Genomic DNA, 72089 nt, shown 5'->3' on the forward strand with positions numbered 1-72089 from the left:
GTACCTAGACTTTCAGAAAGCTTTTGTTAAAGTCCCACATAGGAGGTTAGTGTGCAAAATTAGGGCGCATGGTATTGGGGGCAAAGTACTAACTTGGATTGAAAGTTGGTTGGCTGATAGGATAAACGGCTCCATTTCGGAATGGCAGGCAGTGACCAGTGGGGTACCGCAGGGATCAGTACTGGGACCGCAGCTTTTTACAATATATGTTAATGATATAGAAAATGGTATTAATAATAACATTTGCAAATTTGCTGATGATACTAAGCTGGGTGGCAGGGTGAAATGTGATGAGGATGTTAGGAAATTACAGGTGACTTGGACAAGTTAGGTGAGTGATCAGATGCATGGCAGATGCAGTTTAATGTGGATAAATGTATGGTTATCTACTTTGGTGGCAAGAACAGGAAGGCAGATTACTACCTAAATGGAATCAATTTAGGTAAAGAGGCAGTACAGAGAGATCTGGGTGTTCTTGTATAGCAGTCAATGAAGGTAAGCATGCAGGTAGAGCAGGTAGTGAAGAAGGCATGCTGGCCTTCATAGCAAGAGGGATTGAATAAAGAAGCAAAGAGGTTCTTCTGCAGCTGGTGAGACCACACCTGAAGTACTGTGTGCAGTTCTGGTCTCCAATTTTGAGGAAAGACATTCTGGTTATTGAGGGAGTGCAGCATAGGTTCACGAGGTCAATTCCTGGAATGGCAGGATTACCTTACACTGAAAGACTGGAGCAACTGGGCTTGTATACCCTTGAGTTTAGAAGACTGAGAGGGGATCTGATTGAGACATATAAGATTATTAAAGGATTGGACACTCTGGAGGCAGGAAACATGTTTCCGCTGATGGGTGAGTGCCGAACCAGAGGACACAGCTTAAAAATACAAGGTAGACCATTTAGGACAGAGATGAGGAGAAACTTCTTCACCCAGAGAGTGGTGGCTGTGTGGAATGCTCTGCCCCAGAGGGCAGTGGAGACCCAGTCTCTGGATTCATTTAAGAAAGAGTTGGATAGAGCTTTCAAGGATTGTGGAATCAAGGGTTATGGAGATAAGGCAGGAACAGGATACTGATTAAGGATGATCAGCCATGATCATATTGAATGATGGTGCAGGCCTGAAGGGCAGAATGGCCTACTCCTGCATCTATTGTCTATTGTCGATGGATGGAAAGCTGGTTTTCCTGATGGACTGGCTGTCTTCATAACTCTCTATCATTTCTTGTAGTTTTGGGCACAACAATTGCCATTCTAACCCTGCGACACATCCAGTCAGGGGAACACCGGATTAACTTCTTTCGCGCACAGTCCTTTACACACTTACTGATGAAGTTTGTGACGGTAGTGGCATATTCATTTAGGTTGGCCACTGAGTTCCTGAATATGGACTAGTCTAATGACTCCAAGCCATCTCATAGAAGCTCAGCCATTACCTCAGACCAGCACTGTGTGACATTTGGTACAAAACTTACATACTTCAGTTTCTACTTGTAAACTGGGAGGAGGGGCACAGCCTTATGGTCTGATTTTTCAAAATATGGCCAAGGGATGGAGCCGTAGGCACCTTGGGTGGTCGTGTAGCAATGGTCAAGGTTGTTTGGGCCCCTGGTAGGACAGATGATGTGTTGATGGTATCTTGGTAGTACACTCTTGAGGTTGACCTGGTACGAGTCACCAGCTACTATGAACAAGACTTTGGGGGTATTTTGCATCAGGGCTATAGACAATAGCTCAGACTTCACCATTCCTGGATATGTGGGCGGCACGGTGGCACAGTGGTTAGCACTGCTGCATCACAGCGCCTGAGACCCGGGTTCAATTCCCGACTCAGGCGACTGACTGTGTGGAGTTTGCACGTTCTCCCCGTGTCTGCGTGGGTTTCCTCCGGGTGCTCCGGTTTCCTCCCACAGTCCAAAGATGTGTAGGTCAGGTGAATTGGCCATGTTAAATTGCCTGTAGTGTTAGGTAAGGGGTAAATGTAGGGGCATGGGTGGGTTGCCCTTCAGCGGGTCGGTGTGGACTTGTTGGGCCGAAGGGCCTGTTTCCACACTGTAAGTAATCTAATCTAATCATGTCCCATCCCACTAACAGTGGTACACAGTCAGGAGGAGTTGCCCTGGGAGTCGTCAACATTGATTCTGGACCCAATGACTTTTCATGGCTTCAAGTTAAACATGGTCAAAAAAAATCTCTTACTCATTACCACAAACTGTCCTCTGTCGGACGATGAGTCAGTACTCCTCCATGTTGAACAACACTTGGAGGAAGCACTGAGGGTGGTGAGGGCACAAAATGTTCTCAGTTTCAATGTCCACCGCCAAGAGTGGCTTAGCAGCAGAACGCCTGATCGGGCTGGTTGGGTCCGAAACGGCATAGCTGCTAGATTGGGTCTGCAGCAGGTGGTGAGGGAACCCACAAGAGAGAGAAACAAATTTGGCATCTTCCTTATCAATCTCCTGGCTGCAGATGTACCTATCCATGATGGTAATGGTAAGAGTTAACGTAACACTGCAGTTACAGTTCTTGTGAAGACAAAATCCTGTCTTCCCATTGAGAATACCCTCCACCATGTTGTGTGGCAATATTGCTGTGCTAAATAGGACAGACTTCTAATAGATCTAGCAACTCAAGACTGCACATCTATGAAGCACTGTGGACCATCAACAGCAGCAGAACTGTTCTACAGCACAATCTGCAACTTCGTGGCCTGGCATATCCCCCACTCAACAATTACCACCAAGCTACGGGATCAATCCTGGCTCAATGAAGAGAGCAGGAAGACATGCAAGGTACAAGACCAGGTATATCTAAAAATGAGATGTCAACTTGACAAAACTACCAAATAAAACTATGTGCATGTTAAATAAGAAGTGATAGAGCTAAGCAATCACACAACTAACGATCAGATCTAAGCTCTGCAGTCCTGATATATCAAGCCATGAATGGTGGTGGACAATCAAACAACTCACTGGAGGAAGAGGCTCCACAAATATTCCCATCCTCAATGATGGAAGAACCCAACACATCAGTGCAAAAGATAAGGCTGAAACACTCGCAGCAATCCTTAGCCATAGATGCTGAGTGGATGGTCCATTTCAGCTGCCTCCCGTGGTCCTCAGCATTACAGATGCCAGTCTTCAACCAATTCAATTCACTTCATGTGATATCAAGAAGTGATTGGAGGCTTTTGATACTGCAAAGGCTATGGACAAATACTAGAGTGTCAAATCTTAACATCAAGGCCACATTCAACTCAGGTTGGTATCAGGAGTCCGAGCATAACTGAAATCAATGGGAATCGGGGGAGAATACTCCATTGGGTGGAGTCATATTTGTCACATAGGAAGATAGTTGTGATTTTTGGAGGTCAGTCGTCTCAACTCCACACATCTCTACAGGAGTTCCTCAGGGTAGCGTCCTAAGCCCAACCATCGTCAGCTGCATCATCAATGATCCTCCCTCAATCATAAGATCAGAAATGTATACATTCTCCAATGATTGCACAATGTTTAGCATAATTCGCAACTCATCAGATACTGAAATAATCTAAGTTCAAATGCAACAAGATAAGACCATATGAAATATGAGCAGAAGTAGGCCATCTGGCCATTGAACCTACTCTGCCATTCAATAGGATCTTGGCTGATCATTTCATGGACTCAGCTCCACTTACACGCCCGCTCACCATAGCCCTTAATTCCTTTACTGCTCAAAAATCTATCTACCTTTGCCTTAAAAACGTTCAACAATGTGGCCTCAACTGTTTCACTGGGCATTGAATTCCACAGTCGAGAGTGTGGTGCTGGAAAAGCATAGCAGGTCAGGCAGCATCGAGGAGCAGGAGAATTGATGTTTCGAGCAAAAGTCCTTCATCAGGAATCATTGAATTCCACAGATTCAAAACACTTTGGGTGAAGAAGTTTTTCTTCAACTCAGTCCTAAATCTGCACCCCCTTATTTTGAGGATAGGGCCTCTTGCTCTAGTTTCACTTGCTCGTGGAAACAACCTTCCAGCTTCTATCTTATCCATTCCCTTCATAATTTTTTATGTTTCTCTAAGATCCCCCTCATTCTTCTAAACTCCAGTGTGTATAATCCCAGTCTACTCAATCTCTCCTCATAAGCCAACCCTCTCAACTGCAGTGAACCTCCTCTGCACCCCTAGTACATCCATTCTCATGTAAGGAGACCAAAACTACATGCAATACTCCAGATGTTGGCCTCACCAGCATCCTATACAGCTGCAGCATAACCTCCCTGTTTTTAAACTCCATCTCTCTAGCAATGAAGGACAATATTCTATTTACCTTCTTAATCACCTGCTACACCTGCAAACCAACTTTTTGTGATTTATGCACAAGGACATCAGGTCCCTCTGCATAGCAGCATTTTCTATCATTTGAATAATAGTCCAGTTTGCCGTTACTCCTACTAAAATGGATGACCTCACATTTACAAGATCTGGACACCATGCAGAGTTGGGCTAACAAAGGAAAGTAGCATTCATGCTGCACAAATGCATCATCCATAACAAAGCAGTCTGCTTGATTGGCACTACATCCACAAGCATCCCCTTCCTGCATCACCAATGTTCAGTAGCAGCAGTGTGTACTATTGGCAAGATGTACTGCAGAAATACACCAAAGCTCCTCAGATAGCACTTTTCAAACCCACAACCACTTCCACCTAGAAGGACAAGGGCTGCAGATAGATGGGAACACCACCACATGCAAATTCCCCTCCAAGCCACTCATTATCCTCACTTGGAAATATATCACATTGCCTCACTGTCACTGGGTCAAAATTGTGGAATTCCTGAACTGTGAGTCTACCTATGGAATGCCAGACTTGAAGGAGGCAGCTCGCCACTACTTTATCAAGGGCAACTAGGGATGGAAATTAAATGCTGTCCAGCCAGTGATGCCCACATCCCACAAGTGAATGCAAAACAATTTTAAAGGAACGTTTTTTATACTTCATTCAGTTTTTAGCATTTTAAACATAACATTAATTTTGTTATTCAGAAGCTTAAATTATAAGTGAATGGAATCAATTCTTCTAATTTCCTAGTTAAAAATCACACAACACCAAATTATAGTCCAACAGGTTTAATTGGAAGCACTAGTTTTAGGAGCGCTGCTCCTACTTTCTAGTTTACTGGCTCTGAGAATATGTTTGTTACCATCACCATTGCTGGACAGCGAGGGATCCCCTTGATTTGGTGCAAAGTTTAAACAGTTTTGGAGGGAGGGAAATCACTGAAGTTTTCTTAAAATCAGTATTTTTTGATACCACAGCAAAATCTAAGACAAAATTCCATTTGTCAAGGGCTACAAATGTTTAAAATATTGAAAATAAAATTAATATATCGACGTCAATTCAACTTTACAGAGTCCATCAAATTTAACTCCAAGTTACTTAGGGAACTAAAATCTGTGACTGTCATTTAATATGGTCAGCTATAGATTGTCCATAAACCTCGCCCTCCCCTATTCTGAACACATGTTGAATTCTGCAGACAAATGAAGCCTGGTTTGGTATCAAACAAAAACAGAAGATGCTGGAGAAACTCAGCAGGACTGGCAGCATCTGCGGAGTGAAAACGAGAGTGCATGTTTTGTGTCCAGTGATTCCTCAGAATTGACTATGCATCACATCCAATCCTTACTGCTGTTACTATCACAGCACAGAGGTAGAGTACGGATTACAAGGATTGATTATGTATTTATTCAACTGTTTAAAATTAACGACACTTACTGTCAAGTAGTTTCAGAGAAGTAAAGGGTAAGTTAATGTAACTGAAATAAAATCTTTGAATTAGGTTATGACGAAGGCTTATATCCCAAGACATCAATTTGTGTATTTCCTGCATATGTTGGTCAGTTTTCTAACCCATGAAGCCAGAAATGACTGCTGCTGATAATAGCATTCAAATGTTTGGCATGCTGATATGACTATCATCTGTCCACTATTTAACTAAGAGGTTAGCTTATTCAAAATAAATTCATTAAGATCATAGACAGGAGGAAAATCATTTGAAGATACTAATAATAATAACAAACAAATGTTTTAGACTCATTTGTGGCCTTTGTTCCTCCTTTGGCATTGTCAAAAAGTATTATAATCCTATGCTTAAAATAAAAACCAATATTTGTTGCAATCATTAAAACAAAAATGAAATACATGTAAATATAACCTATAGGAATAGGTGATGAATTTTCCGCAGGTAACTGTGGATGGTTGATTCTAATGTTGACATGATTTGATTTGATTTATTACTGCCACATCTACCAAGGTACGGTGAAAAATGCCATCAGATGTGCTTTACAGACAGATTGTACTATATAAATGCATCAGGGTCACAGAACAGAGTGCAGGATACAATGTCACAACTGCCAAGAAGATGCACGGAGAGATTGATATTAATATTAAAGAAGTCCATTCAAAAGTCTGATAAGAGCAGAGAAGAAGTTGTTCTTGAATCTGTTTGTACAGTACATAAACTTTTATATCTCCTACCCAACGGAAGAGGTTGGAAGAGAGTTTAACTGAGGTGGGAGGGGTCTTTGATTATGTTGGTTGCTTTCCCCTTGCAGTGGGAAGTATAGATGGAGTTAATGTATGGGAAGCTGATTTGCGTGATGGAAAATTTCACAACTCTCTATTGATCTTAATGTCATTCTTCACATTTTCATCTGGATTTCTGGCCAATGCCCAAGATATTCTCACTGAATTACTGCCTGGAAATACAGGAACACAACCAAACTAAAAATTGCTTTCAAAGATACTACCAGACACTAAAATTGTATCCTCAAACAAACCGCACGTTGCATTAAATTTCCGGCAAATATAATTGAAATATTTCACTTTTCAATTATTAGTATGTGTCATACTTCATAGTGATATGCTGTCAGAAATATCCTAAATGGGGGAGTCCTCAAATATTTTTGAAATGAGATAAAGCTCACCACTAATAAAATTCATTTCCTCTGTTATTTATAAATACTGCCAACTTTGAAAACACAGTATAAAGTGCTCAAATATTTCTAGTAGTGTTCTGGTTATGTTACTGGACCAGTAATCTGAAAGTTAGCCTATTAATACAGAGGCCTGGGGCAGAATTTTAGTGGAACTTTGGGACCTCAATGACAAGATGAAAAGCAGGACTGTGCAGCAGAACCAACTCAGCAATTTTACTGAAGGCAATCTCCTAATCAGCCTTCAGTCTGCAATTCAATGAAGCAGCTCTGAATGCAGAAAAACCTTATGAGGAATAAAATGACAGCTGTTGACACCTCAGGGCACCTGCCAGTAAGTCAATTAAAATCAAAACTTTAGAGTCAGAAGTGAAAGTCCTTGAAGAGGAATTTTGTATCCTCTCTAACCATATTCAATTCATGCCACCAGTGGGATATCCATGGGGTGAAAAGTGCCTAAATAAGAAGGTCATCACCTTGCACCCACAGGATACCACTGTGGCATTTCTAATGATTTGCCTACATTGTTTGGGCACCTTTGGAATGCTTTTTCACCAGCAACAATGGGATGAGGGCCTTAATTGGTCAGTTAGCTAAAGCAACAAGGTAAGAAAACAAGTTTTTGTTTTAATTTTATGATCTTAATATGTACCCATTTGCCTTTTAATAAATGGCATTATCACTTCAAAATCATTTGTTCAAAGATTTTTCAACCTACAAACTCTGATAAAGCAATTAAGAATTTATCCCAGTTATGAATAGTGGTGGAGAATTAAACAATTCAATGGAGGAGGTAGCTTCATAAATATCCCCATCCTCAATGATCAGAGAGACCAGCACATCAGTGCAAAAGACAAAGCTGAAGCAGTTGCAACAATCTTCAATCTGAAGTGCTGAGGGAATAATCCAATTCAGCCTCCTCCACCTGGAGCCCCCAACATCAAAGATGCCAGTCTTCAGATTCGATTCACTCGATGTGACGTTGGAACTGATTGAGATACTAGATAGTGTAAAGGTTATGGACTCTGACAAAATTTGGGAAATGGCACTGCAGATTTGTGCTGCAAAACTGGCAGAACCTTGGACAGTCTGTTCCAATATGGCTACAGCACTGGGCATCTACCAAGCAGTTTCAGGAAGCTGCATCAGAAGCACATCAAATCCAGACCAGCCAATTCATGCTCCATTGATTGACTCTCGATCAGCAAAGTGATGGGTGGCCTCGTGGACAGTGCTGTCAAGTCACACTCATTCAACAATAACCTGTTCACTAACACTCATTTTTTTCTGTCAGAGATAAGTGTCTTCACTTCAAGGTAGTAGTTGATTAAATGTGGTTTCAAGGAGCTCCAGAAAATCTGGAGTCAATAGGAATCAGAGGATAAGCTCCTTGGAATTATATTAATCGTTAGGAAGTTAGCCTAAAAGATTTGAACTTTAGAGTGAGATGAGAGTGACTGCCATTGACATCAAAGCTGCATTTTACCAAGTGTGGCATTGAGCAGCCCTGGCATTATTGAAATCATTGGGAATCAGGGGAAAATTCTTTGCTGGTTATAGTCAAACTTGGCACAAAGGGAAATGGTCATGGTCATTGGAAGTCAACCATCTCAGCTCCAGTGTATTTCTGCAGGAGTTCCTTAGAGTAGTGTCCTAGGCCCAACCATCTTCAGCAGTTTCCTCAATGACATTATCTCTACCATAGCGCCAGAAGTGGGGATGATTGCCAATAATTGTGTAATGTTCAGTGCCATTCACAAAACTGTAGTCTATGCCCAAATGCAGTAAGACCTAAACAACATCCATGTTTAAAAAGTGACAAGTAACTTTCGCACATGCAGAAATGCCAGGCAATGACCTTTTCCAATAGAAGGCAATCTAACCACCTCCTCTTGATATCAATGGTGTTGCCATCATGAAGTCGCCCACTTGGGAATATCATTGGTAAACCAAAATGGACTGTCCACCTTAATAGAGTGGCTACAAGAGCAGATCACAGACTGGCAATTTTGCAATGAGTAACACACCTCCTGGCACCAAAGACTGATCATCATCTACCAAGTACAATTCAGGAGTGTGATAAAATACTGTTCACCTGCCTGGATGGGTGCAGCTTCAACAATACTCAAGATGCTTGACATCGTTCAGGAGATTGCCACCCACTTGACTAGTACTACATTCAGAAGCATCTACTCCCTTCATCACCGATATGCAATCACGTCAGTGTGAACCATCCACAAGAAGATGCACTGCAGAAACTCACCAGGATTCCTTAGACAAACACCTTCCAAACCCACATGCATTTCCAACTAGAATGACAAAAGCAGCATATACACTTGGGAACATCTCAACCTGCAAGTTCCCCTCCAAAGCATTCACTATCCTGACTTGGAAATATATCACCTTTCTTTTAGTCTATGTCAAAATGCAGGAACTCCCTCCCTAAAATATTTATGGGTCTACCTACAGCACATGGACTACAGAGGATCAAGAAGATAGCTCACCATCACTTTGTCAAGGACAGCCAGGGATAGGCAATAAATACAAGCCTAGCCAGAGACATCCATATCCTATGAATGAATTAAAAACAAGTAGTTGGAAGTCAATCACAACAGCCACAAGACAACAAGCTCCTCAGGGTAATATTCTACGTCCAAAAATCTTCAGCTGCTTAATTAATGATTTTCCCTCTATTATAAGATCACAGTGGGGCCATTAATGATAATTGCATAATGTTCACTATCACTTATAGCTCTTCAGATGTTGAATCAGTCTGCATCCAAATACAGAAAGATTTATGGCAACATTGAGGCTTCAGCTGTTAAGTGGCAAATAGACAATCAGACCACATATGCAAGAGAGCAGCAGGAGTATGCCATTTGATTGCTCAAGTCTGCTCCACCATTCAATCTGATTATTGAGCCAAACTCACCACCCCCAGCCCCCTTTATTGTGTTTGAAAACACAATGGTTTGCCCTCAAACAAAACATGAAATTGCTGAAGAAAATCAGCAGGTCTGCCAGTGTCAATGGAGAGAAAGCAGACTTGACGTTTCAAGTCCAGTGATTTTTCTTGGCTTCAAGCGCTTTCTGTGATACTGAATTCCACAAATGCCAGGCAATGACCATAACCATGATGTGGAGGTGCCAATGTTGGACTGGCGTGGGCCAAGTTAAAAATCACACAACACCAGGTTATAGTAGAACAGGTTTATTTGAATTGAAATAAACCTGTTGTACTACAACCAGGTGCTGTGATTTTTAACTATGACAATTAAACAAATAGAAACTGATCATTGCTCCTTGACATTCATTAATATTACCATCGCTGAGTTCCCACCGTCAACAACCCAGGGGTTACCATTGACCAGAAACAGAACTTTCTTTTTATTCATTCACATGATGTGGGCGTTGCTGGTTAGGCCAACATTTATTATCCATCCCTAATTACCTGGAGGGCACTTAAGAGTCAACCACATTGCTGTAGCTCTGGAGTCAGATGTAGGCCAGACCAGGTGAGGATGGCAGTTTCCCTCCATAAAGGACATTAGTCAATCAGATGGGTTTTTTCTGACAATCAACAAATGTGACATGGTCATCATTAGGCTCTAAATTTCCGCTTTGTACTGAATTCCTGTTCCAACATCTGCCTGAATGGGATCCGAACCTGGATCCCCGGAACATTGCCTGGGTCTCTGGATTAACAGTCAAGCCATAATACCACTAGGGCATCATCTCCCATTCAACACAGATAATAAGAGACAATTTAACCACTGCCACTTGACATTCATTGGTGAGCAGTGCCTACAACAGCAGGTTACAGACTTGGAATTCTGCTGAGAGTAACTTGCCTTCTAACTCCCTAAAGCCTGTCCAAAGCTACAAGACACAAGTCAGGATGGTATAATTGCCTGGGTTACCGCAGTCCTAAGAATACTCAAGAAGCTCAAAACCATTCGGTATAAAGCAGTTGCTTGATTGGCATTTCATCAAAAACTTTCAATTTCACTTTCTTATAGGATTGAGCATAACTCTCCATAGATTGTGGACTTATCAAAACTTTTAAAAGTAAAGGGGTCAGATGGGCTGAGCTCTGGGAAAAATACACAAATACAGAGATGGAACCATTGTTCAGCCTGGAATTCCAGTGTACACCTCCATTCAAAGAGAGCAATCAACCAGTCCTAACATGCCGGACCGGAACTAACTTTCACACTATGGGCTACCCAGCACAGACAATATGGAGGCTACAGAGATACTGAACATTCAACTTCAATCAAAATCTATTTACACATAATCTTAACTATTGGGGAACCAATTGACTTAGAAGGAAACACCAGAAACATAATAGACAACACAGATTGAGGGGAGATAACAGGGCACAGTCTGTATAACTGCCTGCCCTGATCTGACTCAGGGGAGAATCTTTTAAGTTTCTGCAGAAACAGCTTCCCCACGGGCTTTGGAACCAGAAGCTACAGAGTTCGAACAGAAAACCAAGAACAGGGAAGCCAGACCAAGCGCATCATTGGACAAAGAACATCCACGAGGGGTGAAGCCAACCAAGCGCTATCTGAACAAGAGCTTCCAGACATGGCCTGCTGTCCAAATCAAGAGAACCAATGGCAAGAACCTCAGTAACTGGGTGCACTTTAAACCCACCTTTTCCTCAGTGGTGAGCTGAAATTCCTAAGACCCCAAAGTATCCAACCTAACTAGCATGGAGAGGAAGGCAGGTGGTGACAGTGCATGGGACCCCAAGGGTAGGAAGCCTGATTAAAGTTTCCATGATTAAAATTGCTGTTTAGCTTCTAATAGTATTAAACCTGTGTTTAATTTAATAGTGTATTTCATTATTCCCCTTTCTATAATTGACAGTGTTAATTTTACTGTTTCATGTTTTTTACCTGCATTTCTTATTTAATACTTACCTTCTGCATTTAAATAAACACAGAGATTATTTTGCCCTGAAGTACCTATCTACTGCTTTCTTTATTTCACATTCCCTAAATAAGTCCAGTGTTTAGAACCAGGGACCTAAGGATAATTCAAACTACCTAAAATCAGCAAATTACTGATTACAACCGAGCCCCATATACTCTTTACCCCTGATACACAATGTATTAACAACAAGTCACTAAGGTTCCTTTGACAGTACCTTACAAACCTATGGCTCCTACTAGCAGAAGGACAAGGCACCAGATACAAGAGAACTCCACCACCTGCAAGATCCCCTCTAAGCCACACTCCACCCATGCTGGGAATTATATTGCCATCCCTTCACTGTTACTGGGAGAAAACCCTGGGACGCCTTCCATAATAATACTCTGGGTGTACCTACACTGTATAGATGGCTGAGCTTCAAGACAGCAACACATCAGTACTTTCTCAAGCCCAGCCAGTGGCATTCACAGCCCACAAATGAATAAAAAGATTTCTGACTTTAAAAGAAACACAAGAAAGACCTCAATGTGGTGAATAACTCATCAAAATACTGCCATCTGTATGATGACCAGTCCAAACTAAATTAACCAGAAGACCCTTAATTCCTTTTACTAGGGCGTTTACTCAACCTCAGTTTGTGACTGAGTTTGAATGGAATGCTGGCTTAGTACTCTCAAACAAAACCGAATTATTCAGCTCCACAAATTGTGTGTAATATCCTATTGAAGAACACACATAATGCTATCCTTACACTTATCAAATGTTGTAACTATAACTGTTTTATTTAGCTTTGCTATGTGCAAAGCTGAGCAAATCTTAAATCAACTAAATTAGCTGGAATCAGTACCGGCTATCCTGAACAGTAATTTCACCAGCTTCTCGAAGTTAATTAAGTGTTAGAAAGTGTTCCTTAACTTCATATGTTAGCAATGCGGAGATAACATAAGTAGAGGGAAAGAAAGACTAAGACCATAATCAGACAGAGTGGCTGAGTAAAAACTAAATTCATATAATATCACTGTAGGCTCTCAATCAAAATCTTTTTTTTATTCACTCATGGAACATGGAGATCACTGACTAGCCAACATTTATTACCCATCCCTAGTTCCCCATGAGAAGGTGTTGGCGTAGGTAGACCCATAATTCCCTTAGTGAGGAAATTCCAGGATTTTGACCCAACAGCATTAAGGGATTGGTTATATTCTTCCATGACAGGATGGTAAGTGGCTTGGAGGGGAGCTTGCAGGTGGTGGTGTTCCCATTTATTGGCAGCCCTTGACCTTCTCGATTGAAGTGGTCGTGACGTGGAAGGTGCTGTCTAAGAATCTTTAGTGAATTTCTTCAATGCATCGAGTATATAGTACACACTGCTGCTACTGAATGTTGGTGGTGGAGGGAGTGGATGCTTGTGGATGCGATGTCTATCAAACTATGCTTTGTCCTGGATAATGTCAAGCTTCTTGAGTGTTGTTGGAGCTGCACCCAACCAGGCAAGAGGAGAGTATTCCATCATACTCCTGACTTGTGCTTTGTAGAGGTAGACAGACTTTGGGAGTTAGGAGGTGAGTTACTAGCTGCAGCATTCCTAACTTCTGCCCTGTTTTTGTAGCCACTGGTAACCCCAAAGATGTTGATTGCAGGGGATTTAATGATGATAACACCATTGATTGGTTCTTACTGGAGATGGTCATTGCCTGGCATCTGTGTGGTATGAATGGTTCTTGCCACTTGCCAGCCCATGCCTCAATATTGTCCAAATCTTGTTGCATTTGAAAATGGACTGTTCCATATCTGAGGAGTTGTGAATTGTGCTGAACATTGTACAATTGTCAGCAAACATCCCTACTCTGAATTTATGATGGAGGGAGAGTCATTGAGGAAGGTGTTGAAGATGGTTGGGTCTTGGACACTAACCTGAGGAGCTCCAGCAGAGATGCCTTGAAGCTGAGAAGACTGACCTCCAATGACCATGACCATCAATCCATGTGCCAGATATGGCCCCAGCCGATGAGAGTGTGCCCCAATATCCAGTGATTCCAGTTTTGCTGGGGCTTCTTGATGCTATGCTTAGTCAAATGCAGCCTAGATATCACTCTCACCTCACCTCTGTAATTCTGCTCTTTTGTCCATGTTTGGACCAAGGCTATAATGAAATCAAAAGTTGAGTGGCCTTGGCTGAATCCAAACTGGGTGTCAGTGAGTAGTTATTACTGAGTAGATGCTGCTTAGGATGACCTATTAAAGTTTCTTACATTAAAATTCAAACCGTTGTTTGCATCAGTTTTACATTGTACATTAAACATACATTTAATATTTCCCACCCCTTTAATAAAAAGAAATTTACTTGGTTCACTTTCTTAGAGACTGATGATATAAGCAATACACAGTCAATTTCAAAAATAAGGTTAAATTTTCAATCAATTTCTTGATAGGAACTGTGATAACTGTAAGATATATAATATGTAAAACACTCTTTTGTATGGTGAGATAATAATGCACCATAAAGGATTAAGCATCATTAAAATTTGATAACCTGATTATTTATTTCATGGTCCTTTATGGGAGCTTTACTTTTGTGCTGTTCGGTTTCCTATATTGTATCGTGCTAACTATGTATAATTTGGTAGCATGTTCATTTATATATTAAAGGTGTTCCGTTTCCTTCAGTGCTTGCACGCAAAAGTTAAAACTGATACTCCTTTGCAATAATGGGGGAATGCTGCACAGTTTTAGATGCCGTCTTTCAGATGAGAAGGAAAACTGAGCTTATGCATGCCTGTATGAGTGAATTTAAAGTATCCCATGGCAATATTTCAAACAGTAGGGAGTTATTCATTGTGCCCTGGGCAATATTTATTCCCAGTCAACATCACCGAAACAAATTATCTGGTAATTAACACATTGCTGTTTGTGAGAGTTTGCTATCTGTAAATTGGCCGCTGTCTTTCCTAAATTGCACATGTGATTACATTTCACTTCATTGGCTGTAAATCACTTTGAAACATCGAGCACTCATGAAAGCATTGTATAAATGAATGTTTTTCTTGGTATACTATTCCTCTTAGAAGCTTAATATGTGTCAGTAATAGTAACTCAATGCACAAACATTTGATTTCGCACTTATTCTCTCTATAGTCATTGTTGGGAAATGTAAAGCACATAAAGACATGTATGGTGTGAAAAAACAACTTATTATGAAACATTGTACTAGGAAATAAAAATGACATAATACCTTATCATACCTTAGAAAGGTGTGAAAAAGCATGTCCAATTTCAAGAAGATTCCATCATTGATTATTTCTGAAATATAAGGAAGTAAATTGTAATTTATTTACATAGCTATTATCGTAAAAAGTATTTGAGTTCTCTGAAGTGTATGTCCATATGTTTATGTTAGATATTTCTGAACACTTTGTTTATACAATGCTTAGTAGTGAAATTAATTGGTATGTCCAAGGTTTCTGGTATGACCATAGTTATGTTGGTTATAGCACAGATGATAAGGGTTCAAGGGTTGGGGGAAATATACAGGGATTGGCTAAAAGGTAAGAAAGCAAAGACCAGAAACAAATTTGCCATTTTTCATTTGGTGAACTGTTAATAACCAGGTGCTGCAGTGATCATAACTGGGCCCTCAGTTATTTAGCATCTATATTGATTTAGATGTCAGGTCTGAATGTATTGCAGCCAAATTTGCTGGCTAACAAAGCTCAGTGGAAAAGTAAGTTGTGTAAAGGACACAGATGGCTCATTTTATTTGGACACCCAGGCACATAGATCATTAAAATGTATTGCACAAGAAATGATAAATGTTCACCTATACAAAGCATTGGTTAGATCATACCTGGGAGACCGTGAGCAATTCTGAACAACATACCTTCCTGGAAAAACATATTAGCCTCAGAAAAGTTGCAGCATAGGTTTACCAGAATAATGCTTGGAATCCAAGGGTTAATTTATGAAGAGAAAGGTATTCATTCAGAAGATTAAAGGATATTTATCTTGACACTTAACCCTAAAGTAAATAGAAATACCCACACCTCCCCCCTCACTTTCCTCCAAGGCCCCAAGGGATCCTTCCATATTCATCACAAATTCACCTCACCTCCACACACATCATTTACTGCATCCGCTGCATTCGATGTGGCCTCCTCTATATTGGAGAGACAGGCCACCTACTTGCGGACCGTTTCAGAGAATACCTCTGGGACACCCGCACCAACCAACACAACCGCCCCATGGTGGAACTTTAACTCTCCCTCCCACTCTGCCAAGGACATGTAGGTCCTTGGCCTCCTCCATTACCAGACCATGGCAACATGACGCCTGGAGGAAGAGCGCCTCACCTTCCGCCTAGGAACCCTCCAACCACAAGGGATGAATGCAGATTTCTCCAGCTTCCTCATTTCCCCTCCCCCAACCTTATCTCAGTCCCAACCCTTGGACTCAGCACCACCATCTTGACCTGCAATCTTCTTCCCAACCTCTCCACCCCCACCCCCTCTCCGGCCTATCACCCTCATCTTAACCTCCTTCCACCTATCGCATTCCCTACGCCTCTCCCCCAAGTCCCTCCACCCTACCTTTTATCTTAGCCTGCTTGGCACACCTTCCTCATTCCTGAAGAAGGGCTTATGCCCGAAACATTGATTCTCCTGCTCCTTGGATACTGCCTGACCTGCTGCGCTTTTCCAGCAACACATTTTTCAAATAGAAATAAATCCAATCTGCTGGTTTTGGAGTCCAGGACAAACATTTGGATAGATATTTGGAATTCTTTTCTACAATGCCAATTGATGCTACATCAATTGCTAATTTTAAATCTGAGATTAATACATTTGCCCCAAGATATTAGGGATATGGGGCAAAGATGTTATATAGAGTTAGGTTTCAACTCTGCCATCATATCATTGAATTCTGGAGCAGGCTAAAGGGACCAAATAGTCTGCTCCTGTTTCTACATTCTTAATTGATGAGGTGGCCCACAAAATAATTCTACCTGGATGTTACATATGTCCTACAAATCCTGTATGCATATTGTAGGGCCTAACCACAAGCAGACTATGATTTTCACCCATTGAAGACCTTAAACACAATTGTGTTCTGATATCCTTGTCATATTAAAAAGAATTTTTATTTTCTTGTCAATAGTTTTGCACTGGGCCAGATACCAAGCAAACAGTTTTGTTTTAAATGAAAAACAATGCTAACTAATACTGATCAACTAATTTTCTATTTGTGTTGGTTTGCTTGTTTTAATGTTAATCTGCAAAAAATGAAATAACAAGAAATCTTACCAGTCCCAAATGTCAATGTAATAAAGATATGTCAAGTTGGCCTCCCTTCTTGTCCTTGTGCTAATTGGACACATGTGCTCCATTTCAAAAACATAATTTCACAGTTTTCCCATTTGTTTACACTGAGCGAACAGAGGAACTTTCCTTTCAGGGTCAGATCTATTTGTTCGCAACTGGGAAATCTGTCCCTTAGATCAGTCCACCAGAGTTTGAAATTGTAAATTTTCCATTTTGTTATGTCCACATCAATCTTGTCAACTTTTATGTTCAGAAAAATGTTTAAACTGTTTCCAAAGAAATATCATTTTTCTTCCCGCTGTGTTCCCAAAACAAAATGTAACTGCATGACACCAGAAGATAAGGACAATTCTAACATATAAGAAGAGGGAGTTTCAAGGCAAATTCCTCTATTCTCATAGATGGCAAATGGAGAACATGGTGGGCAACAGTGTGACATGATAAATATTTCCAATCATGAGGCTTTCAAATGGCAATGGTGTGAGTTAGCTTCATGAATGGAGACACTTAACATTTCATAGTATTGTGTACAAAGTAATTCATTTATAAAACTCACAGGGCACAAAATTCAACCAGTAAACCCTCAATTCATATTTTACTGATGACATATTAAATGGTGTAGCATGAAGACCAAGCAGGTTAGCTAAAGCTGATCTGTAATGTGAGTTTGCTATTGTATGCTACAAGGGATATATTTATTGCCACAGCCATTATAACTCATACTCCAAGGGGTCTCTAAAATGTAGTCATTATGTTTATACCTTATGCTCATCTGTCAATGTTCAATAGGTTAAGATCATAAATAAAAGGATGTGTTCAATGTTGTACTTTGTGGTTTGATTCCAGAGCAACTGAGAGCATGAATGCTAATTATTACATATTAATGTGAGCCAGATTTTGCATGTTTAGGTTATGAATATTCCTTACTAAATAAATTCCAGTGACTAAATAAATAATCTGAGGAAATTGTCATCATTGCACATGTGCATCCATTGAATGTGCTGACTCTTTTGTGACACTATTTTTGAGGAGCGTTGTCCTAGCAGACAATGCATTACAAATTGAAAGCACCAGCTGGATTGTAACATCCAAGAGCTTTGAGCTCCAGGAAAGTGCTGCTCAGGCAAATGCTCTTGGCCTATCTTCTCTTTTAAGTCATTTTCTAGAGAGTTAATAGGTATCCATAAAATGCTAATGATTGCAATTACACTTAACTTCATAGCATTAAAAAAGCGCGGCAGAAATTTTCCAACTTTCAACAAGATCTTGTCTCCTTAATGTAAGTTTTTTACTTAAATGCAACTACCATATAATCCAAAAGAAAAGAAAAGATCCCAGATGCAATCCTTGGTTTGTGTTGAGTTAGCTGATCTCAGCTTAGATTTCTATGGTGTGGAACTAATTTAACATCCCTAAGTTAAGATAAGAAGAAAAAGTATCAATGCTCATTTTCTCCAACAATACACAATACTATCTGTGGCAAACCAAACTTGAAACTACTGAAGAAACTCAATAGGTCTGGCAGCACCTGTGCAGACAAAGCGAAGTTAATGTTTTGGCCCAGTGACTCTTTCTTCAGAACTTTTGTTTCAGATTTCCACCATCCATAGTTCTTTTTTTGTTTAGTGTGTGTTGCATGTGTGCACAAACTGACAGGAGGACAAAGTAAAATTTAATTATGAGGTCCATATTGCTTTTGCCATCCTGACTAAATATAGAGATTCAGGCCATATTTTAGCTGCTGAAGTAGGAAGCCACTGTTGGAAATTTCCAAATTTTTCTTGAGGAAGATGGAGAGGAGGGGAAATGGGATTAAGTCAGGTGTACCTACCCTAGCAGTAGATCCTTGGTTGCCAGGGGACTGGACAAGTGTTACCCCCGATAGAGTTGTGTCAGGCCTTTTGGCACTCATCTCTCAGACCGCATGACACCCTCACGCTAACTCATAACTTCACAATTCCCACGCCCCTCACATCTGAAAGATGGACCTTTCCTGTCAAAATGCAATTTATGTGTTGATTGAACATCTACAACACAAAGACCATTAGTGTTGTTTTACAACAACTTGGATTTAGTGAATGGAGTGAGCAGCACAACAACCAAAATCTGTTACAACAAATTTAGCAGAAAATTATCAACAACTGATCAAACTTTTGTTCAAAGTTAGCTGAGGGTAAAGGAGAACATCACTAAAAATATGAAAAAATAATCAGAACAGACAGGAAAGCTGAAAGCCAATATACTCAGCTTGATTTTAGTCTATTGAGGAGTTTAAAGCTCTTCCCAAAACATCATTTACATTCCATGATGACGTTTACATTTAGTTAAGTACTGGGTATTGTGTATCTGGGAAATCGTGAGCCTCAGTGTAATGCCAGTTAGGTCATCAATAATGATCACTTTTTGTATAAATTTTAAGTTTTTACTGAAGTATTCTTAATACACATGTTTTATAACACTATGAAACACATGGGTAAACACAACAGTTGTTACATCCTCTTTCACATTAATTATTGCTTTTGTTTAGCAGCACTTTGAGACTTAGCTGTGTAATTTTAATCTATGCCTCTGAAAAGGGAGTAACTTTGCATTGCATTCAAGGTGTTGAATTAAAACTATCACAAACATTGTGTCCCTTTTCTTTGAAAAACCCTTGATTTATTGCTTATTATCATTACCTTATCTAATCAGTTTTCATTATTTTATTTTACATTTCCTACTCCCATTCATATCACAATCAGTCCCCTTTCTATTCGGGTATTTTATGATGTAATTGTTGCAGACATGGTTTTCCCAAAAGGTCAACATACATCCCAGTACATCACACCTGTCTTTTTTTTAACTTTTATCTGTTACATCCAAAATTGGAGTGCAAGTTCATAGCTCCTTGAAAGTGGAGTCGCAGGTAGATAGGATAGTAAAGAAGTCGTTTGGTATGCTTTCCGTTATTGGTCAGAATATTGAGTACAGGAGTTGGGAGGTCATGTTGCAGCTGTACAGGACATTGGTTAGGCCACTGTTGGAATATTGCGTGCAATTCTGGTCTGAAACTTGAAACTGGTCTGGTTATGAAACTTGAAAAGGCTCAGAAAAGATTTACAAGGACGTTGCCAGGGTTGGAGGATTTGAGCTATAGGGAGAGGTTGAATAGGGTAGGGCTGTTTTCCCTGGAGCGTCGGAGGCTGAGGTTTATAAAATCATGAGGAGCATAGATAGGATAAATAGACAAAGTCTTTTCTCTGGGGTGGGAGAGTCCAGAACTAGAGGGCATAGGTTTAGGGTGAGAGGGAAAAGATATAAAAGAGACCCAAGGGGCAACTTTTTCACACAGCGAGTGGTACTGTATGGAATGAGCTGCCAGAGGAAGTGTTAGAGGCTGGTACAATTGCAACATTTAAAAGGCATCTGGATGGGTGTATGAATAGGAAGGATTTGGAGGGTTATGTGCCAAGTGCTGGCAGATGTGACTAGATTGGATTAGGATATCTGGTCAGCTTGGACGAGTTGGACCGAAGGGTCTGTTTCTGTGCTGTACATCTCTATGACTCTATGATTGTAATTTCTGAAAACTGTCCTCTTAACCATTTGTTTTCTTCTAACTAAATTCTGCAAATTTAGCCAATTTGCATTGAGCCTCTGATTCAAAGTTGTTGACAAATATTAGTGGTTCCACTCACCCCCTTTTCCTCCAACAAGTAATAATTGTTTGCAATTTATCTGTTAATATTTTAAATCAATTCCTAACGCTATGATATATTTTTGCCACTTCAAGCTTAAAAAGATGCTTGTATTTATAGAGCACTTCAACAGCCTTATGACTTACCAGTGATTACAAACTACTATATGTTTACTAACATTTGAAGCCATCTCTGTAGAATAGCAACAATGAACTGACATGAGACATAAAGGGATTGTGTCAGAGTAGTGAAACTTCAGAAAGCAGAACCCTGGGAAAAATTTATACCAAAGAATCAATCCTAAATTACCTACTCCAGTTCTTAATTTGTATTGAAAGCTTTTGAAACCAGCAGTTTTAAACAAAAGAAAGAGATAAGAAGTATTCCTTGGCATTAACTAGGATTATGCAACAACTTAGCGACTACATTCCTTTTTTTTATATTTGATTTCAACACTTTGCACAGCTCCCCAGGAAGAAACACACTGTTCTAAATAACACATTAATTATAGGGGCATATTTCAAAAAAAAGATAATACAAATTGCAGAAGACAAGGTTGATATTTTGGCAGGGACTGTAAATTTTATTGGATGAGTGATGCATTAAGACTGTTCCAGCCAGAAAAAATGAGATCATTTATATCAGTCAAGTTCAAAGCATTTCGTTCCATGTTGCTGTTAAAAGAAAAATCAACTTTTCTACTTAAACTGGGCACATTGGAATATAACTTATCGTCATTTCCTTACCTGAATCCTATAGCTGTCAAATTGCCAAATTCTACAGCACTACTGCCATTTAGTTTATTGCTTGCTGTAAACTCTACTTGAGCAAAGCTTCTTTAGTCCAAAGTAAGTTTGCTAATGAGAGCTTTCATTTCTCTAAATTATATACTATGCCAGAGGGTTAGACCTTTATTGTCACTGGTTTAGTCCTTTGGGAGCCCAAAAGGTAAATCCCTCCAGCCACCTACCTACCCTGACATCTTGAGGCCAAGAAGTGGCAATAAACAAGAGTCATGAGGCATCTGACCATCTTTGACTACAAGAATGCTTGTTGTTTAGGAAGCTGTCACCACCTATTAATAATGGGGAATGTGAAACGGAAGGTAATAGTTCTTGGTTGTGTCATAGCAACAGAGGATTAATCCAATTTCCACAGAAATGTTTGAAACCTCCTTTTCAGAACTTCTTCAGTTCTATTATCCATGGAATTAATTGGAATAACCATAGCACTGCTCTGACCAAATCAATCCCAAAGTAACATTGATATCTTGCCTATTTCATATTGCTAGGGTCCAAATAAAATAATTGCTTCAGGCACTTAGTCGTGGGTTCCTGATAAATTAGCAATAGGTCAGACCTGACAGGATTAACTTTAACAATGTTGAGTCATTTTGGGCCATTTTTCAAGAGTTTTACCAAGAAGGGTGGAATTTTCTACTAATGACAATAAATAGGGAGAAAACCCAACTTTCAGATTTTAACATCCTTTTGAACATATATTCCCACTAATTACAGAATTATAATTACATATTGATGTTAAAACTAACCTCACTATGACTGTTTTTAAACCCACTTGGAGGCAGTAAAAGAAAATAAACAAATGACTGGATTCCAGTAACATCCCTATGCTTATTGTTAATTTATTTTAACGAGGAATACAATATCTCTTTGGTTGTTGCTAACTGTATTCTCTATTCATAGTCATACAGCATGGAAACAGACCTTTCAACCTAATAGTCCATACTGACCCTCACTATTCACCTTAACTATGCCCTCATAATTTTACAATGGCACCCCTCAATTTCCTATACTCCAGTGAAAAAGGTCCCAGCCTATCCAGCCTCTCCTTAAAACTCAAAACTTCCATTCTTGGCAACATCCTGGTAAATCTTTTCTGAGTCCTCTCCACCTTAATAATATTCTTCCTATAACAGAGCAACCAGAACTGGACACAGTACTCCAGAAGAAGCCTCACCAACATCCTGTATGACCTCAACATGACGTCTCAACTCCTATACCCATGTTCTGAGCAATGAAAGCAGGCATGCTAATCATCTTAACCACCCTGTTTACCTGTGAAGCAAATTTCAAAGAATTATGTACCCTTAACCTCTGTTCTACACTACTCACAACCCTACCATTAATCGTATTAGGCCTGCCCTTGTTTGTTTTACAAAGATGCAATACCTCACATTTATCCAAATTAAATTCCATCTGCCATGCCTGAACCCATTGACCCAATTGATGAAGATCTCTTTGTACTCTTAGATAATCTTTTTCAATGCTCACTAGACCACAAATGTTGGTGTCATCTACAACTTACTAACCATGCCTCCTATATTTTCATGTACATCATTTATATAAATAACAAACAAACGTGGTCTCAGTATCGATCCCTGTGGAACACCGGTGCTCACAGGCCTCCAGTCTGAAAACAATCCTCCACCACCAAACTGATCAATTTTCTACTCCCCTGTCAACATACAGTTAAAATAAATCCATGGGATAACTGAAAATCTGCACTATTTCACACACAATATCCTGGGAATGTTGTCTAGATTACCAGTTAATTGGATCCGGATACAATGGGAAGTCAAAAGAAGTTTATTTTTCTACTACCTTTCCATTCTTTCTCAAAGCATCATATCATGTCTGCCCTTTAAATCCACAAAAACAAACATTTTCTCTTAGGAATTTAATGCTTGCAAAACACTGTTGGATATACAAATATTTTACTTGGTTGTTATCAATCAATGGCATGGTTTTCCATTCCCTGCTTTGGAGAGATCTTATGGCTTCATCATTAGATATAGAAACTCTCCTTAAAGTAAATTGTCAAAATTGGCAAGCAGTCAGAATCCATAGCTCAAAAGTGAATTGCATTTGCTGCATAACATGATATCAGCATTGGCAAAGAGTTAATCTACAAATTAAAGCTCTAACCTGACAGTCTGGACATCTGTGTTTGATTTGCAAACCCAAGAGTCTCTATGACCTACATATAACATTTCTGCATTGTATATAAACTAAGGCTAAGCCTCATAATTTATGCAATGGAAAACTACTACAAGAAAAATATAGGTTATATTTTACTTAAATAAGACAATCAAGGTGCAAGTTTTCCATTTTGAATAACAAAAACCAAATGAGGTTGTGATTAGTCTATTGACTTGAAGGTTGAGTTTGATTACAATAAGCAGTAAACTTTTGTGATGATTAGTTATGAGTAGTCAGTTCTGGGGTACAATTGACTATTTTAATGGAGCATGAACAGTATGAAAACTGCTCTGATACTAAACGTTTTACAAGACCACAATCTTGTTCTAGCTAAAAGAATCTAGAGGTTCATATAATACAAAACCATAAATATGTTCTCCTTGTACGTTTATCCTTGGAGATGATTAAGTATGTATAAATATCAGAATCAATTTTCCCCTTGAGTAGAAATGACTTTTAGTTTTTTACTTCATTTGAAATAGGACCTCTCAATAAAGACCTGAAAAATTCACCTTAAACAGTTTCACCTGTCTGCAGTCAATGTTGTTCTCATTCGACGTTGTCTTTAGAAATGAATGTTTATGCTATCTTAGTATTTTTTTATTTGCATGCTGCATTATTTGCCTTGTTTTTCATAATAGCAGCAATTGTTTACTTATGCAAGGTTCTTTCTTAAGTGAGTTTAACAGAGCAGAACAAGTATAGGGGAAAGTGGATAGCTCTAACACAGTGTTAGAAGATGACGTGGAGGAAGATTACATACACGGGAACAAGGGATTTGTACATAGTAGGGGCAAAGGATCATATTTGGGAAGATATACTAAATCAAACAATAGAGACAAGGCAAAAGAAGAAGGTATTATACAGGAAATGACAAACAGACGACAGGAAGAGGTAGAGAGCACAAATCTAAGAGTAAGCCCTGAAGACAGAAAATGCTGGAAATCACAGCAGCTGTGAAGAGAGAGCAAGCTGAAGTTTTGAGTCTTCATCAGAGCTTCATTACAGAGCTTTATTGGCTCTGCTGAAGAGTCATCTAGCCTCAAAATGTTAGCTTGCTCTCTCTCCATTGGTGCTGCCTGACCCGCTATGATTTCCAGCATTTTTCATTTTTAATACAGATTCCAGCATCTGCAATAATTTGCTTCTACCTTCTAACAGTAAATCAACAGATAAGCTTACAGGCTACAAAAGGGATTGAAGGATAAACATGAAGCCATAGCATTTAAATTGAAAAGATGAACTGATAGCACAAACAACTAATTAAATGCAATCTGGTAGCCTTTATAGAGACATAGCTGCAGAATGACATGGATTGGTACCTGAGCCTTGAAGTATACAAGACATTTAGGAAGAACAGGAAATTAGGAAAAGTTGGAGGATAACTTTATTGGTTAATGATAGTTTTAGTACATTAGAAAGGGACTAGATTCAGGACACTCTCTGAATAGAGATGAGAATTGATAAAGGCAAGAAGTCACTCATATGAGTGGTGCACAGCCCCCCTAACAGTAACCATTCAGGACAACGGAACCTAAAAGAAGAAACTAGAGGATAACCAAGGGAGATTTTAATTTACATATGGAGTGAGATTCAGATGGATAAATGTAGTCCTGCTGAGGAGCTCATTGAATGTTTTAAGGATAGTTTACTCAAAAAAGCTTTCTCAACATGGTATTGTCCGTCAGGACAGGATTAATTAATGATTTCATAGTGAAGGCCTCCTATGTAATAGTGGCCATGATATGATTGAATTTACCTTCAGTTTGAGGGAGAGAGGAATGGGTTCAGCACTATATTTAAACTTAAAGAAGAAGAACTATGAAAGCATGAGAGCTGGCTGGTTAAAGAGAATTGGCAAATTAGATTAAAGGATGGATCAATAGAAATGCAATGGCAGGTATTTGTGGGGATATTTCAAATGTTCAGAATGAACACATTTCAACAAACCAGGTCCAAGGGACAGACCTCCCATTCATGATTAATTAGAATGGTTAAAAATAGTATCAGAATTCAAAAATAGGATATAATTGTGCAAATACAGATGGCCAATTAAGAGATTGGATAGCACTTTTTTCAAAAAAATGCAAAGAATGACTAAACAGAAAGAGGAAAAATCAGACTATAAGAAAGATATCCAGAAATGTAAAGATAGATAATAAAAGTTTATAAAAATATTTTTAAAAAAGAATTAACAAAGTGAGCATTGATCTTACAGAAAGTCAGGCTGGAGAAGTGATAATGGAAAATAGAGAAATGCCAGGTGCATTGAACAGGTATTTTATATTTGTTTTCACAAAAGAAGCTACAAGTAAGATTCCAAAAACAACTATCAGTAAGGAATTGGAAAGGAGTGAGGAACTCAGACAAACTTTAAACACCAAGCAATTTGCACTTGCCAATTCTCATTTATTCAAAATTGGAGTGAAAAAGAAACCTGGAAACTATAAGCTTAAATGTGACTTTATGACAGGAAGAATAGAAGGGATGAACTCAATTTAAATAGAGAAAGACTGCAGAAAGCTACAAGCATAGAGGGATTTGGGAATCTTCAAGCATAAATTACAAAAATCTAACATACAAGTTCAGCAGTTAAGAGGGAAGGCCTTTCGAATGTTGGCCTTTGTGTGGAAAAGGGGATAGTGTAAAGGAATGGAATTCGAAAATATTCAGACCGCAGCTGAAATATTATGATCAGTTTGGTTTCCTTATCTAAGAAAGCATACGTTAGTTTTGGAGACAGTCCAGAGAAGGTTCACTCATTTGATCCTGGTTACAGAGGAACTGTCTTACAAGGAAATGTGGGGCAGGGTGTCCCTGCAATCATTTGAATTTAGAACAATGAGAGGCAACCTTATTGAAACACATAAATTTCTTAGGGGACTTGACACTAGGAAATAGGCAATTCTGAATTTGGTAATGCGTAATGAAGCAGACTTGATTAGGGAGCTTAAATTGAAGGAACTCTTAGGGGGCAGTGGCAATAATATGATGGAATTTACCCTGTAGTTTGAGAGAGAGAAGTTGGAATCAGATTTAATGGTTTTACAATTGAGTTAATACAACTACAGAGGCATAAAGGAGGAGCTGGCTAGAGTTGATTGGAAGAGGAGCTGAGCAAGAAAGGCAGAGGAGCAGCAAGAACAGGAGTTTCTGGGAGTAATTCAGGAGGCCCAGCAGAAATTCATCGCAAGCAAGAAGAAACACGCTGAATGGATGACAAGTTGAAAATTGTGGTGCTGGAAAAGCACAGCAGGCCAGGCAGTATCTGAGGAGCAGGAGAGTTGACATTTCAAGCATAAGTTCTTCATCAGGAATGCGGATGCTTCCTTGAGTGCTGCCTGACCTGCTGTGCTTTTCCAGTGCCACACTTTTCGACTCTGATCTCCAGCATCTGCAGTCCTCACGTTCTCCTAAATGGAGGACAAGTCAACCATGGCTGACAAATGAAGTCAGGGACAGCATAAAAACAAAAGGACAATAATTCAATGCTGTGAAGCTTAGCGGAAAACCAAAGATTTGAGAAGCCTTTAAAAACTAGCAGAGGCTAAATAAAAGAGCAGTTTGTGGGGTGGGGGGGGAGGGGAGGAGGAAAGATGAAATAGGAGGGTAAGCGTACTAGTAATATATATGAAGAATTGCAAAAGTATTTTTAGGTTTTAAAAAGTAATAGAGGCAAGAGTGAATATTGCACCACTGGGAAATGAGGCTGGAGAAGTAGTAATAGGAAACAAAGAAATGAAATCAATTTTCACAGTACAAGACACCAGCAGCATATCAGAATGTCAAGAGAGTCTGGAGTCAGAGGTGAGTGCAGTGGCCATCTGGGAGGTATTGGGGAAACTGCAAGATATGAAGTTCAATAAATCACCCAGACTGGATGGACAACACCACAGGGTTTTGAAGTAGATCGCTGAGGACATTGTGGAGGCATTGCTGATGACCTTTCAGGATTTACTGGAGTAGGGAGGGTCCCAGGATTGGAAAGTTGCTAATGTAACATCTCTGTTTAAAAAGGGAGTGAGGCAGAAGACAGGGAATTGTGGAGCAGTTAGCCTTCCCTGGTTTGTTGGTAAGATTTTAGAGTCCATTATCAAGGAAGAGATTGTGGAGTACTTAGAAGTGCATGGTAAAATAGGGCTGAATCAGCTCAACTTCATCAAGTGGACTTCATGCCTGACAAATCTGTTAAAATTCTTTGAGCAGGTAACAAGCACATTAGACAAAGACATGGTAGTGGACACAATCTATTTCGATTTCCAGAAGGCCTTTGACAAGGTGTCACACAGAAGACTGATTAACTAGAGCTTGTGTGTGTCTGCGGCAAGGTACTGGTATCGATTGAGGATTGGCTGACTGGCAGAAGGCAGAGAGTGGGGATAAAGGAGTCCTTTTTAGGATTGCAGCTGGTGACCAGTGAAAGTCCATGGGGATCAGTGATTTGGATGAACAATCTGGGGACATTGTTGCTAAGCTTGTAAGTGACACAAAGATAAGTGGAGAGACAGATAGTGTTAAAGAAGGGGGGAGGCTGCAGAAGGACTTGGTCAGGTTAGAACAAGTGGCAAAGAAATGGAAGATGGCATACAAATGGGAAAGTGTCAGGTTAAGCAATTTGGGAGAAAGAATAGAGGTGAAGACTATTTTCTGAATGGGGAAGGGATTCAAAAATCTGAAATACAAAGGGACTTAGGAATCCTAGTTCAGGATTCTCTTAAGGTTAATATGCAGGTCCAGTTGACAGTTAGCAAGGCAAATGCAATATCAGCATTAAGAGGGCTAGAATACATGAGGAGAGATGTAAGAAGAGTCTCCTGACCTGAAACGTTAACTCTGATTTCTCTCCACAGATGCAGCCAGACCTGCTGAGCTTTTCCAATAATTCTGTTTTTGTTTCTGATTACAGCATTAGCAGTGTTTTTAAATTTTTACTTTGGAATATTCTGAGTAGTTTTGAGCCCCGTATCTAAAGAAAGTGTCTTGGCATGGAAGTGGTCGAGATGAGGTTTAATGGAGTAATCCCAGCAATGAAAGGTTAGTCATTTGAGGGGCATTTGAGGAGTCTGGTTGGAGTTTTGAACAATGATGGGAGAGCTCATTGAAACCTCAAGTATACTGAGAGGCCTGAGGATAGAGTGGACATGGAGAAGATGTTTCCACGAGTAGGAGAGGCTAAAATCTGAGGGCACAGCCGTGGATGAGGGGATGACCTTTTAGAACTGAGATGAAGAGGAATTTCTTGAGCCAAAGGGTGAATCTGTGGAACTCATTGCTGCAGAAGTATGTGAAAGCCAGTGATTGAGTGTATTTAATACTCAAGGTAATCTTGATAGGTAGGTTCTTTATTAGTAAGGCTATCAAGGGTTACAGGGAAATGGCAGGAGAATGCAGTTCCAAAACATATTATATGTATTTCTGGTCATCACATTACAGCAAGGAAGTAATTGCTCTGGAGACAGTGCAGAGAAGATTTACTAAAATGTTGCCAGGGCTGGAGAATCGTAGCTATGAGGAGAGATTGGAGACTTGGGGCTGTTTTCCTTGAGGGGTGATATGATTGAGGTATACAAAATTGTGAGGGGTAGAGGTAGAATAGGCAGTAGGAATCTGTCCCTTGGCAGAGAGTTCAAAAACCAGGGGTCACAGATTCAAGCTAAGTGGCAGAAGGGTTATCAGAATGTGAAGAAAAACCTTTACAGGGACAGGGTTTGGGTATCTAGAATTCATTGCCAGAGTTGGTGGTGGAGGCAGAGATCCTAAATTATTTTTTTAAATACCTGGATTTATGCCTTAAGTGTTTTAAATTGTAGAGCTTTGGGCTGTGTGCAGAAAGGTGGGATTAGAAAGAGCACCTGGATGACTTCGGGTCAGCATGAACAAGATGGGCCAAATTGTCCCCTTCTGTGCTGTATCATTTCTATGGTTCTATATCAGCCATGACTGAAGCAGTCTCAATGGGCTGAATGGCCTAATTCTGCTCCAGTATCTTATAGTCACATTTATTGGTTGTACAAATATCCTTACAATTGTGCGTGCACAAATTTTGTCCTTTTACATTACACAGGTATCACTATGAAATATACAAGGTGAAAAATAGATCATGCCTTTTAATGTCTCCCTGCATCCACACAGAGCAGTAATTGGAATAAATGACATAACTTCTTACTTTGAGTTGGTCTTTGCAGAATTGCAGAAATGGAACTAATGTTACAGTAAGCATCTACTCATCTCGCTGGAGCTTTAGCATCTTACCATTACACGAGATGTTTGTTATCTTTATCCTTTCACATCATGAGCAGGTGTTTCCCACACACAGTTTACTTCTGATGGGCTTCCTTTTCCCATGAACACATCGTTTCTCACACCTGTAGTGAAACAAACCAAGCCAAATACAGAAACAGAGTGAGCGCTTTGACAACATTTTGTTAAGTGTCCCAAACACTGCTGGATTTTACGAACACATGAACAAGGAACAAGAGTAGGCCATTTGGCCCTTCAAGCCTGCCCTGCCATTCAATGAAATCACGGCTGATCTGATATTAATCTCATCTCTCCAATCCTGCATATCCCCTATAATCTTTCATCCTCTTGGTAATTAAGAATCTATCAGCCTCTGCCTTAAAATTATTTAAAAATTCTATATCCACTTACTTTTGAGAAAGGGAATTCCAAAGTGTCACAACTCTCAGAGAATAAAAAATGTCCGTATCTCTGTTTAAATGGGCAAACTCTTATTTTTAAACTATGACCCCTAAATCTAGATTCTCCCACTACAGGCAACGTCATTTCCACATCCACCCAGTCAAGTCCCCTCAGGATCTTATACATTTTGATTAAGTCATCTCTGATATGTCTAAACTCCAGAGGATGCAGGTCTAGCCTGTCTAACCCTTCATCATGAGGCAATCCACTCATTCCAATGTATTACTCTACTTCCTTCTCTGAACTATTCTATAAGACCATAAGACATAGGAGTGGAAGTAAGGCCATTCAGCCCATTGAGTCCACTCCGCCATTTAATCATGGCTGATGGTCATTTCAACTTCACTTACCCGCACTCTCTCCGTAGCCCTTAATTCCTTGCCAGATCAAGAATTTATCACTCTCTGCCTTGAAGATATTTAAAGTACTGGCCACCACTGCACTCCGTGGCAATGAATTCCACAGGCCCACCACTCTCTGGCTGAAGAAATGTCTCCTCATTTCTGTTCAAAATTGACCCCCACTAATTCTAAGGCTGTGCCCAAGGGTCCAAGTCTCCCCGCATAATGGAAACAAAATTCCCAGCCTCCACCCTTTCTAAGCCATGCATTATCTTGTAAGTGTCTATTAGACCTCCCCTCAACCTTTTAAACTCTAATGAATACAATACCAGAATCCTCAGCCATACCATTCCAGGGATCATTCGTGTGACTTTCCGCTGGATACACTCCAGTGCCAGTATGTACTTCCTGAGGTGTGGGGCCCAAAACTGGACACAGTATTCTAAATGGGGCCTAACTAGAGCTTTATAAAGTCTCAGAAGCACATTGCTGTTTTTATATTCCAACCCTCTTGAGATAAATGACAACATTGCATTTGCTTTCTTAATCACAGACTCAACCTGCAAATTAACCTTTAGGGAATCCTGGACTAGCACTCCCAGATCCCTTTGTACTTCAGCTTTATGAATTTTGCTCACCATGCAGTTTAAACTTCCAAAGTGCAAGACCTCGCATTTGCTCACGTTGAATTTCATCAGCCATTTCTTGGACCACTCCCCTATACTGTCTAAATCTTTCTGCAGCCTTCCCACCTCATCATTCCAATGCATTAATAACCTTCTGAAAATATGGTGACCAATTCTGTACACAGTATTCCAGATGCTGTTTCACTAATGGCCTCTATAATAGAAGCAAACTCTCCTAATTCCCTCTTATCCAAATTTAATCCGGGTCACTCCACCCACCACACCTCCGCCCCATTGCATGCCCCTCCACCATCAAACTCAATCCATCGGAGCGTGTTAAATTCTACCCTGCAGCTCTACTTACAAAGTGAAGGATCCCGTATGTCTTCTAAACAGTATTCTCAACTTGTCCTGTCATCATTAAAGATCCATGTTGTTTTGTTCCTGCACACCCTTTAAACTTGTAAAATTGGACCATTTGGCTCATAATGCCTCTTCTCATACATCCTACCAAATGAGAATGTACAAAATAGGATTAAGTTCCTTAAGTCTTTTCACCATTCAATAAAGATCACGGTTAAAATTTTACATCAACTTCACTATCCCTTTTGAACTCAATGTTCCCTGCAGGGCCACGCACTGGGAAATTGAAATCTGCACAAGTCACATGATCTTCCATGCTATGGACTGTTGTATACAGACAACATGGATGATATCCTTCCCAGACATCCATGCAGCATGATCCTAACAGCTGCATCCAAACAGCCAATGAATCTCAGGATCATCCACATGGCAGAACAAAGCTTAGCCCTTCTGAACTCATTACCCAACCATGCGAACACCTCCAACTCCAGGCAAGTTGTAAAACCCTGTGACCGTCAAAGCAGGCTGTGGAAAGGGAAAAAAGACAGGTCACATCACCTCCAGCTGTGGACTTCAGTGAAAAGCTGTAGGAACAGAGTCCGGACAGCTGGAGTGTTCATAGTCATCAGTGTTCGGAATATACAGTGTCCAGGAGGCAGAAGGTCTGGGAAGCAGGCAGCCATTCTAAAAGGAAGTAGCAAGTTCCATTTCTCTTTCATGTTTTAAAGATTTGTTTTCTTGATAAGTTTCAAACATGTGCAACAGAAAAACAAATGAATCTTCAAGCTCCTTAAAAATAAATCCTGTGCACATTTCAAAAAGGAACAGCTTTGCAAGATCATCAAAACTGAAATGTCATCTTCAATACACAATATCCAGGTTGCTGAGATGATGTTGTATGCCCAATTGCTCGAATGCAAATGCTAGAGGTGAGTTCAACACTGGGAAAGATGACAGGATTGGAAAGTGGACTACCTGATGTTGCATTTGAGCCAGAAAGTGCACATAGATGTCGTTATTAGTTTACAGAACTAAATAAAAGGTGGAATTTTTCAATGTTCACCAGAAGATCATGAGATGAGGACACAGTTTACACAATGCAAAAAGACCAAACCCAGCACTGTGAGAGATCTCATTTATAATGTCATACTTGCAGAAAAGACGAATGCACGCGTGGTTTCCATGCACAACATTGATGATCATGTGCTGAAGTACTCAGCAAGGAATTGGCGCAGCAAGAATTGCGCCTTAAAATCCACTTGTTCTCCTTTATATACCCTGCTAGTTACAACCTCTAAAAACACTGCTGGATTTGTCAAATACAATTTCCCTTTTGCACAGCCACATTGATTTTGCTAAATTACTGATTTCAGCATTTTCCATTGTCTGATGTCAGGTTAACTTCTCTTATTCATTCATGGGATGTGGACTTCACTGGTTGAGCCATGGTGAGCTGCCTTCTTGAACAATTTTCTGTCCATTCAGTATAGGTAGACTTACAGTGCTGTCTGGGAGGGAATTCCAGGACTTTGACTCCAAAACAGTAAATGAATGACAATATATCTTCAAGTTAGGATGGTGAAAGGTTTGGCATGAAATTTGTAGGTGGTGGTGTTCCCATGTATGTACTGTCTTTTGACTGAAACTGTAAATGAACAACAATGTATTTCCAAGCCAGCTCTTTTATCCTGAATTGTGTTGGAGCTGTATTCATTCAGGCAAGTGGAACTATTCTATGGCATTTCAGACTTGTGCCTTGTAATGATGGACAGGTTTTGGAGAGTCCGGAGGTGAGTTATTTCGTGGCATTCCTTGCCACTGATCTGGTCTTGTAACCACAGTATTTATATAGTTATTCCAGTTCAGTTTCTGGTCAACTCTCATGATTTTGATAGTGGAGACTTTGGTGATAGAAACATCACTGAATTTCAAGGAATGATGGTTAGATTTTCTCGTGTTGGAGATGGTTGTAGCCTAGCATTTCTGTGGCATGACTGTTACTTGCCATTTGCCAACCCAAACCTAGATATTATCTAGGTCTTGCTGCATTTGGACATACTTCAATATCTGAAGAATCACTAATGGTGCTGAACATGTGTGATTATCAGTAAATATCCCCATTTCTGAAACAAACAGAAACAGAAATTGCTGGAGAAACTTAGCAGGTGTGGAAGCATCTGTGGAGGGAAAACAGAATTAACATTTTTCCCATTATATTTCTACTGTCTTGGCCTCTATGGAATCTGTGTTTTCTTTCGTGATCTACTTCCCCTTTACTTACTTACACAAGGTTGCCATATAATTTGTTTTAATGGTCAGTATCTTGTAGGGGTCTGATTGATGTGAGCTCTGCCAAGATCTATGGGAGAATTGGATGAAAAATCTACTGAGGACTATCTCAATGCTGGGAATGGCTCACTTCATCTTTTATGCTTTTGCCAAATTGCCAAATAGGAGGGTTTATAGATTATTAAATGTCCAATAGAAAGTCCAGTTCATGTCAATCATATTCAGTTCCTGCCTTAACAAATGCCGAACCAACTAGACGTTGAAAATTTTTGACTTGGATGTCAGACCAAGTAGCTTGTGCTTCAGCTCATTGCTTGGTCCAATGGACCCTCAAGGTTGGATAAGGGCACCACCGTCTCAAGGCACACTCCACAGGCACCAGTCATACACACTTCACATCCAAGGCATTTGATATGTACCAGCTTCTAAGAACCTTAATGGCACAGCTCTGATACATTTAAAGTACACTTTTGAACTTCATTGCTGCATCATTGATGCACCAGAACTATCATTGTAATGCTACAGGAAGAACACTGCAACCAGAGTCATGTACCCAGCCCATAGAATGGACCAGGCTGCATCTTTGCATCAGTTTCTTGTTCTCTTAGTGCTCACTCACTTGAGCCTACCTCACAGCATCCCAGCCTTGCATTACCTTCCCTTTTGCATTTCATCCCCTCAGCCAGAGATACCAGGCTCATAATACTGCTGCGTATCTTGCAACTTAGCACAGACAAATGAGCAGAAAGCTTGTCATTGTAGTCAGCAGTCCTCAGTCAAGTCAAAGGAGAGACAGCCTTAAGTCAGAGAGTCCTGAAAAATAAGTCCAGGAATATTCAAGGACAATCTCTGATACCAGTAGATGTAGTCAGTCAGCTGCTAGCAGTGGTCAGAGTCAGGAACCTCTCATCATAAGAGCTGAGGAATTAAATGTCAGGGAGCATACTACCCATGTTAACCTTCTGCTCTGTTATGTACATGCTCCCAACATGGAATGAGAGAGAGGAGGGTATTACATGAGGTGAGCGTTTGGTGCTGTTGAGTTGTCCTGAGCGAATCATACGCAGAATTGGTGGTGTCAGGGTCTGGGGTCAGTGAAAGTGGGTGGAATAGACGCTGCAGGAAATAATGAACATGGCAGAGCATGGGCCTCTGTGGAAGTGGGTACAGTAGCAGATATAGAGTGCCTGAGAGGTAGAAGAGAGAAAATGGTGGCTCTTAGGCTGGCAGAACAAATAAAATCATTGACAGTGCTGGCCTTTCTTCCAGACAGTTAAGGCTGCTTGATGTAGGTGGCTTCAGACCTGGACAGCATGGTTTGGTGTGGTGGCTTTGACTGCTAACTCAGGGAGAAAAAGACATCTTGCCTTTGCACCACTCTATCCAGCAGGTCTTCCAAGTCCTTGCCTGCAAAGCAGTGTGTCGTTATCTGTCTATCTGTCATGTCCAGAGAAAGTGACAAGTACCATGCAAGGCAGGTCTGGGTTGACAGCGCTTACCTCATTGTACAACAACCTTTTAAAGATGACATGGTCATGTGGGAAGCTAGTCTTTCAGCAGATGTTCAGGAAATGCCATTTTGTTCTAGGAATGCTGCATGGTAAGATGGGGACAGAATCAGACATGGAGGACACCATGGGGGGTGGGGTATGTAGTTAAGAGTTATGTTGTTAAGAGGCAAGACATTTCAATGGGCCTTGCAGTGAGAGTCCCTCCAAAGAATTCATCACAATTCACAGGTAGCCAATGAAAGTAAGATTCAGCCCCAAATGCCTTATTACTTTATACAGATGTAAGTTTTCTCCTTCTAGCTTTTTGTTCATCTTTTTCTAGTTTCTAAATTTTTCCCAATCCTACTTCCTGTTCCTCTGAGCCAAAAATGTTTCTCAATACTGTGCTTAAATCATACTTTATTACCAGGGCAGCCTCCGCTCCTTCACATTTGCTCTGTCTTTGCAAAGTCCAAATTGTCTTCATTTCTATACAATATGCATTTTGATATAATACAAGAATCTCGATTGGTCAGAGAGTTTGGAATTAAAGGAAGGATCTCTTAAAAAGATATTAAAAGATTATAATCATATAACTAGATGAGTTATGCCCACTGGTGAAAAGTGAATTATGATTACTGTTTATGGAATAGATCATATTACCACAATTACCAGTTAAAACAAGTTTATTGCAGACTATAATTTTTAGATAAAGAAAATAAATACAAATCAAAAATTTGAACAAAAACAAATTTGTTTTGATGAGAATATCCATATTTAAGATTTGAAGGTCAACATTTTGCACATCTCGAGTGCTTATTTTCCTTTTAAGTACTGTGTGAAGAACCATTCATACAAAGGAAGTGATTTCATTCTTTGAACAGGAATTTATTTTCTTGCAACCAGTCCAATTAACAATGCTACCTGCCAAAAACACCACTAAATTCGTAATTTAGACAATTAACTTAAACTTCTGCTGCAGACTGCAACACATCAAAACATAGTTCATATTAGAGTAACAGAAATTTATTCTTTTACGCTCTTAAGTTATTGGATAGCTGACAGATTTACAGTTTTCTGCTATAAGTAGTTACCAAGTTCTTGTGAATACCACCACTATACTGTATGGGGACTGGCATCAACAACAAGAAGGATATTCAGACTTGCTTCTATGAAAAAGCTGTAGATGGCACAACACATTGCCAGACCATGTAATGTTCCAATGTTCAAGAAAAGAAGGTTGTAACTCTCCACGTGAGACATTTCCAATCTTGGTTGTACTGTCAAAATAAGGGAAGGAATAGGAATTCGACAAAGTGATTGCAGTGTTGGCACATGCAGAGACCCAGTCGTAAGTTTCTGGAGGAGTAAGTACAAAAGGGGAAAGAGACATTATCTCATTACGAAAAGAACAGCCTGTGGAATTTTGATATTTCTCCACTTTCCCTCTGTCTTATTAGTTTCACTGGACTGGCAATCACTGCTAACAAACATTGTGCTTTTCCGCAGCATCCAAATTGTGATTTTTCTATAATATACAAAATGGTCAAACCATCCATGCACAAAACAATCTTTTTTCATGTCAGCATTATCGGTTCAATCAGAAGCAATCGACTTGTTTATTACTGCGTAGCTAATTTTTAAAAAATGCGTAATAAACTGGTCCGAAAATAAAATGATGCAAGGGGTCATATTGTGCAGTTAGGAGGAAGTGAGGACTGCAGATGCTGGACTCAGAGTTGAGAGTGTGGCACTGGAATTCCTAATGAAGGGCTTATGCCTGAAACGTCGATTCTCCTACTTCTCAGATGCTGCCTGACCTGTTGTGCTTTTCCAGCACCACACTCTCGATATTGTGGAGTTAGCCTGTTATATCCTTCAGGACCACATTTAAGCTATCTGCCTTCCTTGGCATAGTGCCATGTTCTTTCACTCATTTTTCTCTGTTAAAGGCTGTAAAGCTTTCTAAACTAAAGCTTCAGATTTGCTAAACATGCAGCATGCTTTTATTACAAAACTAGGCACTACGATATATAAGCATCTTAAATCTTTGGCAAAGTATCAAGATGCCTTTCAGGCACTTCAGCATTCACGCTAACTCATGCAATGTGCTGTGCTGTATTAAAATGGTATGAATTTTACAGATCTGATCAAAGAGAACTGAACACATTAAATCCGGTCAAACAATGTACATTGTTTGAGGATCAGATTTTCCTTAGCAAAGGCTTATCTTCCTGTGATGATAATCTGGCTAAGGACTTAGTTCCTCTTCTGGTTTGGTTTTCATGCTTTGACATCTGGGATCAAGAACAAAAATAGTGCTAACACCAGAATCAATTTGTAGAATTCCCATTGCTTTCCTTATTTTGACACAACAATCAAGGTTTTAAACTTGTTACATGGAGAATTACAAACTTCTTTTCTTGAACTTTGGAACATTACATAATGTGCCAATATGTTGTGCCCTGCACAGCATTTTATTTAATAGGAGTAATCCTGAATGTCCTCTTTATTATCAATACCCATCATCAAATAAGAGATTTGTAATGTAACTGCTTGTTACATTGGACTTGTAGGTTTTCTCAAGAAATGTTTCAAAAATTGAAAGCTCAAACATAACAGGGAATCACAGATCCCAGTTATGTAATCAAAATCAAATGGTGCATTTTCAATTTTTTTTCTGCTGTAACATTATTTGAGGTTATGAATGTCTATTACTGTTTCAGTCATAGAACAGCAAAGATTACCACATAACATAATCTGAGTTCATGGTAATGCATAGATATAAACTTGAGTTTTCATTGTTTACATACAATGGACAAAAGATGTTGGATCTTAAGCCAAATCTCTCATGAAAACATTCTAACAGATTTACCTCAGGACAGGCAAGTAAGTAAATCTTAATCTTAGATTTATTTTTCACAGCCATTGCAAAACTGCAAGGTATCAGGTAAATAGATCTTTACAGTTTAGAATACTAAACAACTCTTCTGCACTTTGCAAATCCATTGCACTTTTAATAATACATTTTTTTTGGATTATTTGCCTTAAATGTTATTACGGTTTTATTTCAATATAATTACAAATATGGACTTATTAACATGGTGAAGTTTTGTTTTACCCATTCAGTTACAGAATCATGAAGTCATACAGATGTACGGCACAGATACAGAACCTTCAGTCCAATTCGCCCATGCCAACCAGATATCCTAAATTAATTAATCCCATTTGCCAGCACTTGGCCTATGTCCCTCTAAACTCTTCGTTTTCACATACCCATCCAATGCCTTTTAAATGTTGCAATTGTACCAGCCTTCACCACTTCCTCTGGCAGCTCACTCCATATACACACCACCCTCTGCCCCTTAGGCACCTTTTAATCTTTCCCCTCTCACCCTAAATCTATGCCCTCTAGTTCTGGACTCCCCCACCTCAGGGAAAATACCTTGCCTAGTTATCCTATCCATGCCTGTCAAGATTTTATAAACCTCTATAAGGTCACCCCTCAGCCTCCGACGCTCCAGGGAAAACAGCCCCAACTTATTCAGCCTCTCCTTATAGCTCAAACTCTCCAACCCTGGCACATCCTTGTAAATCTTTTCTGAACCCTTTCAAGTTTCGCAACATCCTTCCTATAGGAGGGAGACAAGTACTGGCACCCAATATTCCAAAAGTGGCCTAACCAATGTTCTGCACAGCCACAACATGACCTCCCAACTCCTATACTCAATGCTCTGACCAATAAAGGAAAGCAAACTAAATGTCTTCTTTATTCTAATAAGTACAGATCCAATCTACACAAAAACAGAGATTGCTGGAAAAACTCAGCAGGTTTGGCAGCATCTGTGGAGAGAAAGTAATGTTAACATTTTGGATTCAGTGACCCTTCTTTAGAACCTGTTGAGCTGCTGAGTTTTTTCAGCAATTTCTCTTTTCCTTTCTGATTTCCAGCATCCACAGTTCTTTTTTTTCCCCCCAATCTACTCAACCTTTCCTCATAAGACAGTTGGTCCATACTTAGTGTTAAAAATGAGGTCTGCAGATGCTGGAGATCACAGCTGCAAATGTGTTGCTGGTCAAAGCACAGCAGGCCAGGCAGCATCTCAGGAATAGAGAATTCGACGTTTCGAGCATAAGCCCTTCATCAGGAATAAGAGAGAGAGAGCCAAGCAGGAGAGGGAGGAAGAGAGCTTCTTCAAGGAAGGCATCCTTGTAAGAGGATTCGCAGTAGGTTAAAATCTTCGAGTAAAAAATGAGGTCTGCAGATGCTGGAGATCACAGCTGCAAATGTGTTGCTGGTCAAGATGCTGCCTGGCCTGCTGTGCTTTGACCAGCAACACATTTGCAGCTGTGATCTCCAGCATCTGCAGACCTCATTTTTTACTCGAAGATTTTAACCTACTGCGAATCCTCTTACAAGGATGCCTTCCTTGAAGAAGCTCTCTTCCTCCCTCTCCTGCTTGGCTCTCTCTCTCTTATTCCTGATGAAGGGCTTATGCTCGAAACGTCGAATTCTCTATTCCTGAGATGCTGCCTGGCCTGCTGTGCTTTGACCAGCACCACATTTGCAGCTGTGATCTCCAGCATCTGCAGACCTCATTTTTTACTCGAAGATTTTAACCTACTGCGAATCCTCTTACAAGGATGCCTTCCTTGAAGAAGCTCTCTTCCTCCCTCTCCTGCTTGGCTCTCTCTCTCTTATTCCTGATGAAGGGCTTATGCTCGAAACGTCGAATTCTCTATTCCTGAGATGCTGCCTGGCCTGCTGTGCTTTGACCAGCAACACATTTGCAGCCATACTTAGTGTTAGCTCAGTGAAACTTCTCTGGCTGTCTCTAATACCTTTGCTTAGATAAGAGACCCAAACTGTTCACAGTATTCCCGCCATGATCTGACTGGTGCCTTGCATAGTTTTAGCAAAACCTTCTGAGTTTTATATTCCATTCCCTTTGAAATAAAGACCAACATTCCATTTGTCTTCCCTCTTACCTGCTGAAGTTGGATGCTAGCTTTTTGTGAATTATGGATGAGAATTCCCAAATCCATTGCATTCTGCAGTCTTTCTCCATTTTAAAAATATGCAGTTTGCATGTTAAGATGCAGTGATGATGTTATGACCATATCTCTTAAAGTTAGGTGAGATACACAACACAACATATCATACCATCTATACCAATCAAATTATTGCTGCATCTTACACTGTACTCTATTTTTTAATGCAATTTTGGGAAATTTATTTGCAGAATTGTGCTGACTTGCTTGATTTTTGTTTGTAAGATATTCAAGAGGCATTTTAGTAAGGCTAAAACTAAGATAGATTGGTTTATGAGACAGTTTTTTGAACTGATGGCATTCAGAGATTGAGGTGTCTATTGGTCACCAATCTGTTTTAGATATTTCTGAAATGAACCATATAAGACAGCATCCCAAAAATTGAAATATGGTTCCTTACTATAGTACTTGGGTTAATCTTGCCTTACGGCAAAAAAGATTCATAAGCCATTAAACTTTTGTCACTCCTGTACTTGACTGGCTCCGAAATTTATTTCTGTCTTTGCTATAATTGAATCCAAGAACAAAATTACTTTTTCATATTTTAGCCGTTCAAGTAAGTGAACATTTATTAATGGTCCATTTGCTGTGAAATATTGTACTTGCTTCCTGTTAAATCTCAACCAGCCTTTCATCAAGATGAAGCTATATAAACTGAATTCTGTTTGTGCTGAATTTAACTTTGCATGTTGCATTTCGGATTAAATAGAAAATGAGAATATAGTAAGTTGATTATACACATCCTGTTGACAATGTGCAATTTATAGGTACCTGTATTTAATTTTATGCTCATTTTTGCAAAGCATTCTCTGTTGTTAATAGGGTGTCATATTTACTGTGTTAGATTGGATCCCCTACAGTGTGGAAACAGAACCTTTGGCCCAACAAGTCCACACCAACTCTCCGAAGAGTAACCCACCCAGACCCGTTCCCCTATATTCACCCCTGACTAATGCACCTAACAATTTAGTATGGCCAATTCACCCGGAGGAAACCCACACAGATACAGGGAGAATGTGCAATCTCCACACAGACAGGCAGGAATTGAACCCAGGTCCTTGGCGCTGTGAGGAAGCAGTGCTAATCACTGAGCCACTGTGCTGCCCCCCAGCATTGACTGGCATAATTCCATCCACAAGTGACAGTATACAAAGTAATGACACATGAAAAGGTGAATGTTATTCATAAACTTGAGTTTGTATCAGTAAAATAATTAATACACTTCTATAAACATTATGGGATAATTTTAAATTTGAACAATAAATATTAATAAATAATGCAACAAAATAATTACTTTATAAAGTGAGATATAATTAGGATTCAGATAGATGCACAATTATGAGTTTAGATTTTATTATTAAGGCTTAGCGACCTTAATCTATCTATTTTTACAAACGTTTTAGATGACTTTATCAATCACTAAGGGATAGAAGTTAACTTGTATTGCCATACAAATACATTTAATAATCCCAGAACACTGGCAAACTAAATTATGAATAACAGCCACCAATATTTGATGGTTAGAAGAAGAATCTCAAGTAAATTGTAATTGAAAAATAAGTAAATAGTAAGTGACCATGATTAAGGGCTTGTTTTTATTACATTTATTCACAAAATATTTAAAGGTAAAGTTGCCATTGTCCTATCATAGGGACATTACAGGGAGACACCTGGTGGTGGTTTATTGTGAGGGTCACCAGACCTCAAGTGACGGGAGAAGTTGAAGAAAGAGAGTCCCACATCCATTGTGGGTGTTGAACCCACACTGTTGGCATTACTCTGCATCACAAACGCCATGCTGTCCAGCCAAATGAGCTAACAAAAACATTAACTGCTTGTTTTGAAAAAGAATGTGATCTGCCCAGACTGAGAAAAAAGATAATGTAGGATCTCTAACTTCTCATCAGCCAAAACTGTCTTCATACAGACAACATGGACATAATGAGGAATGGGTTCCTATCTATTCTAAAGATAACATTGGTAGCTTGAGCCAACTCATTCTTTAGAACAGGAGATCTCATATGCACAGAATGATCCGATTAAATTAACCATTACCACATTATCAAAAAGTCGGATGTCAACAATTTTCAATTAACAGGGCTAATCCCAAAGACACAACAAAATATGACCTGTAGGTGAGTTTTCCAAGTATTCTGTGGGCAGTTGAAGCGTGGGCCTGCCTCAGGCCAGGTCTTAGATTAATCTAAAATTGGTGTTGAAAAATGTGTTGTTGGAAAAACACGGCAGGCCAGGCAGCATCCGAGGAGCAGGAGAATTGACGTTTCGGGCATAAGCCCTTCTTCAGGAATCAGCTTATGCCTGAAATGTTGATTCTCCTGCTCCTCGGATGCTGCCTGGCCTGCTGTGTTTTTCCAGCACCACATTTTTCAACTCTGGTCTCCAGCATCTGCAATCCTCACTTTCTCCTAGTTAATCTAAAAGTGGGGTCAGTTTTCAGAGAGAGTTAATCAGGGATTTCTGATAGTTTAAAAATGTGAGCTGTTTTGTCTCATGAAAAGCAGCAATTTCCCATCGAAGAGCCAGGATTTTAGGTTGCCAGTGTGAAGAGTATCTTGTATTATTGATATGTTAGGTGATGATCTGAAGCCAATACTGGTGGGTTTGGATTGCTTAAGTTCCAACTAACAAAACAAATCATCTTTGTCCAGCTCAGGAAGGCACTCGAATGAGACGAGGACAGAGTAAGTATTTATAAGACTTCCAGAAAGGTCCATCAAGAAATGTAACATAGATGTCAATTTGTGGGAGACTCTGAATTAGAAGAAACTGACATAGATTAAATTCCTGTATGAAGGAACATAATTCTTTGGGAAAACCTCTCTGCAGGAGGAAGTACCAAAAAGGAACCAGAAAAAGGAATACCAGCAATTTCAGGCCAAGGACCAATTCTACCACCTGGAAACACCTGCTAAAAGGAGGTCAGAGACAGCTTTAGGCCTAGGCTCTCAACTGCTGCAGAACTCATGACTAGTGACATGGAATTTCCTTGGTCACCAATCAGACTCGTTAGTAAGTGATTACCAATGACAAAGTTAGTTGTCTATATCATCTGGTTTGATTACATTCAACAAAGTTTGATATTATTCATTAACTCAGTGTGGAAGTTTTCTCTTATAGTATATTTCTGTGTTGAAGCTGAAGCATTTGAACTATATTGTTTAAAGTGAATAATTTGAGACTTTTAATTAGGCAAGCTGAAAAAGTTGAACTTACATAAAATTTCTAAGTTGACTTTTTAAACTGATACCATAGAACCCCTGATAATATATTGTGCTAGTGAATACTGTTAGGTGGAAGTGAATAATGGCACATCCATAAAAAATCCTAATAGGAGAGAGAAATGAGTGTCTTTCATCTATCTTAAGATAACAAGAGGGTGTGAAACAAAGATAGAAGAAATCACTGAATTCCACCTCCCACACGCCACAACCAATCAACATCCTAGGCGTTATTATTGATCAGAAATTCAACTGGATTCACCATATTAACACAGTGGCTACAAAAGCAGGCCAGAAGTTTGGAATATTATGCAAGTAATTCACCTCCTGTCTCCCCAAAGCCTGTCCATTATCTACAAGGCACAGGTTAGGAGTGTGACTGAATACTCCTCATTTGCCTGGATTGGTGCAACTCCAACAACACTCCAAGTTTGACATCAGCCAGGACAAAGCAGCTGATTGATTTGCACCACATCCACAAGCATCCATTCTCTCCACTTTTGACAATTAGTAGCAGCAGTCTGCAATATCCACAAGATGCACTGCAGGAATTCACTGAACAATCCTTAGACAGCATCTTCCGAACTTACATTTCTGTCTGGAAGGACAAGTGCAGCAGATATATAGGAGCACAACCACCTGCAAGTTTATCCTCATCCCACTTACCATCTTGATTTAGAAATATGTGGGCGGCACAGTGGCACAGTGGTTAGCACTGCTGCCTCACAGCGCCAGAGACCCGGGTTCATTTCCCGCAGAGTTTGCACATTCTCCCTGTGTCTGTGTGGGTTTCCTTCGGGTGCTCCGGTTTCCTCCCACAGTCCAAAAATGTGCAGGTTAGGTGAATTGGCCACACTAAATTGCCCGTAGAGTTAGGTGCAGGGATAAATGTAGGGGAATGGGTCTGGGTTGGTGAGCTTCAGTGGGTCGGTGTGGACTTGTTGGGCCAAAGGGCCTGTTTCCACGCTGTAAGTAATCTAATCTAAAAAAATATATATTGCCATACTTTCAGTGTCAAAGTCCTGAAATTCCATCCTTAAAGGCATTGGGGGTCAAGCACGTGGACTGCAGCTGTTCAAGAAGGCAGTTCACCACCACCTTCTCAAGGGCAACTAAGGAGGAGCAATAAATGTTGGCCACACAGAGGTGCCCTCGTCCCATGAGTGCACAAAAATAAACCAGCCTTGATTTTCACTTTATTTCTGATACGATAGGCTTGATTGGTTTTCACAAAAACTCTAATAAAAGTGATCATAGGCTATGATTGGTCGCAATATAAGTGTGTGGTGGGAATGCAGTTTTTCAAGTAATGCTATTGCTTTTCAACAGTCAATCAATATTTCTAGTTCTATTTAAAACTATGATGGTGGGTGATATTGTTCTTGGCGCTCAGGGTACTGTAGTCCAGGGTTGCTAGCCTGTACTGCCTCCTTAAAATATTGCTCATCTATTCTAAACAACAAGTGAAAATAAGTACAAATTTTGGAGACTAATTGGATGGTTATTGCAACTGTTTATGAATCATTACTGCCAGATAAACAAAGGATGAAATGTTTAACTTTCATTCTTCCTTTAATTTAAATTAACTAACAATTGATAAATTGTAATGTCTGGATTAGAATGTCTTCAGAAGTGCTTCCCACTTTTTTTCCGTTTGTGATGTCATTTTAAAGTGATGTGCAAAGCAGGCAAGAGAGATTTGAGAAAAAAACTTTTTTATACATGAGGTAGATAGGGTATGAGAAAAAAAAAGGAGCTTGGCACTGGGTAATAATGTTCATTTGAAAAGCTAGAGCAGGCAGGCATGATGAACTCTTTCTTCCTGTGAAGGATCTGTGACTGTGGCATGGGAGGGGTAATGGTCAGAAACTTGTGACTGATAGTAGGGGCGAGAGATAGATAAATGGACAGGGTGAAGGCCTGTAACTGTAGTCGAAGAGCTGTGACAGTGTTTTGGAAACCATAAGGGAAAGGGTTAGAAATCTATGAGAACGAGGCAGTGGGAGCTGTTTAGTCCTCAGAATTTTAGTTAAAAGCACTTAAGTTTTCCACTGGGTGGTTCACAATAAGGAGACACATTCAAGGGTCGACTAACTAGTGGACAAGTTCACTATAAACAATGACTGCGAGAGATAATGGGGCCACACAGCTGTCAACACTCAGTCAGAACTCCATGGCAGCCATTGCCAAACCTTTGATTGGTGATCCCACTGAGGGTCACAAGCATGAAAGTCTGGCCCACACTTTAACAACACGCATCTTCCAGAATTGGCAAGTTTCCCAGTCTAGTTAGACTGATTAATGAGTTTGCCTTCCAGTCTGGTAGGGAACATTGAAAGAACAGGACACAGGAATAGGTAGGTCCAATTGCCAATCTGGAGGTGAGGATCCAATTCTAGGAGGGACTAAATCCTATAGGATGTTTCTGATTCACTACCCAAGGTGAAGGAATCCAGTTCCAATGGTCTTTGTATGGGCTGGGGAGCTTCAGGAGGCAAAGGTGAACACATTAACAGTCTGGCAAATATTTAATTTCTCCCTAAAACTATTTTCACCTCCATTTAACAGCCAATTATGCCAAGACCTGGGCAAACCAACCTCTCACTGTAAAAATTTGCAAGGCAAATTAACTCAGAGACTGACACCCTCATTTAAAGATGTAAATTGACAACCAAGCTCATCATAGTGGTTTGAATGCCTTTTTCCTTCTTCCATTAAACACAGAAGTGAGCAAGTTGGAGGCAGTCATGCTGGGGGTGGGGTCACACTTCTACATCCTTAGACCTTGTACCTATCCAATGATATTTTGGGTGTACTGCATTGCAACCTATAACATAATCATATCATCTAGAGATTGAGTGATGCACAATCATTTTGCCACTGAGACCAAGGGGGTATTTTCAGCAATGCTTTCAACCACTAATGATTCTTCAATATGCCTATGCTAGTATCTTATGCTGAAATGCTGGCTTAGCCCATGTTTAGCACAAAATGCCATCCTGTTAAGGGGGGTTAAAATCACAATTTTATTTTTCTTATTCATTTGTAGCACTTGGATACTACTAGCTAAGCCAGCAACTATTGCCCATGACTAATTATCATGGAGAAGGTGATGGTGAGCAGCATCCTTGAACCTCTGCATTCCTTATTGTGAAGGAACACCCACAGTGTTAATGGGGATGAATTTCCAGGATTTCGAACCAGTGACAGTGAAGAAATGGTGATACCATTCAAAATCAAGGTAGTGCATTGAAAGTGGACTAGCAGGTTGCGGTGCTCCTAGGTATCTGCTTCTTTGGTCCTTCGGGATGGTACAGAACAGAGGTTTGGAGAGTGCTGCTGAAGGAGGCTTCATGACTTATTGCAATGCTTTCTGTACATGATTTACATTACTGTCACATTATATCAGTGGTAACGGGAGTGAATGGTGAAGATGGTAAATGGTGAGCCAATCAATATAGATGCTTTGACCTGGATGTGTTGGGCTTCCTGCATATTATCGGATGCAGGAAATGAATCTAGGCAAGAGGAGAGTAATCCATCACACTCCTGACCTGTGCCTAGAAAGGCACAAGGGAAACAAGAGGTGATTTGCTTGCCACAGATCCCTGCCTCTGTCTTGCTCTTGTAGCCTCGATATTTAAATGGCTTGTCCAATTCAATTTCTGATTTGTAGTAAACCCTAGAACGTTGATATTAGGGGCATTCAGCGTTGGTAATGTCATTGAATATCTCAGGTTGTTGGGTCAATCCTGTTTTGTTGGAAATGTTCACTGCCCAGCATTTATGTGGCACAAATGTTTTTGGCTATTTGTTGTCCAGATCTTGTTGCAAATGGATTAGGACTGCTTCACTATCTGAGGAGTTGCAAATGGTGCTGAACATTGTGCAGTCATCAGTGAAAACATACACTCTTAACCTTATTATGGAAGGTAGGTCATTGATGAAGCAGCTGTAGCTGGTTGGGCTTAGGGTTAACTTAAGGAATTGCTGCAGAGGTGTCATTCAGCTGAGATAATTGGCCTCCAACAGCCATCTTCATTTGTATTAGCTGTGACTCCATCCAGCAAAGAGTTTTCATCCTGGTTCCTATTGATGCCAGTTTCGGTAAGGCTCCTTGATGTTAAACTTAGTCAAAAGCTTGTCATGGTGCCACGATCAATTTCTGTCACCCCACTTCTGGAGTTTAGCTCTTTTATCTGTGTTTGGATCAACGCATTATGAAGTCAATATCTAAGTGGCCCTGGTGAAAATTAAACCAAACATCAGTGAGCAGGTTATTGTTAAGAAGGTGCTGTTTGATTACACTGTAGATGATACCTTCCAATACTTTGCTAATACTTGAGAGCAGATTGTTAGGCAGTAATTGTCTGGGTTGCATTAGTCCTGCTTATTGCCTACAAGACATACCCAGGCAATTTTCTATATTGTTGAGTTGGAGCCAGTGTTGTAGTTGAAATGGAACAGCTTGGCTACAGGACTCAGCAAGTTTTGGAACTCACATTTTCAGTCGTGTTACTGAGGGCATTAGCCTCAAGCGTTCAGTTTATTAAAAAAAAGTAACACAAAGCTGATCACAGACTTAACATACCACCTTATTGGAAAAGTATTTTGGACATGTAACCGATTACATGATCAGCCATGTTTGGAACCGACTTTAAATATCACACCAGAAGCTTTTCTCAGTCAGGAAGACCATCTTAAAGGCTATCGAACCAGCTGCAAGACAATTATATAGCCAAGATAAACAGCTATACCTCGAAAATAGGAGAAGGATTTTCACCCAAGTTGCTTCCAATTTGGAGAATTCCTGAGAGTTGATCTCCTGGCAATTCAACTGAAAGAAGTCCTACAACCTGCAGAGAATCCTCTGTTTTCCACGTCAACTGAAGCATCAATTAATCAAAACAGTTACAGGCCAGGAATGAAACAAACAGAAACAATTCTAAATTGTGACTGCACAAATTGTTTTTTTCTTCATCTGTATCTAATCCTTTTCTGTGAGTTAGTGCATGTGAGTTGTCATTTTTAAACCTCCAGAGCAAGTATGTCACTTCAGTACTTTTTTTTTCTGAAAAGGGTTGCTGCTGCTGTCATTTAAATTGGGAAACTTTTCATCAAGTCAGGATACTTATATTATTTTCTCCAATCTTTCTCTCTCTGTTGTTCCTCTGTCGCATAAACAATTATGTGTATCATATGAATCCAGGCCTCAGTGAATACCACTGATGGGCTATAGACTCAAGCAAGTGGGCTAAAGTGGTCCGCCCTTTAGCTTGTCCTTTCTTTGTGTGCCAGAAACATTGTCAGGGTGGTGGCTCCCAACATATTACTGAGATCTGGAATTTAGGATGTGGTCTGAACTTCCATGGTACAACAGTTCAAGTATTAGTGTGGTGCACCACTGTACTATGTTGCATAACTGAAACCTGCTTCATATTAATCAGTTGTTCGGATATAGCCAAATATTTGCATTGCATTTTTCACCGTGTTGTTAATCACTATCTTTTATTGCCTTACAACACAATTGAATGTTGAATGTTTTATAAATATTAGGCAATGTGTAACTATTAGAGCAGGGAATTAGTGCATGCGTATGTTATCATAGTAAATATGGCAACAAACAAATTGCGTAATGTGCCCACAGTTACATGTCCAGAGGCTGTAGATAGATGCTGAATCACTGAAGAATAAATCTGGTGTCTGTTAATTTAAAAGGGGAATCAAATACGATCCAAACACTAGCTAATAGACTTAGCTTTAATAAGGCACTGATGGATAGGGCTTTCACTATTGAATGATTTGCCATATTAAGGCTCATAAAATGAACATTGGATTTTAAAAAGCATGATTGCATTGTTATTATCCATGCAACAGAAAAGTGCCTATAACAAGAAATACTGCATTATTAGTTTGTGTCCAACCATGCACAGAAAATATGCAAAATCACCAAATCTTTTTAATAAGGCAAGGGTTAATCAAGAACAGTCAACATGGTTCTGTTATGGGGAAGTTATGCCAGGTCAACTTTATTGAACTTTTCAAAGAGCTAACCAACACGCAGATGAGGATAATGCATTTGACATAGTCTACATGAACTTCAGCAAGGCATTGAATAAGATACCAGCTGAGATGCTGATAGCAGATCCTATGGGATCCAAGAAAATTTGCTAAATGGCAGGAAACAGAAGGTGATGGTCAATGGATGTTTTTGTGACTGGAAACCAGTGTCCAGTGGGATTCCTGAGGGATCAGTATTTAGACCCTTATTTCTTGTGGGTTATGCAAACAAGTTAAATTTGAAAGTAGGAGGGTTGATCAGTAAGTTTGCAGATGACATGAAAATTAGTGTGATGGTAAATAATAAGGAGTACAGTCTTCATTTACAGGAGTTTATGGATGGGTTGGTCAGATGGTCTGATCAGTGGTTAATGAAATTCATCTGGCTAAATGTGAAGTGATGCACTTGGACAGGACCAACAATGTAAGGTGATTCATGGTGAGTGATAAGACCCTGGGAAGCATTCGGATCAGAGCAATCTTGGTGTGCATGTCCACCAGTCCCTGAAGGTAAGCTGACAGGTACAGAGAATGGTAAAGAAGGCATATGGAACATTTGCCTTTATTGGTCAAGTCACAGAATTTAAGAACAATGAGGTTATGTTGGAACGGTATAAAAAGTTGGTTAGGAGACAACAAGATTATTGTGTAGAGTTCTGGAATCCACAATATAATTGGGATGTTATTGTATTGAAGAGAGTGCCGAGGGGGTTTGCCAGAATGTTGCCTGAACTGGAGAGTTTTAGATCTGAAGAGACATTGAATATGTTGGGGCTGTTTTCCCAAGGGGGAGACTAAGTGGGGGAGGGGGGAGCGCAGTCATGCTTGAGGGGTATAAAATTGTGCTGTGCACAGACAGGTTACATTAGATTAGATTAGATTCCCTACAGTGTGGAAACAGGCCCTTCGGCCCAACAAGTCCACACTGACCCTCTGAAGAGTAACCCAGCCAGACCCATTTCCCTCTGATGAATGCACCTAACACTATAGTGTTAGATGGGAAGAAATTTTTCCCCTTGGTGGAGGGATAATGACCAGAGGACATAGATTTAAGATACGGGATAAAAGTTATAAGGAGATTTGAAGAAAATCTTTTTTCACTCAGAGGGTGGTAGGAATTTGGAACTCACTCTCTCTTATGGTGGTAGAGGCAGAAACCCTCATAACATTGAAGAAGTGTTTAGATGTGCACTTGAAACACAAAGGCTATAAGCCAAATGCTGGAAGATTGGCTTAGAATATTTAGATTAGATTAGATTAGACTTACAGTGTGGAAACAGGCCCTTCGGCCCAACAAGTCCACACCGACCCGCCGAAGCGCAATCCACCCATACCCCTACATTTACCCCTTACCTAACACTACGGGCAATTTAGCATGGCCAATTCACCTGACACGCACATCTTTGTGACTGTGGGAGGAAACCGGAGCACCCGGAGGAAACCCACGCAGACACGGGGAGAACGTGCAAACTCCACACAGTCAGTCGCCTGAGTCGGGAATTGAACCTGGGTCTACAGGCGCTGTGAGGCAGCAGTGCTAACCACTGTGCCACCGTGCCGCCCACTAGGTGCTTGTTTGACTAGCATAGATTCGATGGGCTAAACAGCTTTTTTTTTCTGTGCTGTAGAAATCTATGACTCAATGATTGCCCAAAAAATGTCTATCTGGAATTCCCTTGAGACTTTTATTACAGAGTAACTGCAGAGTCCTCAAAGTAACAGTGCAAACGGCAATTAACAGTCACCAGGTGAACATATGTCTTTGCCACAGCAGCTTCCCTCCCCTCTGAAAACAATGTCACAACCACAACTGAAGAACAAAAAACAGTAATATAAGAAAACAGCCACACACACCATAAAGATTCTTTGGAAAGTTCTTTAAATGTTACATTTAACTGTTTAGGAGAGAACATTGATGAACAATCCCAAAACTAGCTCTCAGAACACAACTCATTTAAAAGTGTCCTACCTCAATAATGTGCACAAGCAATGGAGGAAGGTAATATCTGATTACCTGTATTTCTATCCTTTAACTTATTTAGTTGAGGCAGGCTCCAGTCCCAGTTACCAAATGGCCTGACTAGTTTGTGCCATAGGGTTTCACTTCCAAAAGACAAAGCTGATTTTTATTGTTGGTTTAGAGTCGTATCCAGTTGTAGATCATGCTGAGGTGGTTAAATGATCAAAAGTTCACACTGATACAGTAGGGTTGAATTGGCTAGTTGTCGGCATTCATTTCCTTAACCTAGATTTAATGAGCCACACCCAAATTTCCAAGCACTAAGATGTTAATCACTAAGTAAAGGAAGAGACTGGAAATTGGTCCAAACCAGGAATAAATTTAAACATGTCCATCAGGCTCATAGTGTGACACACTTGCGGCTAATGGAAGTTATACACAGGGCTTTATTCTTTGCAGTCAGGAAGAACATACTCACACTGCATGTCTTGCAAATTAAAGAAAGAATTAACCGAATTTTGGTGTTCATTCTGCAGGGAAATCTCTCACAAATCTGAGACAACTTGCCTAGTTTAAATGTGAACAAAGCCCATCAGTTAACTGTTAGTCATCATCTAACTGATGTGTTCCCCATGGCAACATGTCTAACAATCAGAGTCCATTTGCTAACGAGTCAGTGTTCTTTTCTCATACAAGATAAAATATTGTTCACTTTTTACATTAGTGTTGTTGCAAGTATCCTGATGAATGAGATAATTTTTTGCAACATGACTTCTTTCAGCAATCTTCAAGTTTTGTACTCCTGTACATCTACTTGGAATACATTTATTCACAGAGTAAAATATTCCATGACACCATAAAACATTCATGCAGAATTAGGCTATTCAGCCCATCGAGTCTGCTCTGCCATTTCATTATCTCTGATATGTTTCTCAACTTATTCTCTGGCCTTCTCCCATAACCCTTGGTTCCCTTATCAATCAAGAACCTGTCTATCTCATTTGTCTTAAATACACTCAATGACTTTGATCCCAACAGCCTTCTACAGCAGTGAATTCCACAGATTTACAACGCCCTGACTAAAGAAATTCTTCCTTATCTGAGTTTTAAAGGCTTGTCCCTTCACTCTGAGGCTGTGCACTCAGGTGTTAGTCTGTCCTATTAGTGAAAATATTTTCTCCACATCCATCTACCCAGGCCTGTTAGTATTCTGGGAGCTTCAGTTGAGATGACCCCTCATCCTTCTACACTCCATCAAGTACAGATGCAGAGTTGTAACTGCTCCTTGTATGATAAGCCCTTCATCCCTGGAATCATTAAATCCCCTCTAGGCACCTTTTAATGCCTGCACTTCCTTTTCCTTAGATACAAGGCCAAAAACCACTCACAATATTCCAAATGCGGTCGGACGAGGGTCTTATACAGCCTCAGCAGCACATCTCCGCTCATGTATTCTAGCCCTCTTGAAATGAATACTAACACTGCATTTGCCTTCCTATCTGCAATCTGAACCTACATGATAACCTTAAGAGAACCTGGACTAACATTCCCAAGTCTCTTTGTGATTTCTGAAGCATTTCCCCATTTAGAAAATAGTGCATGCCTCTATTCTTCTGACCAAAGTGCATGACCTCACACTTTCTCACATTGTTTTACAGCTGCAACTTCTTGGCCCATTCTCCTAGTCTGTCCAGGCCCTTCTGCAGCCTCCTCACTTCTTTAACACTACCTGCCATCCCACCTACCTTCATATCATCTGCAAACTTAGCAACAATGGCCTCAGTTGTTTCATCCAGATCACGAATGTATGGCATGAATAACTGTGGTCCCACATAGACCCCTGTGGAACTCCATCAGTCACTGGCTGCCATCTTGAAAAAGACCGCTTTATCCCTACTCTCCACCTTCTGTCAGTCAGCCAATACTCTATCCATGCCAGCACCTTGCCCCTAACAATATTGGCTCTTATCTAATTGAGCAGACTCCTGTGTGGCACCTTGTCAAAGGCCATCTGGAAATCCAATTAGATCACATGCACTGGCTCTCTTTAGTCTAGCTTCCTTGTTACCTCGTCAAAGAATTCAAGCAGATTTGTCAGGCATGACCTCCCTTGATAAAGTTGAGCTGACTCACCCCTATTTTATTACATACTTCCAAGTACTCTGCAATCACATAGATAATAAAGAATTTGAAAATCCTACCAATGACTGATGTCTGGCTAATCTGTTTCTTGTCTTCTGCTCCTTTCCTTTTTAAACAGGGGTCTTGCAGTCCTCTGGGATCCTCCCTGACTCCAGTGATTTCTGAAAGATCACCACCAATGTTGCCACAATCTTTTCAGCTATCTCATTCAGAACTCCGAGGTTTAGTCCATCTGGTCTGAGTAATTTATCAGCCTTTAATCTGATAAGTGCTTCCCAAGCACTTTCTCCTCAGTGATGGGCACTGCACTCATCTCTGCCGTTGCAATATTCTTTTATATTACTAGATGGCTTACTTTTATATTTCAATATTCCTCTCTATATTGCTTTTTGATTTATCCTCTGCTGATTTTCAAAGGCTTCCCAATCCTCTGGCTTCCCACTAATTTTCAAAATACTATCTGTTTTATCTTTTGCCTTTATGCTGTCCCTGACCTCCCTTGTTAGGTCGAGCATTTTAACTCCCCCTCCCACTCTGTCAAGGACATGCAAGTCCTGCGCCTTCTCCACCACCAAACCCTAACCATGCCACCCCTAGGAGGAAGATCACTTTCATCTTGGGACTGTCCAACCGCATGGGATGAATGTGGATTTCACCAGCTCCTCATTTCCCCTCCCACAAACTTCCAACTCAGCACTACCCTCTTGAACTGTCCTAACTGTCCATCTCCTGCCATTGCTGTTCCACTGTCTTCCCTGCTTAGCTCCCCTTCCAATCAATTCTCACCAGCTCCTCCCTCATGTCTTTATAGTTATCTTTACTTAATTGTAATACCATTACATCTAATTCCAGCTTCTTCCTCTTGAATTCAAGGTGAATTCGATCATATTATGGTCACTGCCCCCTATGGGTTCATAGAACATAGAACATAGAACAATACCACGTATTCGGCCCTCAATGTTGCGCCATTGTGTGAACTATTCTCAGCTCGTCCCCCTACACTATCCCATCATCATCCATGTGCTTATCCAAGGATTGTTTAAGTCTCCTTAATGTAGCTGAGTTAACATTTACATTACATTACATTAGTGTGGAAACAGGTCCTTTGGCCCAACAAGTCCACACTGATCCGCCACCTACCCAGACCCATTCCCCTACATTTACCCCTTAACCTAACACTATGGGCAATTTAGCTTGGCCAATTCACCTAACCTGCATATTTTTGGACTGTGGGAGGAAACCGGTGCACCCGGAGGAAACTCACGCAGACACAGGGAGAATGTGCAAACTCCACACAGTCAGTCGCCTGAGGCTGGAGTTGAACCCGGGTCTCTGGCGCTGTGAGGCAGCAGTGCTAACCATTGTGCCACCATGCCGTCCACAAACTATGCTGGCAGGTAGGACATTCCACGCCCTTACCACTCTATGAGTGAAGAACCTGCCTCTGACATCTGTCTTAAATCTATCACCCCTCAATTTGTAGCAATGCCCCCTCGTACAAGCTGTTGGCATCATCCTAGGAAAAAGACTTTCACTGTCTACCCTATCTAATCCTCTGATCATATTTTATGTCTCTATCAAATCCCCTCTTAGCCTTCTTCTTTCCAATGAGAACAGACCCAAGTCTCTCAGCCGTTCCTCATAAGACCTTCCCTCCAGACCAGGCAACATTCTGGTAAATCTCCTCTGCACCTTTTTTAATATTTCCACATACCTCCTGAAATATGGTGACCAGAACTGTACACAATATTTCAAGTGCAGCCGCACTAGCGTTTTGTATAATTGCAGCATGATATTCCGGCTGCAGAACTCAGTCCCTCTGCCAATGAAATCTAACACACCGTATGCCTTCTTAACAGCACTATCAACCTGGGTGGCAACTTTCAGGGAGCTATGTACATGGACTCCAAGATCCCTCTGCACATCCACACTACCAAGAATCTTGCCATTGATCCAGTACTCTATCACCTTCTCCCCCACCTTAATCTATCTATTGCAATACCAGCTGTTATTCTTCCCAAAGTGCATCACTTCACATTTTGCTGCATCGAATTCCATTTGCCACCTCTCAGCCCAATTCTGCAGTTTATCCAAGTCCCCCTTCAATCTGTAACATTCTTTCAAACTGTCCACTACTCCACCGACTTTAGTGTCATCTGCAAATTTACTAATCCATCCACCTATGCCTGTGTCTAAGTCATTTTTGAAAATGACTAACAGCAGTGGTCTCAAAACAGATCCTTGTGGCACACCACTAGTAACCGGACTCCAGGCTGAATATTTTCCATCAACCATCACTTGCTGTCTTCTTTCAGAAAGCCAGTTTCTAATCCAAACTGCTAAATCACCCTCAATCCCATGCCTCTGCATTTTGTCCAATAGCCTACCAAGTGGAACCTTATCAAAGGCTTTACTGAAGTCCATGTGTACCATGTCAACTGCCCTACCCTCATCTACATGCTTGGTCACCTTCTCAAAAAACTCAGTGAGGTTTGAGAGACATGACCTGCCCTTGATGAAACCATGTTGACGATCTGAAATGAAATTGTTGCTTGCTGGTTGACTATAAATCTTATCTTTTATATTCGTTTCCAAAACCTTGCCTACAACAGAAGTAAGGCTCATTGGTCTACAATAACCTGGGTCATCTCTAATGCCCTTCTTGAACAAGGGCACAACATTTTCAATCCTCCAGTCCTCTGGTACAAAACCTGTAGACAATGACAACTCAAATATCAAAGTTAAAGACTCTGCTATCTCCTCCCCAGCTTCCCAGAGAATCCTCAGGTAAATCCCATCCGGCCCAGGGGGCTTGTCTACTTTCCCTCCTTCTAGAATTGATAACACCTCTTCATAACTAACTTTGATCCTTTTTAGTCTGATATCTCGTATCTCATTCTTCTCCCTACAATATTCTCCTTTTCCTGAGTGAAAACCGATGAGAAATGTTCGTTTAGCACCTCTCCGATCTCTACAGGGTCCACACTCAACTTCCCACTTCTGTCTTTGATGGGCCCTATTCTTACCCTAGTCATCCCTTTATTCCTCACGTACTTTTAGTGTTCTCCTTTATTCTAAGATTCCTTCACTTTAAGCTCCCTAATCAAATCTGCCTCATTACACAACACCAAATGCAGAACTGCCTGTTCTCTAGCAGATTCTGCCACAAACTGCTCCAAAATACCATCTCGTAGACCTTCCATAAATTCATTTTCTTGGGATCTGATACCAGCTTGATTTTTCCAGTCCACTGCCATATTGAAGTTCCCCATGATCATTGTAATCATGCCTTTCTTAAATGCCTTTTCTATCTCCTGATTTATTTTCTTTCCCACATCCTGAACGTCACTAGGAGGCCTGAGCACAACTCCTATTGGGGCCTTTTTCCCTTTGCGGTTCCTTAATGCTACCCATACAGATTCAATGCCTGCTGATTCTATATCACTTCTTGCTATCATTTTATTTAATTTCTTACTAAGAAAGGTAATCCAGCTCCCTCTGCCCATCTGCCTGTCATTTCGATAGGACGTATATCATTAGACATTTATTTCCCAGCCTTGATCCCCTTGTGATATCTACAAACCTTACCTTACAATTTCAATCTGTGCTGCAAATTCATTTAGCTTGTTTCATGTACTGTGTGTTATTAAGTACAATACCCCCAGTCCTGTGTTGACTGATTCCATCCTGATAGTTGTCCTCTCGTCTGCTGTGCCTGAAGGTGAATTCCTAACCCTTTCTATACCCTCGGTCCTGCTGTGTTCTGGAAGCTTTACTAACCTCTGCTGAGCCCTCCCTGGCTTTAATGTCATGCATAACTTTCCATGCAACTGAACCCACCACCCCCAGTATTTAGTCTAAAGCCCTATCCACAGCCCTACATTTCAGATTCCCCAGGACTTTGGTTCTAGCATGAATCTGGTGGAGCCTCTCCCATCGGAGCAGCTCCCTCCTTCCCAGTCCTGGGGCCAATGTTCCATTCCAGGACCTTATTTCACTCCAACTTGTGTCAGTAATTGTCTCTTTGTATCTCTCAGAAACCCATGTGATCAATGGATGGAGGCCTGCTCTGTTATTCATGTACAGGACTTGCTGCACTCGATCATCGGCAGTATGGCTTTCAAATATACAGGGTCCAAAAGTTCTGGCAGTCCCTTTCTAAGTTTCTCTATCACGATTTCTCTCTCATCTTATAAACCCCACCTTAAAACCTACAATTTTGACAGTCTAAAACAACTTTTTTTTATGTAGCGCAGTGTCTGATTTTGTACTATTGTGTTCCCATACAGTCCCTTTGGACATTTTAAAGCATTAAAGCTTTGATAATGATCAAGTGGTAACTGTTTTAAAGGGGTGCTGTTCTGTTGCAGAAATAAAGCTTTTTATCTGATTTGTGTGTAGGACACAAAGTACGCTGCACTGACAAAATTGCATGACCAAAGACATGGTTCCTGACTAATTTCCAAATTTTAATTTAGAAACAAAGAAGTAGTACAAAGATTTATTGCAAACTTTTGCCCTGCAGCATCTGAAGTAACTTTAACAACTTGACAACCCTTAACCGTCAGTACGACAGATTACAGCAGAATTCACAGAGCAAGCTAACTGACTAATTAGGAGTATACCCACAACACTCAGTTAACAAAGGCAGCGTTTTTAGGTACTAAAAGATGATGCAGGGTTGTTGAGGCATTCAATTAGAACTCAAAATCAAACGTAAGTTTAATAATTGCCCTCATTTTGCCCTAACTACCACTTGTAGCTGCTTTTTTTTTGGTCAATGTTCCTGGGTGGTTTGACATCATCACTCCATCCCCACCCCCACTTATGCCTCCTGATAGAGCAGATGGAGCCTCTAGCCACCCACAATATGGCGTCACATCCCTGCAGTGAAGTCTGGGAGACTTTCTGCTGACATGTTCTGATAGTCTGGATTATTCAGCGTATTCCTCAATAAACTGAACCAGGTGTCTGAGCCTGCTCAATAAAATTTAAAAGCAGTCAAGAAGGCGAAGAGTAGAATTAATCTGTCATGACAGCTGCAGTTTAACTTGGGCAGCGGGGGAAAAGGGGCCTCCCCTCCAGGACACCTAAAGGTCAGCAAGGGCCAAACAGAGCACCCCAACTTGGCTGTGACCTTGCTGGAGTGATTACAGCAAACATCTGGAATGGATTTCCATTTCAGAAGTAATAAAGAAAACACAGAACGAATCAAGCAGAGACTTTGGAGAGATATAGGCTTTGACCCTTTCCAGGCCATGATGCGAGCCACTAAGCATCGGTAACATTCTTTCACTTTGCCTCAACCAGGAGGGTTTAACTAACATCATTACACAACAAATAGATCAGATTTAACAATCTGTTTTCTCTACTGACTTCACTTAAACTGTAATAATTACAAACATATTCCCACTTAAATGATGAAGCATCTCTGGCAGATTTTATATGTGGTGCTACATTTGAGGAAAATTATTGTCTGCTTTGTACGACCTGTAAGATGAAACTCTCACACGATCAGAACATACATCGCCGGCAGGTATCCAGGTCAGGAGAGGAGCAAGTGAAAAAGGGAGACAAGTTCTCGAGTTACACTTTGCTATTTCACTCAAACAAATCTTGCCAGTGAAAGTACTGTGGTTGAAATTATTTCCAGGTTTTAAGAGCTCACAGTTTGACCATGGTCAAGTAGAAATTCTGAGCTTTCTGCTATATTCTTCATTATTATGCTTTAATTTATTGACAGTCACCATGGCAAGAAGTCTTTCAATAATTACTCTAATTCATTTAAAAATTATACTCTCTCCTTTAATTAAGCCATGGGACTGGTTTCATTCACTCCATTCAATAAGCTTGGGTACTGCAGCTGGAACAAGCATCAGATTGCTCTTTGTCTTCATTTAATGTGATGCTGTAGCCACCGTCATTATGGGTTGGTGCTGGAGATGGTCAGGTGGAGTGCCCGCCTGCTTTGGGTCATAACGTAATCAAGGTCCTATAACGTGCAAAGGACTCATTGCAGTTTTCAAGGACAAATGGATGGATGGAAAACTTAGCAAGCTTATATTTTTCCTTGTTGATATGTTTATACAAAAACAAATCATTTTTATTTTCCTTATTCCTAAAAAGTGTTTCCCTGTTTTCTATTGTAGAGTCAGAGCTTACCAACAGCAACATCCTGTAGATTTGCAGTCAACCCTGTCAATGTTTCTGAATAGTTGTAAAAGTAGGAAGACTCAGGAAATAACAACAAATTCCCTGACTGTAAAGTGGTACTTTAGAATATATCACATGTTATGACGAGTGTTTATGTTTGGTAGGAAATACACCCCATCAGATGACAACTCAAATTCTCAACAACTAATCAGTAAAATACTCAGCATTAAACTGTAACTCAATAGTAGCCAGTACAACCAGAATATTTACTGTAATTACTAAGTGTATTAATCTTCTTAGCATATCAATATAATGTTGCTTTCCCTGTTCTAATTTACAATATAAAAATGATCTCTAGTATACAGTGCATTTACTAATCATTTTGGCTATTGCTGATACATTTTGAATCTGCAATGAATTCAGACCAACATTTATTTTTACGATGAAGCCAAAATATAACTCTAGATTCTATTGAAGATACTGACAACAAAATGAAATGAAAGCAACAGCTTTGTTTCTCGTAATTACTGGGAGACCAGTGATTGTACATGCACTCTAATCTCCAGTACCTGGAGAGGGTGAGTTTGTGAAAATGTATTCTTTTTCTGTTACATATGATTACAGGCATGTAACTTGATATACTTCATGGCAGCTAAACACACTTTTAAGAAGAGTTTACTGAAAGTGTAAGAAACACTGCCAAGTTCTTTGAGCCAGCAGTATATACATAATTAGGATACCTGAAGGAAGTTTAACATCTAACTGGGTGTTGCCACATCTGCCAGAGCTTTCTTCTTTGGTTCAAAAGCCACTTAATTAAAGAAACAGAGCACTGCAGACTGATTTAAAATTGCACTGATTATGCACAAAGTGCCAGCTACAATTTATAGAGCACAATATAAATTAACAAAGGCTAACCATAATTGGTGAGAAAAAATGGTTCTTTTGTATTTCTTGAAGAGTATCAGATTAAATAAAAATCCATTCAGACTAGAAAAAACACAGCAGTTTTCATTTTATAATTAACAATTATGCGATTCCTCTCATACAGGATTTTATGGGTGTTGTATTAACTTGTATCAAATACATTGCAAACTAGTGAATATGCACATCTGTTCAGTTGAAAATAATTAGTATACACTATAACCAGCAATTCTGATGATCCTACAAATGGCTAATAGTTGTTCTTGTAGAGGGAAGAGGAGAACTTCTTCAAGGTGGGCATCCTTGGAAGAGGCTTCGCAATGAGGTTATAATTAACTAGGAGAAAGTGAGGATTGCAGATGCTGGAGATCAGCGTCAAAAAATGTGGTGCTGGAAAAGCACAGCTGGTCAGGCAGCATTCGAGGAGCAGGAGAATCATCAGGAATAGCAAATGAAGAGCTTATGCTCGAAACTTCAACTCTCCTACTCCTCAGATGCTGCCTGACCAGCTGTGCTTTTCCCAACACCACACTTTTTGACTCTGATCTACTGTATATGCAGCCCTCACTTTTTCCTAATAGTTGTTCTGCCATTCTTCCATCTTTCTGACAAATAATGGACACCCAATAAGGCCAGTCTCTTTACGTACTGCACGTTTCCTACTGGCTGGAGTGACCAAACCCTGATAGGCAGATTTTGCACTTGTGCCATACATGAAGCTCATTGTGATTTGTTGGTCTTGCTGTTGGCATCTTTTTAAAAGCCACTGGTCATCGTGATGATGCGTGTAAACTCACATTCTACCTGATATGAACAATGGTCCATTTTATACATCGAGGTTTGATATGGTATATTTGAATCAAATAGTCTGGCTGCTTCCTGATAAAGTTATTGATCTGCTTTAATTATGTTAAATAACCTATGAGTGTAAGAAATTTATGCTCACACAGAGCATAATAGTCCTGAGATTTACCCCTTAACTGATGAAAGAGAGTGGCACAGCGGTTCACTTAATCGGGATAAGTATGTGAGGGTAAAGTGAAGTATTCAGAATAAATGGTGATTGATAGTGGTTGTTAGTAGATGGATGTTGGGACAGCAGGGTAATTGAGGAGTGCCTCAGATTTGGTGATTCAGTTAATAAAAAATATATTAACTTACTTTGACTGCTCAGTGGAGGTTATTAAACTCACTGTAATTTAGCATCCCTGGCAAAATGACTTCTAGATCTGACCTCCACAGTTATCTGGTCTTGAGTCTGGAGGGCCTCCAGCATTCCTGCAGATACACAATACCTCTCCTCCTTTCCAGAACTTCCAGCAAAATCTCTAACGTTGCATTTGAAAGCCTTACAGCATGCGTTATTGTACTATTCCTTACTGTTTTCCAGATTCACTTCCTGCATGGATGCCAGCACCTGCTTCAGGTAAAATCTATTTCCCTTTAAGGTACTATCATGATGGTAAAGTATGTATGATTAATCTTTAAAATCTCATTCAATTAACTTAAAAACCTTCATCATTGGGACTGAGAGGAAACAAAGATGAACTGAGACACTTTAAAATGGCCACCAAAGTCACCTGACCCAAAAGTAGACAAACTCACAAGAATATAACAGAATGTCTAATGGACCAATGACCACATCTGGACATCCATCAAACAAACTGGAGGAAAGAATTGCACATTGCTGTTACAAACACACCATCAAAGTAACTCTTGGAAATATGCACAGAAACCAGTATTTCAAGGGATGTTCAAGAGCCTTATGGAACACCACTGAAGAGAAGGTGCTGTCTCAATTTTTCTCTCTTTAAAGAAGTTTGCAGCTGGTTCCCATGGGAACAGCAATGCATACACATCATCTAGAAACTGAGAAGTGTCAATAACAATGCATTTACTATGACTGGCTACATACAACATCAGCTAATCAACATCAACCTCAGGACCTTACACCTGAAAGACAAACTAAACTCCAAACACGGCAACATTCTGTAAATCGTTTCTGAACCTTTCAAGTTTAACAACACTTTCCTATAGCAGGGAGAGCAGAATTGGATGCAGTATTCTTAACATGGCCTCAACAATGTCATGTACAGCCACAACATGACATCCTAATTCCTATCCTCAATGCACTGACCAATGGAGGCAGGTTTGCCAAATATCTTCTTCATCACCCTATCTACCTGTGCCTCCACTTTCAAGGAACTATGCACCTGCACCCCTAGATACCTTTGTCCAGCAACACAGCTAGGACCCTACCATTAATTGTCTAAGTCCTGCCCTGATTTGCCTTACCAATATGCAGCACCTCACATTTATCTAAATTATGCTTGATGAATATCCTGAAACTCTTTTCTCTCATCATTTCTTTATTTTCCTTCAAAAAGAACAGGCAGAGACGTGCACCTGTCTTAATTTCCATGTTCCGAATTCAGATTATAGGTATTAAAATACATCTTCAAGAGTGCATTTTCTGAAAAGCCAGGATGTAACTGCCGGACTACAATTTCAGTATCTACCTCCCATTCTTCACCTTCTCTCAACATCAACACATTCTAAACTCCTGTCCGTATCCTGTACTATGTTCCATAAGGCCCAGGAGTTGAAGTAGACAAATCAGCCCATCCAACTAGCTGCTCCACTATCTCATATGATTATGGCTGATCTCACCTCGACTTCAATTCCACTTCCTGCCTGCATCCCTTGACCATTTAACTCATTACTAATTACAAATCTGTCTATCTCCTTAAATTTTTTTCAGTGTCCACCATACTCTAGGGTAGTGAATTCCACAGATTCATGGCCCTTTGAAGGAATTTCTCCTCATTTCTGTTTTAAAACTGCCAAGCCATGAGCCACACTCATTCTACATTTCCCTGCAAGTGGATTTGGATGTGCTGGTGTTGGACTGGGGTGGACAAAGCTAAAAATCACACAAGACCAGGTTGTAGCCAACAGGTTTATTTGGAAGCACAAGCTTTCGAGGTGCTGCCTCTTCATCAGGTGGTTGTAGAACCTCCTGATGAAGAGGCAGCACTTCGAAACCTAGTGCTTCCAAATAAACCTGTTGGACTATAGCCTGGTGTTGTATGATTTTTAGCTTTGCCTGCAAGAGGAAACATTTTAACTAATCTATTTTGTTAGTCCCCTTCAGCAATGTATATACCTCAATTAGATCTGCTTTCATTCTTCTAAACTCTAAAGAGTTTAGGCCTAAACTGTTCAATCTCTCCTCAACAACCTGTTTCAGGGTAATCAGGGAAAGGTGCTGTCCTAACCAGAATGCCCACATCCACACAGCTGCAGTCTACAGGACCGGTGGCCACTGCTGGTATTGCAGGCAAGACAGGCGGTAACTCAGTGATGAACATTGAGGAAATTAGTTCAGAAACTCTCAGAGCCAGGCTGATAGAGTGGTTGCAAGGCATGTTGGGCATGACATGGGTGGAGAGAGGATGGAACATCAGGAAGCCTCCAATTGCTTCAGACGGTTGGGGATTGGGGTACAGAAAAGAGATAAACTGTTGTGATTTTTCCTCCAGTGGGATATTTTTATCCACTTTGGTATTGTTTAGATTATCCCTGATAATTAAGAAACTTAGCATGGGTATCCTAGGTATCTGCCAGGAAATCATTACAGCTAATTATGCAGAAACATTACACTCAGGCACTTAACTGCTAATATTAATCTATTAGATTAAAATCAACATACATGGTTTTAGTAGTGTGCTATTCTTCAAATGATCCCCATGTAGGATGGAGCACGAGACCTTTATACCCTCAGGACCTGTGTTAAGATATAATAATCATATTATGAACATGTCTGTCAAAGGTATACTGACATATTGACCATGAGATATAACACAGCACGGATCTCCTTTCACTGAGTAGCAACCTGTGGGTTACACATGCTGGCCTTTATGTTGGGCACAGATCTTGCCAGTTCTCTAATCTATTAGAGCAGCAGTAGTATAAGGCTATTAATTGCCTACATTCTGTACACCCACCATACACCACCACCCCCCCCCACCCGCCTCCTCCATCAACTCAACTGCCCTCACGCTGGCCTCCAGAGGTGGGTAGGATTCCAATGGTCCACCCTGTAAATTGCACTCCACACATGTTACCTGACCTGTTGAGTATTTCTAGCACTTTTTCTGTTTCTATTTCAGATTTCCAGCCTCTGCAATACTTTATTTCTGACAAAATAAAAGTTGGTATCTTCTTTGTTTTTGCTTAAATTGTAGAGCTGAGTAATTACAATGAGAATACTGCGAATATATTCCTCCAGTTTTCATGTTTGAAATGATATTAGCTGTTTAACGTGCAGCAACAGGTTAAGAAATGTCACCAACTCTTAAAAAGCCCATTCCATGTGCTTGTGATGTCAGATATGTTTACATTCTTCCCGGCTTCTTATAACTATGGCCAGGATTTTAACAACACCCTATGTGTCAGCTATTATATGTATGCTGTCATGGGTACGGTGAGAACCTCAAAATATCATGGACATTATTATTTTCTTAACTCCATATTGTGTTTTTTTTTTAAAGATGTCTACTACAGCCAAAAAGAAAATCCAAATGTAAATTTAGTTGCTTTCTGGCAAAGCCCTTGTCCATGGAATATTGCACCTGAAGGGTGTCCAGGAAAATCGGTAAGAGAAATGTAGCAAGAATAAATATCAAGGGGGTTGACTATCTCCTCCCTCTTGGCAGAAAACCACATCCTGCAGAATTTTTGTGTTTTGATATTCAAAAATTGTGATTAAAAGTGTCCTGTGAGGGTCACAACGCTGAGGACAGTCACTTAAACAAACCTGTATTGTAGGTAAAGAAATGATAAAGTCTACCTTACACTGAGTGTTGCCACTGTTGAAAAGAATTAGAACAGAAGAATTTCAATCAACTTACAAAGCTGAGAATCTCAATGCCAATGCTATCAGTAACATCCACTGCAACATCCAAAATGTTCAGCTCCCTGCTCTAGCGTGAACAATTCAGACTGATCTGCACATTTTTAAAAAACCTTTATGTTTTGATTTCAGTTCTTATTTGTAAATTGTGCCCATGTGTGTTTACTTATTATGTTTTCTTAAATTTAGTAATTCATAAAGCCTGGCTAAGTTAATTCCTTTTATTACCTCAGTGCATTGGAGTTGGTAGAAAGATTGCAATCTACCAAAGTGGGGTGGGTGGTGGCAGGATCAGGCAAGGAGAGAGAACATGAATAATCAAGGGGAGTCAGATCATTGTTCCTCACCCACAAGCTTAATGGTTTGATATATCCCATCTGGAATTGTAATAAATTGGGCAACTTTGTCTAGAGTTGTAAAGCTCAAATCCCCTTTTATAGTTGGATAGAAATATGCATCATCGAAAATATTTTTACACTGTGTACAATGACACCAAGACAGAATAAAGGGGATGTCCTCTCTATCTTTACTTTTCCTGACCCCAGTGTGTTCATGGTCTTAGTTATTTAAATTGAAAGAAAAATAGGTAAAATATCTGATACCCAAAATAAAAATTATCAAATACATTTTTTTGTAGATACCCTTCCATTGGATTCAAACAAACAAAAGACAATATTCCAGGAAACTTCACAAAACATTATTCCAACTAAAATAGCTTTCACAAAAAGCTTTTAACAATTTTATTTCCATTCTTCAGTAGGAGGCTGTCAACTGTAGAGAAAATGAAAGCTCACACCTGTCAGAGCCAAGTGATAATGAAGGCCAATCTGCAAATTTGATATTTGTGTAAAGGACCATCAACAGTGTAATACATTTTCACAACTCTTATAAACCCAGATTTCTAAACACTTCACTGGTACATTTAAACTACATGTACATAAAATTACACAGTCTGTACAATCCTTTCTCTTCATAAATGAGCAGAAATGCTTGGCATATTTCAACAGTAGCATTAAAGGTCTTTATAGATCTTTACAATTGTTTTCCTCCTGTATGTATCAAGTGACCCCATGAAGTGCTATAAATGAAACAAGACATAAAAGCATGTCAATGCAATTATACAATGATTGGGAAGTAGGGCAAGAGAGAATATAATGTCTTACTTCCTATCACTTCCTTCATTTTTGCTGTTACATGAGTTATGTGATGTATCATATATTCAAATGCTAAATATTTTATTCCCTGTCATAGATAAATATAGCTGAAGCAATGGCTAAAAGCAACACAATTGATGGGCAGCACCGAGATTGTCACATAGACGTTATTGGAGCACAAGGATCAAAATACGCCACTCCGCTGATGTCCACCATGCTACCATCCTACTAAGAGATGGTGATAATACCATTCTGACATCTGAGAATTCACAACATCCAATGAAACAGTTTAGATATTTGGAGAGAAAGTGCAAAGATAGTGCTTATCTCTGCACACACGATTTGATGTAGCAGAGGACATAGAATCAGAGTGTCATGGACATCTGTAGTACAGAAAAAGACCCCTTGGCTCATTGCATCTATGATGGTCAAAAACAAAAACCTAACTATTCTAATTCCATTTTCCAGTACTCGGCCCAAAGCCTTGTATACCTTGCGATCATAAGTACACCCTAAATATTTCTTAAATATTTTGAGTGTTTTTGCCTCTATCACTTTTTCTGATAGTGTCCAAGTTCCTCTGGATGAAAAAGTTTTTCCTCACATCTGTTCTAAACTTTCTGCCCCTTCCCTTAAATCTACATCCCCAGTCTTTGATCCCTCCATCAAGGGGAAAAGATTCTCCCTGTCCACCCAGTGTATGCCACTCATAATTTTAGTACACCTCAATCATGTTCACTCTCAATCTCCTCTGTTCTAAGAATGCTCTGTATCCTGTAACAAATTCTTTAACTTCATACAACATTCATTTGACTTGTCGCTCAAGTACTGCAACTTTGAACACAATGTCATTGGGACAATGAAGATACAAGTTTCTGTGCAGTCCTTTGGATCTGTGCAGCCTTTTGCTCTGTCTCACTCCTGCTGAAAATACAGAAAGACTTTGATGCCCAAGGATTTAAATCTCTGAGGTAATTTCCTATCTATCAATGCCAGCAGGATGTTATTCTCCTGGAAGGGAATAAGTGGAAGACAATAGCGTTGTGTCTATGTTAGTAGCCATGTCTGCAGTTCTCAGATGTTTACCAGCACTACCATCTAGAAGGTCAAGGGCAACAGATACATGAGAATACTGCCACCTGCAAGTTACTCTCCAAATCACGCACCATCCTGACCCAGAAATATATTCCTTCACTCTCACTGCGTCAAAATCCTGAAATTCCCTATCTACCAAGCACTACAGCACTGAATATTGAAAACTGCAGGTAGGATTTGGAAGATGCGTCCAATCTCAAAATTTCCTCCAAACCTCGCAACAACTCCTGAATAATTATAATGCAAGCTATTTTTTTTAACAAGAGACTTTAAAAATGTTTGTGACAGCAATACTGCTCTTCAAAAAAGAATCAAATGTCCCCACTTCACTTCATTTCAATAAACCAGTCACATTTTGGATCTCTAGCCTAGTTTAATATTGTATTCATTAAGTGAGCTGCACCACTTCACACAACTTATGACTTTACTGTGCTCTGTATTTTCTAATTTATTGTAAACCATCCTCATGCCTTTTGTCAAAGTCCTTGGCAGGAGGTGAAAGGTGAATATTCTGCGGCTGAACTGCAGAATATCACTGAGAAAAATTATTAACATGTCCTGAGTAATCCCTTTCCAAAGGCATCTCCGCGTTGAATGATTGTGTCACTCTTACCTAATATATCATAGCAGCATTGCCAGAGAAATGTGGTGTTTGTTATCTAATGGATTTTTGAAATGCTAATGTTTTAATTAATTTGAGATTGAGATAAACTAAAACTTGGAAAATATAAATTCCCTGTCACTGTCTTATCCAACTCTTATCTAAACCACTGTCAGACTTGACATAATCAGCCATCTTGCTGCTAAGTTGTTGAAAGGAGTTGTTAAGTGACAAGACAAGGTTTATGCAAACAATATATTCCTGACAACTTCAAAGGCTTAAAACATCAGAAGGTTGAACAAGTAATCTCCTTTAGGTCAGAATAGATTGTTACCCATAAAAGAAACATTCTGGACCTGTGACATGCCTCAGACTTTTCATGACTCTGGACTGTTATTATAACAATAACTGGCATTTATGTAGCACCTTTAGCAATAATTAAGCACCTTACAGAAATGTTATCAAGCAAATTTTCACACCAAGCCACCTAAGGAAATGTTAGGATTGGTGACCAAAAGCTAGGTCAAAGAGTTAAGTTAATAAGGAGCATGCTAAAGAAAAGTTGAGACAGAAAAGTTCAAGAAAGGAAGTTCAGAACTTAAGGCCTGGACAGCTGAAAGCAAAACTTTCTTTTTCCCATTCTTCCACAGAAACATGAGCAGCATTGGTAAGGTCAGAATTCTCTTGACAGTAGCAATGGATTGCATTCTTGAACCACTAAGTCTGGTTAACGTAGCTATTGGTGCTGTTAGGAGGGAATTCCAGGATGTTAACCAAGACAGAGCAGAGGGTGGGTGTGATACACAAGGACTATTAAGGGTGGATCACAATTCTTGATGAAGAGCTTTTGCCCGAAACGTAGATTTCGCTGCTCCTTGGATGCTGCCTGAACTGCTGTGCTCTTCCAGCACCACTAATCCAGAATCTGGTTTCCAGCATCTGCAGTATTGTTTTTACCTCACAGTTTCTGCTTTACCAGCTGCACTGCCCCATAACCCTATCCATAGGCCGCATTGAATCCACATCTTAACACTGAAATCCAGTCACCATCCTGAATTCGATGGAGTTCCCGGAAATAGCATTCCTATTGTCCACTTCGAGGAAAGCTCTAAATGGAACAGACTGGATTGGTCTTTTCGTGTCACTTTTTCCCCACATGAGCTGGCATCACACTCATGCTTAGCCAATGAGAATCATTTTGTGTGGTTCCACTGCTGGCTGGCTGCATGCTCAGAAGTGGAGAGGAAGAGGGGAGTAACGTGTGACACCTTTTCCTGCTGTTTTTGAGCTTGTAAAAGCTGTGCACCTCTGTTAAAGAGGAGCTGCACTGAATGAAAGGCAACAGCTCCTGATTACCAGTGCTGGAATTGGAAACAAGGGAAATGGAGTTCCTAGTATCATGGAGGGGACTTTGGTGATTGTAATCATGGACATCAAAAGATGAAGAGGCTTGTAGTCCTTCCTCTCCAATATGGAAGTGGGGACCTGGGATACAGATAGTGACAGTAGTTCAGGATCTAGCTGTAATGTAGTATCTCGTCACTATTATCTCAGCTTCTACTGAAGCACAGGCACCAACGTCTTAATGGTATGGTGGAAGCTCAAACTGAGTTGATGAGATTCAGGTTCAGGCAGTTGCCAGTGCTGAAAGACATTTGCAGATTCTCACATCATTCCAGCAACACCAAAGTGAAGATCACTAGATGCTCCATTACTGCCCTGCAGAAGTGATAGTGGCAGTCTGAAGCACAAATCTATTGTCCCCTCGTAGGATAAGTTTGCACACCCATCATTGCCACGTGACCAAGTCGCTGGTCTACACTACAGCTGGCCATGCTGAGCTGCTGCAATTTGTAGCACTTCCTGCTCAAAGCCAAACCAAGGACAACCAAGGTCTCCCCCAGAGAAGTCAACAATCCTTCACAAGCTGCACTGCATCAGGCCAGCCAAAAGTCTCAACATATCAAACAGGAAGAGAATGTACAAGCCAGAAGTATTTCCACATTTACACATATGAATGTGTTTTTGGGTCAAGATGTGTTTACAATAGAATCTTGGCCAAGAAGATGCTGTATTTCAGTATCCCAGATGGATAGTGAGGTGGGGAATGACATAGCCACAGTGGTGAAGAGAAGTTCTTCTCTGAGTAGAGGACACCAAGTAGTCACCCTTTGACACATTGTCTGTAACAAAGGAATCTCAGGTGCATTCATTTTATCTCCTCCAAAGATGTACACCAAAGTCCTGATGGCAATGACTGTGAATGACTGTGTCACTGTGATATCATGTTGTAGAGAACGCAGCAGGCCATTACAAATTTGGAGATTCACCTTTGCATGTATTGCAGTGTACCCTGACACAACAGTCTTGGCAGTAGTGCTCCTCAATGTCCATGATAGTTCCATGGATTTCACTGTAGGCCCAGGCTGCCCATATAACTAGCTGTCAGAGTGAGGGAAAGATTAACAGCAGGTCAAAGATGGGGGGAATCCCTTATCTCCCAGCAGCTACCATCTATGTTTTCTTTAAAGCTGAGAGACTGGCGATGGCAGTGTATCCCAGGATTCCAGGAATTCACTGATCTGATGTAACTGTGATAGTTTTGAAGTATGTGATGTACATACAAACTATCATTAATTCTTGCAGTTCCTGTATTACTCTCCATTAACAAGGAAACCCTCAGAGCAAATATTGTCGCTAGTTCCCTGCACCATTCAGAATCTGGGCACATTTTAAAGTCGCATGTCTCTAATTTTGTTGTGATCTGCTTAAAAAGAACGCATGTACTCTCCTCCCTTCGCAAATCGAATCTTGATCGGCTCCTGCATGCAGCGTTGGATACCTGATGCTACCTGGAATGATCAGATGCTATACAGGACTTTATTATTCTTTCACAGGATGTAGACACTACTGATTAGGCCAGCATTTGTTGCTGTCCCTAATTGCCCTTGAGAAGGTGGAGATGTACTGCTTTATTGAACTGTTGCAATCCATGTTGTGAACACATAACCACAGCACTGTTAGGAGAGATTCTGACCCAGCAACTGTGTAGGAACTGTGAAGGAAATGATTCAGT

Source organism: Hemiscyllium ocellatum, chromosome 9 (genome assembly GCF_020745735.1).
Source record: "Hemiscyllium ocellatum isolate sHemOce1 chromosome 9, sHemOce1.pat.X.cur, whole genome shotgun sequence".
NCBI lineage: Eukaryota > Metazoa > Chordata > Chondrichthyes > Orectolobiformes > Hemiscylliidae > Hemiscyllium > Hemiscyllium ocellatum.